Source organism: Dasypus novemcinctus, chromosome 3 (genome assembly GCF_030445035.2).
Source record: "Dasypus novemcinctus isolate mDasNov1 chromosome 3, mDasNov1.1.hap2, whole genome shotgun sequence".
In the NCBI taxonomy this organism is placed as follows: Eukaryota; Metazoa; Chordata; class Mammalia; order Cingulata; family Dasypodidae; genus Dasypus; species Dasypus novemcinctus.
The window spans coordinates 97,627,913-97,700,001 of record NC_080675.1 but is presented as its reverse complement, the minus strand read 5'-3'; the positions used below and the strand labels follow the sequence as shown (position 1 = coordinate 97,700,001).

At 36.0% G+C, this 72,089-nt stretch overlaps 3 protein-coding genes across 3 annotated transcripts; all 3 read right to left on the bottom strand.

Annotated features, from left to right (window-relative positions):
• Positions 1–6,714: 6,714 nt before the first annotated feature.
• Positions 6,715–7,641, bottom strand: LOC101437326 (olfactory receptor 4N4C-like). The gene has a single exon (XM_012521285.2). The coding sequence runs from the start codon at positions 7,639–7,641 to the stop codon at positions 6,715–6,717; it is 927 nt and encodes a 308-aa protein (XP_012376739.2).
• A 14,107-nt stretch (positions 7,642–21,748) lies between these two features.
• Positions 21,749–22,675, bottom strand: LOC101437763 (olfactory receptor 4N4C). Its single transcript, XM_012521286.2, has one exon. The coding sequence runs from the start codon at positions 22,673–22,675 to the stop codon at positions 21,749–21,751; it is 927 nt and encodes a 308-aa protein (XP_012376740.1).
• An 11,025-nt stretch (positions 22,676–33,700) lies between these two features.
• Positions 33,701–39,056, bottom strand: LOC101413994 (olfactory receptor 4M1). Its single transcript, XM_004482677.2, has 2 exons — positions 38,369–39,056; positions 33,701–33,774 (listed from the first exon to the last, which is right to left on the bottom strand). The coding sequence occupies exons 1-2, from the start codon at positions 39,054–39,056 to the stop codon at positions 33,758–33,760; spliced, it is 705 nt and encodes a 234-aa protein (XP_004482734.2). The 3' UTR covers positions 33,701–33,757.
• Between the last annotated feature and the right edge of the window lie 33,033 nt (positions 39,057–72,089).

The following is a 72,089-nucleotide window of genomic DNA, read 5'->3' as shown; positions in this document are numbered from 1 at the left end:
AAAGACTGCATCCATAATGGCAAATAGAAATATAAAATAAATATAAAACTATTACTAAAAGAGCATTCAACCTATATGACAAGCAATAATATTATTTGAATATAACTATATATATATTCAAATAAACTCTGAAACAAACTACACTTTTGGACAAAAACGATTAAATTGTTGAATATGTACATCTCTATACATACATGAAACACAACGTCATGAATTCCAGTATTATTTAATTGTAAAAAATAATTCAAGATTATCTAGAAGAAAAATCAGTAAATATAATTAGCAATGTGCAATCACAATGGATAACTCTACTTCCCCATGTCCAATCATACAGTAAAACCTTAAAAGCTAATCTAATAGGGAAGAGTCATGGTAATAGACTGATATACTGATGAAAACTACTTTCAAAAGGATGTTGCAACATTCACCTATCTATTGAGGGCTGAGAGGTTAAATCTTTACTCATGTAGTATAGAAAAAATCATAAAACATTAAAATCCCAAAATAAAAAATAATGAAAATTTGTATAATTTCATTTAAAACTTGAATAAAGTTGAACTTGCTTCATATAATAACAATGCCAAAAGAACAGAAAAAAAGACACAAACAACTGAAGAATTTTCTGAAAGTTGGAAAAAAATTATAGAAACAGAAATCATTTATTTCATATATAAATAGCTCTAAAAAGTTAATAGAAAAGATTGACATCCCAATCATTTTTTAATTAGGCTATTTATATGAATAGAGAGTAACCAAAGATGATTTACAGCCATCTCCTTAGATATATGGCAATTTAAACTTAATTATTTAAGAAAGGCAAATTGAAAAATACAGTAAAATATACTGCTCTGTCAAACTGGCAAAGATGAAAAAGATAAATAGTTTTGTTGAAGAGATAGGAAACAGGCAAATTCATGCAATTTAAATAAAAATGTAAATTGACAAAATTTGGTAAGGTGTATCTAATAATTCACTTCTCGAAATTCATCCTAAGGAAATGAGCATATAAGCACACAAAGATACATGTATAATGATATTTGACTAAGCTGTCTTAAAACAGAAAAAATATAAGAAAACTAGATAAACAGCAATAAGGGGGAATTATTTTAAAAATCATAATAGTATACAACTCAATATTTCACAGGTATTTAAATATATATGCATGTATATATATTCATATATAATATAGGTTCTAGGAGATAAAGAAAAATACATATGCTGTTAAAATCAGCATATATATTGTGATCTTATATTTAAATAAATAAAATGTTATACATTGTGTAAAAAATGTGGAAATATATATGCCATACATTATATACATTCTCTAGTCTTTTGCTGTTGTGTACACATCTCATCAACCCCCTTCTACCACAGTCAGTTTTTTATTAGTTATTGTTTTTATTAATATAATAGCATTAAGCAAATCCCTATATTGTAGTCTCATTTCAATTCTTCCAATTCTACTTTGGTAGCAAAAATAACATATTCCTTTACTCATTCTCTTTTTACAAACCATTATTGGGAATCCACCACAACAGGCCACATGCTATGAGATGAGATATAAAAATGAGCAAGACAAAACCTAACTTTCAGGAGGGAAGAAACTTGTGAAGAATACAGAAAAACATATAATTAAAATAACTGTGAGGTGTTTTAAGAACTGTGTTTAGATACAATGATAGCATAGAAGAGCTAATTCTGTGAGGAGACACTGTATTTTTTCAAGAAGCAGCAGCACTAGGATTAGTTTGGATGGAAATGTTCACCAGGAAGGGGTGAAAGGAGGGAACAGAATGTGCACACATCAAAGAATGAAAGCCCATAGATAACAAGAAATAGTTAGAGACAAAATTAGAAAAATAGGTTATTGTTAACAGTGCTTGTTCGATTAACTTTATAACTCAGCTACAGAAAATTCAAGGATTTCCCACTTAGAATGATGCACAGAACCTTTCTATCTTACTTGACAGGATAAAATTAACAACTTCTCAGAATGTGAGGATATGCCCTTCAGATAAATTATCAGAATATGTGATTTTTCAAATGTGCTTTTAGATTTAAAATCCAAAACTTTATTATAGCATTTAATATGGTAAACAGTATTCTGATAGACCATATTTGGAAATCAAACATTACACCACCTTTTTAATTGATATCGTATAAAATATGCTCTGGGACCATACGAGAATTAAACTAAAAATTAATAACAAAATATATAAAGACCAATATCCATCATTGCAATGTCATGCAGGACAATTCCAAAGTCCCAGAAAGCTCATGTTATACCCATTCTTCCCTCTCCTTCCTCTCAGAACCTGTGGTGACCACTGCCTTTACATCATTGATATAGTCCTTCCATTGCTAGAATAATAAGTCTACTTTAGTCCATAGTTGCCTCCCCCCCTTTTATTTCTTCATTCCTCAGTCTTGAGAATTTGGGAATAATGATGTTCACTCTGTTTCTAAGAGGGGTCTTAGATCCCAAGGTACAGCTAGATGGAACTGTCTTTCTTGCTGTTGTAGATACTCTGTTTTGGGGGGACGAGCATTGTACATCATCATCCTTTTGTTGGGAATCCCCTGTTTTTTTCAGGAGGTACCAGGGATCGAAACCAGGAACCTTGTACATGGGAAGCAGGTGCTTAACCACTGAACTACACCCGCTCCCCCCCCCCTAATTTTTTATGTAGCATTTATGTAATCTATAGCTACTTTAAAAATAAAAATTTAAAGGAAAAAAATAACAGAACTATATCTGGCAAATTCCAAAATATTTGAAAAATGAAAAGTGTATTCTAAAATAAAGCCATCAGCAAAAAGTAAGGGGAGATTAGGAAATTTTGGAATTGAGAGAAAATGAGAGTACAGCATAACAAAATATATGGTATGCAGATAGAACAGTGCTTAGAAATTTATAGCATTAACTCATCATATTTCAAAAAAAAGAAAGGTTGAATCAACAATATAATCTTCCAGTTTGAGTAATTTTAAAAAGGAAAGATAAGTTAATCCAAAAAGCAGGAAGAATGCATTAATATGAATAAAGATGAAATACATGAAATTGAAAAAACAATAGAGAACAAAGAATGAAACCAAAAGTTATTTTTTTGTGTGAAACAATAACATTTTAAAAACTCTAGCCAGATTGTCACAAAATAAACAAGAGATTGTACAAATTTATCAATATCATGAATTAAAGAGGGGACATATCTATAGAGTTACAGAAATTAAAAGAATAATAAGGAAACATAATGAGCAATTTTGTGCCAATAAGTTTGATAAGAGGAACTGTAATTCTAAAGGCATGAGCTACCAAAGTTAACTCAGGAAATATATACCTGAATAGTCATATAGCTATTAAAGTAATTAGACTAGTAGTTGAAAAATCTTCTCACAAAGAAAACATCAAGCCCAGATAGCTTTCTTTGAGAATTCTACCAAAATTTGAAGGAAGAGATAATATCAATTAACACAAACTCTTAAAAAATACTCTGATATCCAAATCAGAAAAAAACATTACAGGAAAAAAAAAACTACAGAAGATGACATGAGTATTGATGAAAAAAAAAACCCTTAAATTCAATTGCAGCGATATATAAAAAGGAGAACTTATCATTACTCGTGTGGTTTATCCCAGGATGAATAGTTGATTCAACATTTGAAAAGCAACAAGAATAATCACCATATCAACAAACTAAAATAGAAAAAAAAAATCTCAAGAGATGTGGAAAAATCAATTTGATTTTTTTCAACTCTCAGAGAAAAATAGTAATACAAGGAAATTTCCTTAATCTTGTATATGGCATCTAGAAATAGTTACAGCTAATATATTTAATGGAAAAAGGCTAAGTGCTTACTTCTGACTAGGAACAACCAAAAATTGTCCACATTCACCATTTTCATTCAACATCCTACAGAAAAAATAAAAGACATACACTTTGAAAAGGAATAAATAACTCTTCACAGGTAAGATTGTTCACAGAGAAAATAATATTTTAATTAAAAAAATAAGTTTGTCAAGGTCACAGGACACTATGTCAATATATAAACTCAACTGTATTTCTATATATTAGCAAAACAAGATAGGATATTAGATGTTTAAGTAGTGACATTTACAATAATACCAAAAATATAAATTTTTTATTGGTGGAGTTACAAATTTTGTAGGAGAAGATATTTAACAAAGTGTATAATCAAAAACCGTAAAAATATTTTTGTTTGGAAAGAGTAAATAATTTTTCACAGATATGATGTCCATAGAGAAGATAATTTTTTTTAAATTGAAAAAAAACAGGAACAAAATTAACTTTATTAAGGACACAAGGTCAATATAGAAGAATCAATTGTATTTCTATATACTAGCAAAACAAAATAGGATATTAAATATTTTAAAACTGACATTTACAATAATATCAAAAAAACATTTTTATTGATGGAGGTACACTATATAGAGAAGAATTATACACATAAATATACAGTTTGATAGATGTTTAGCAAATGTGTATAATCAATACCTTAATAATATATAAAATATTTTTGTCACCCAGGAAATTTCTTCATCCCCTTTTCTGTCATCACACCCAAGAGCTGCTACCAGTGTTCTGTTTTCCATCACCATAGATGAATACTGCATGCTTTTAACATTATATAAATGAAATCATATAGATAATCTTGTTTCTAGATTTTTGCCTAACATAATGTTTGAGATTTCATTATATTGTTTGCATGTCTCTGTCGTTTTTGTTTTTTTTTTTTCTGTTTAATGCTGCACACAGAGGAATCTCCTTGTATGAAACATACCACAATTAGTATTCTCTTGATGAGTTCTGGGTTGTCTCACTGATGGGTTGTTATGAAACATACTGCAATGAACATACTTGGACAAGTTTTTCATTACTCTTTGATAAATATACAGGAGTAGAATTTCATAGAAGGGCTGGTAATGTTCACCGTTATAAGAACATGCAGTCCTCTAAAGGGGTTGTACTAGTTTACTACCCATTTAAACAAGAGTTCCAGTTGCTCCACATCCTCGCCGTTTGTTTTTTATGTATTGACCTTGTGTCCTATGACCTTGATAAATTTGCTTATGAGTTTTATAAGTATCTTTAAAGATGCCATAGGATATTCTACATACGTAACCTTGCTGTTTATGAATAAAGACATTTTTATTTCTTCTCTTCCAATATTAATGTATTTTCTAAAAAACTTTATTGCACTGGCTATGACAGCTAGTATAATGCTGAAAAGAAGTGTTGAGAGCATATAACCTTGCCTTGTTCCTGATCTTCTGGAGAAGGCATTCATGATTTCACTATTTATAAATAAAGATAGATGTACATTTTTCATTACTGCCTTCATTAGACTGAAGTTTCATTTATCCCCAGTATGTTGAGAATTTTTTAAAAATCATGAATGAATAGCAAAACTTAGATTTTTCTTTCTATATAGAAAAGGTCATATGATTTTTTTCAACTTTATAGTAAATGCCATCATTAAATTGGTTGACTTTTCAAATATTAAACTAATTTTGGATTTGCTTCATTTGTTTTAAAACTTAATAGGTAAAAATAAAATAAAATTAAGTTAAATTAAAAAAACTTAATAGGTAAATTCATGGAATGTATTTGCCCAAAATTTCCTTTCCTTCTAATGTCCTTGTCAGATCTTGGTATCAGGTTTATTCTGGCCTCATGAAACAATCTATGAAATGCTAGCTTTTCCTCTATTTTCTGAATGAATGTGGGTACAATTAGTATTTTATATTCCTTAAATGCTTAGAGAAATCACTAATTACACCATCTTGGTCTGGCATCATCTTAGTAAGAATTTTTTTATTACAAATTTGTTTTCTCTAAAATATATTGTTATTCACACTTCTTGATCTATCAGTAGTAGTTGTGTTTTGCAAGGAATTAGTCAATATTACCTAACCTTGGAATTTTTATATTAAATCTTTCATATTATTTTATTATCTTTTCATATACTTTAGAATTTGGAGAGCATTCCTTCTGTCATTCTTAATATTGGTAATTTGTGTCTTTGTCTTTTTTTAATTCGTCATTCTCACTAAGGTTTATCAGTTGGGTTACCCTTTCCAAGGTGCCAAACTTTGGCTTTAAAATTTTCTCCAATGTTTGTCTACATTCTATTTCATTGTTTTTATTATCATCCTTTCCTTTCCTCATTCTTATTTAGAGATTAATTTGCTCTTCTTTTTCTAGCTTCTTAAGATAGAAACTTGAAACATTGATTTTATAAATTCTTTCTTTTCTAATATAAGCATCATGGTATATATTTTTATATGAACATTGCTTTAACTCCATTCCAAGGATGTTGATACATTGTGTATTTATAATCATTCAGTATGAAATATTTTAAAATATCCCTGGCAATTTATTTTTAGTCCACTTTTTGTTATGTAGAAGCAGGTGCCTTTATTTGCAGATATTTCAAGATTTGCAGCATTAAATACCTTACATGTTTTGACATTTAAGGTGAAGTAAAATTTAAGCCCTAAGTGTCTCACACTGCTCATTATATTCCAACCACTCTGCTTTTCTTTATATGTTTTAATATACCAGGTTTATCCTATTAGGCATAACTCTTTCCCAATGCCTGCGATAGTACCTGACAAATAGGAGAAATTCAGTGAAAAATATTTATTTGCTAAATAAAACTCCACACTTCTTGGCTTCTCATTATAAAATCCACTCAGCAGACCACATGCCGACTCAATAACCTCCTCATGGAAGCTTTTACTTCCTGGTTCCGTAGGGTATAAATCACCGGGTTCATCAAAGGAAAGATCACTGTGTGGAAAAAGGAAACCACCTTGTCAGCTGGTAAGGCCCTAAAGGGGCGAGTGTAAATGAAGATGGCAGGTCCAAACATGAGAAGTATAATAATCACATGAGTAGAGCAAGTGGATAGGGCTTTTTTCTTCCCTTCAGAGGAGGACCTAAGTACATGGCAAAGGATGACTGCATAGGAGACCAGGAGCCCCAGAAAGCACAGGAGGATGAGCAAGCCATTGTTGAAGATCATCAGGAGCTCCACCACAAAGGTGTCTGTGCAGGCCAGCTTGATGACCTGTGAGACATCACAGAAGAAGTTATCCAGCTGGTTTGGGCCACAGAAGGGCAAGCGGAGAATAAGGGCCACCTGGGTCATGGAGTGAATAAAGCCCCAAAGCCATAGGGCCAACAGCAACGCTTGGCAGGTTCTAGGGTTCATGACAGTTGAATAGTGTAATGGCCGACAGATGGCGATGTAGCGGTCAAGGGCCATCACAACAAGAAGTAACATCTCCCCTCCTCCCAGTAAGTGCAAGAAAAAGAGCTGAATGATGCAGCTTCTGAAGGAGATGACCTTCTTCTCAGAGAGGAAGTCCACCAGCATCCTGGGAGCCACAATGAAGGAGTAGGATGCATCCAGGAAGGCCAAGTTACCCAGGAAGAAGTAGAGAGGGGTTGTGAGGCCAGGATCTGATGTGATGGTGAGAATGATGAGGAAATTTCCAGGGAGGATGATGAGGTAGAAAATTAAAACTAGCACAAAAACCAGGAGCTGGACATCTCGAGACTGAGTCAGACCAAGGAGGATGAATTCTGTCACCCGTGTGCTATTCTCTCTTTCCATCTCCTTGACCTGCATTATATCAAGAAGAAGAATTGATTTGTTTTCTGTTTTGTTTTTTTACTCTATCTTCCATCTAGGCTATAGTCACTCACTAGCTAAAAATATTTAATATTCATCACTTCTGCTAAAAACAATACAAGTCTTAAACATCTCCAATATCCTGGGTAAGCCCCTTTACTCATCATTCCTCCAGACATAAAAACAAAACAACAACAACAACAGAAACCCCACTGTATTCAAAGCCACAGTTATTCCCCTCCAGCCACATGCTTATATAGAACTAATCTCTAACTAAGGAGTCTGGGAACCTACACATTGGGATGTCTGACTTCTTAAATTATATGAGATATTTCCTAATTAAAACATAACCCCATTATCAATGTCTCTGAGTTTCTAGGGATGTACTGTGCTTGAAGCTTAGCTGCCTGTTTTATTACGGACCCTCATTTCTCCTCACCAACAAAATCCAAACTTTTTATTACATATTACTTCAGTTCCTGTGGAATTCCCAGTTCCTGGTTGCCAACCCTGACCTTGTCCTCTGTATTCTCTTCCTAATCCTGGTGTGACTCCAAACTGGTCAAGAGGCCACAAAATAATAACTCTAATTTTCAGCTTCTTAGGAGTAGTCACTTAGCTCTGTTGCTGGCTGAGTACCATTTCTGGGGCCACTCAACACCATTTACAACTGTTTAAATAAAACTATCTGAGTATCAAATAATTATATTCACAACCCAATTTATCTAAGTCTGTATGATACCTATGGGAGAGTCTTCCAGAAAAAACAATACATTGTAATACAAGATAAAATAATTTATTAAATAGCTAAAAAAGTTGTTATCTCCTGAATCTACTTTATCTCAAAGTCAAGTAACATAAAGTTATTGTGCTTACATTACTGAAATTTAAAATGTTATTTTTTTTCAGTCATTGCCAAGTGGTAGAGGAATATAGGTTTATACTATTCAGTTTAAATTGGTAAAGAAATTATTAATCACAGCTTTAATAATGGATATTCTTTTTATATAAATTAAAAATTAAAAATAATATTTCTCATACAAGTCATCTGTTAGGGTTTAGAATTAGAATTTGAAGAAAAAGAATATAAGTCAAGGTGGAGAAAATCCACATTTAAGATTAACTCTGTTTAATGGGGTATGAACATTATGGAAGGAAACATGATGATCCAATGAGGAGTGGCAAAGAAATGCAAACACACACTCTCATACACATATGCAAAAGCATACTAAATGTATATAATTATATATAAACACTGTCACGTTTTTATAAAATTTATACTCTGTAATATTTATAATATATGCAATATATTAGAAAAATGGTATATACAATTTGTAAATGATTATGTATATATTTAAGGCATGTACTCAAAAACTGTTTATTGACATGATTTTTTAAATTGCTGGTCTATAGCAAAATACAACAATGTAATATATAACAATGTTATTATGCTATTTAACTAGATAGCACATCACTCTTGTTTTATAAGTCCTATGGAACATAGAGTACCAATAGGAGAGAAAATCTTTGACAGAAATTGTTAGGGAGACTGTACCTACAATAGAATAATAAGAAGAGAGAGAGGTGAAGAAGAGAAGGAAGAGGAGAAAATAGATACCACATTGATACAGTGGTGTTAGAGTACATCTTTTAGAAACTATCAAAAGAATGTGCATATGTATCTCTAGAGATGAAAGATTGATTAATATACAGATTTCCATGTGTTACAAGTGAATTCCTTTTGTACAAGGCAGAATTTGTAAAAGTGATACTTGCAACACATCAGCAAATATGTGTATAAAAAACATGATTCACACACTCACAAACACAGAAAGGGACTAAATAAAAGGTTAATAAAAAATATTTTGTATCCCTCCAAATTAACTTTACTGCTCACTTCTTATTTTCACCCCCTAGCCATTTTTCTCTGCATTCATTCTAACAGCTGCCTATAAAAACACACTTAGCAAAATAAATCAAGAGTCCCGCTCTACTTACTTTTCAGTTTTATGCATGCCAGTGATCACATAGATAGAATTATTTCATGAGGTGTTAGTTTTTGAAGATTACTTTGAAATATCAGAAGATCTCTAGAGGTCTGTGAATGGAGGGTTATAGACTCTTCTACTCTGCCTTTTTTCTCTCCTTCACTTAATTCCTCCACTATTACCTAACAGACTTAGGTACATTACCACATGACATCTTTGCTACACTCTCTTCCCTTCTCCCAATCCAATCTGAGGTAACCTCTCTGACTGTGATTCTGAAATGGTGGTTGGCAAAGAGACTGAAGACAAAGGTACATCAGATGAGCATTCTTTTGGGAATATAAAAATGTTCCCATAAATTCAGAATTTATGTTCCTTTGCAGAGAAAACCCGTCCCTTTTAACCAGGTTCATATAAAAAGTACTCTCAGAGGAGGCCGAAAAAGAAATCTGAATCTTTGCCACTGTATCTCTAATAATCTTTGCCATTTCAGCTTACTCAGACAGTCTAACAATGATCAAACTGTACAGAACTATGGAAGGCTAGGAAGAGTGGCTCCCACCTTCATAGGGTGGAGACACACAAACTCCTCTAGACCATTCTGCATGACTTGAGTCCTAATTGGGGTCAGACCAGCTACAGGAGCAAGGTATTTAGAGACCCAAGATGTTCATTTTGCCATCTCTCTCTTAAACATTTCTTCATGCCCCCTTCCTTATTTCTCCATATTCTTTCTCTCCATTTCCATTTATCAAACAATTGATTTGTTTAATTTATTCTTCTGTATTTGATTATTTTTTCAGTTAACTTATTGTCTCTTTTCTCCCACCCCACTCCCACAATCTTAGTCTCTCTATTTAGTTTTCTACCCTTTAAATTGTAAGGGTAAAGCCACATTGGAAAAATAGGCATAGAACTACATTAGGAAATAAGAATCGCAAGTGCCTTCAGATAAATAAATAACTTAGGACTGCTCCCAAGAAGAGTGCCAATAAATAACATGGGGCTGCTCAGAAGGGCTTTTCAAAAAGAAAAAAATAGATAACGCTATCTTCAGCTAACCGCAGTGTTCCGCTTCTGTGCCTGCTTGCTTGCTCGCTTACTAGTAAACCCCCCTCCTGAAAAGCTATAAAAATACCTCTTCCCTTAGACTCAAGGCTACTCTCTCCTCTGCATAGGATGAGGCAGTCGCCGTGCGGCTAATAAAACTCTCAATTGGAACTTTATTCAAAAGTCTGAGTCTGGTCAATATCGCTGGTCTATAGCAAAATCTCACTTTATTATTTTCTCTTCATTCTCCCTCTCTCATCCATGCTTTTACATTCTACAATTTTTCCATTCTTTCCAATTGTCTTCTATGTTACGTGCTACTCCTTTATATCCATGTCATCATATCTAAAAACAAAAGTTGAAAATAACATCCTCGTTGTTGATTTCTTTCCAAGCCAGAAATAACCATGTACATGATTTCTACCATCTTCCATTCTAAAAACTTGGTCTATATAACAAAAATGTGTAATTCACTCTTCAGTACTAGCCACTTCCTCTTAAAAGGTATTGTCTTGCAATTTACCAAATCTGAATTACCTGTTAATTACTTCCAATTCCCTCAGATATCTTTTCTGTCTATAAGTGAACCTGATAAAATGGGATAATTTACCTTTTTTTCCCCAAAAGTAAACCTCATTAACATTATTCTAGTGAAATTATATATTTAACAAAGTTTCCAAAATCAGGGTGTGTAAACTGTGGCAGACACTTGATTCAAGTCTGCATGGAGCTACATGTTTTCATGTTCTGAGAAATGTAGATGAGTCTGACAGTCATGATCAAATATGTCATTGGTGTTGCTGCTGGTGGTAGGCAGATAAAATACTAAATGGCTGTATAACTCTTCAGCCAGGAATTTCCCTTATCTATAAACAGCAAAGTTTAGCTTAAATGATCTTGAAAGTCCCTTCAAATGCCAGTAAAATGTAACAATGTAGGAAGAGCCCTGTTTTGGAATTATTTTATCTGACTTTAATGCCATGGTTCAACAATCCACTAACTGTATAACCCTGGAAAGTTTGCACAAGCCAGAGTTTTCATCTCTCAAATACAATGATGTGATCATTCTTTCTAACAGAGGTTCTAAGAAGACCTAGTGAAGTGATGATGCTCATAAGTAACTAATTCAGGTCTGGTTAAAACAAAGTTACCCTGAGAAGATTTCGATTCAAATGTTAAGAGGTAGTTCTATTGAATGGTCACAGTGCCAACAGATACTTTTAAATGTCTTGGGGGTAAATCCCAATGTGATAATAACTACATAAATCTCAATGACTGAGAAAAGTTGTGGAGGTTCAGTAAAGTTTCTTTGTAAAATTACCCAATCCAGCTAGTGTTTTGTATATTGACCTTTTTCCAGTTTCACAACTTTACCCTCTGTCAAAGCCCTATATAGATGAATGATAGAACTAAGAAAACAGAATCAACTCTCATACCTGCTGAGTGTGGAGGTGAAGAGCTCAGAGATAATCATCAGCAAAATCATAAAATGTTTATCTGTGGAGCCCACAGCCTACCCTTTCTGCATCTTCCTTCCATTTCATTGATTATTTCACTTAAATATAATAATGGGATAATGGTTTTGCCCACCATTAAAGTAATTCTAAACATCAAGAGGCGATAGGAAATCAGTTGGGAAAGAAGGTAGTGTCACCCTGCTGAATTTAGACTTTAGCCTTCAGCTTTTTCTGCTGAATCTATGACCTCTACTCCATTGCAGTCCAAGGCAGCAGATGAAGTAGCACAATAGTTGCAATATGTTTCCAATTGTCTCCTGCCACCTCCTTTTGATTACTTGTAAATATGAAGACCCACCAGAAATTTGATTCTCCAGGGGTGTTACGCTACTCTCACAAAGTAGAATTGACCCTTTAGCTGATCATTCATACCTTTGTTCATCAATATTTCTTCTCACATTAGGGAACCTTAGATTTGAAATCAACTCTAATTCTTTATGATGCAGAGGAGAAAGTGCTTTGGGGATTTGACAATACCAAAACCCTCCTGAAAACTTCCAAAGGGAGTTATTAGAACATAAGTAAATTAGGTAAAGAAAATGCCAGAGCTTTTTAAACAGTAAACTACAAAAAAAAATGTGTCAGATAATGCCACACTAGGATAATTCTAGGTTATAGAATCAAAATCCTATTAATAAAAGAGATAATGAAACCTAACTGGAAGTATATGTACTAAGTCAGAACTAAAAATAAGATTGAGAGAAGTTAATTTATATCTTATAATAAAGGTCAAAGATATCTGTCTTCTGGTTGATCTGAGATATCAGATAATTAATTTACAGAACAAAATGTACATGCACATAAATAACCTTTTACAGTGAGATGATTACTACAGAGGAAATATCACGGTAAGGACATAGTCCTGGATCCAACCAATAAATGTTGTGGCTCTGAAAAATGGTCCAACCTTTCTCAGGCTGGTTCATCACATCTCAATGGCATAGGGATAATTTCATTCAGCAATCACGCAGTGTCCACATGAGACACACTTTACTATAGGTGTTGACGACACTGTACTGAACTTAACAATGTTCTTGTACAGGAGAATTTTACTTTCTACTTCAAGGAGACAGATAATAAAGAGGAAAGAAAACCTCAGATAATTATGACTGTTAGGACAACAATATTACGGAGTATATGTAGGAGAGGGTAGGGGAGACTACTATTTTTTAAAAGGTGGTTAGGGTAGGTTTTTCTGAAGAGATTTCATTAAGGTGAAATCTTAATGAGTAGAAGTCAGCTCTATGAACATTCCAGAAAAAGACCATCAAGAAGAAAATAACTGTGCATTAAGAGCAAAGAGGAGGCCAAGTTGGCGAAAGAGTGAAAGAATTTATACACAGAGTTTCCTCCCCATCTCTGTCGCTCATCTGTATTTCCCACCCCACACATCTCATATTAAGAAACAGCTATTCGGGAAGTGGACTTGGCGCAGTGGTTAGGGACTCCGCCTACCACATGGGAGGTCCGAGGTTCAAGCCCCAGGCCTCCTTGACTCGTGTGGAGCTGGCCCATGCGCAGTGCTGATGCGCGCAAGGAGTGCCCTGCCATGCAGGGGTGTCCCCATGTGGGGGAGCCCCACGTGCAAGGAGTGCACCCCACCCCGTAAGGAGAGCCGCCCAGCATGAAAGAAAGTGCAGCCTGCCCAGGAATGGTGCTGCAAACACGGAGAGCTGACACAACAAGATGATGCAACAAAAAGAAACACAGATTCCCATGCCGCTGATGACAACAGAAGTGAACAAAGCAAAACACACAGCAAATAGAAACAGAAAAAACAGACAACTGGGGCGGGTGGGCGGGCAGGGGGGCGCGGAGGGGAGAGAAATAAATAAATAAATAAAATCTTTAAAAAAAAAAGAAACAGCTATTCTTTGTGTATCCTTCCCAAACATTATGCATATATAAAAGTAAGTGAGATTTTATATTCCTTTCCCCTTTTATAAACAAATGGAAAGATAACTTACAGATTTCTCTATGTCTCATGTTTATCCACCCAGTATAATTTAGACATCTTTCTATAGTAATATACAAATTTTAGAAAATGTTTTTAGGTGTGATGGTAATCCCTGGATGAATCTATTCACAACGTTTGCTTAACTTTACTCTTTCAATCAGGAATATTTTGCATGTAACAAATCTTTTCAAATTTTAATAAATGTGGCATATTTATAAACAACCTTAATTGAATATCATTTTTTACAAAAGGCAATTTTATTTGGAGGATAAATTCCCAGGCACAAAATATGTATGTATTTTCAGTTTTGACAAAAATTGCACTCCATAAGGGTTGTGCCAACTCACATTGCCAGGACGAGTTATTCATGTTTATTCTTCCAATTTCTGTGAAAGTGATAGTGGAAAATGGAAATCACTCATAATAGACTTACTTTGCTTTTCTCTTGTTATAAGGGAATTATTTATTTTTTTTCCTGAAAGATTTTTATTTAATTTTATGTGAACTGTCTATTGATATGTGTTGTCTATTCTCTACTGAGAAGCTAGTCACACACTTTTCTGTTGAAAAACAAGAAAAGTGTCAATTTTGGTTTTAAGAGTTACCTGTTAAATGCTATTCCTTAATGTATTTGAAAGAAATATCTGAAATAATAAACTCTAAACATGTTACAAATTTTTGTCTGATTTAAAACAATAGGTATGTACAAGAATAATATAATAAAAAAGAGAATTAACTGAAAATGAATAGGAATATAAAATTTAAATTAATAAAGAAACTGATCATGAAGTATTTATGTATTTTTAATATCTTTCTTATAATCCAAAACACAGTGGGAAGAAAGATAGCCTACACAATGGCAACAATATAAAATAAATGTATAACTCTTCCTAAAAGATCATTCAACCTATATGCCAAGCTATAACATTATTATTATTTGAATATAATTATATATTTTATTTTAATAAATTCAGAAACAATCTATGTTATTGGATAGAAATGATTATTGCTCAATATGTACATCTCGATATGTACTTTAAACACAATCCAATTAAATCCCAGTGATATTTAATTGTAAAAAATAACTCAAGATTATCTAGAAGAAAAATCAGGTAAATATAATTAGCAATGAGCAATCACAATGGACAGCTCTATTTCCCAATATCCAATCACACTGTAAAACCTTAAAAGTTAATTTAATATGGAAAAATCATGGGAATAGACTGATAGAATGATTTAAGCTACTTTCAAAAGGATGCTGCAACAGTAATCTATTTATTGAGGGCTGAGAGTTTAAATCTTTACTCCTGCAGTAGAGAAAAAATATCATACAAAACATTAAAATTCTAAAATAAAAAATAAAGAGAATGTTGTATAATCTCATTTAAAATTTGAAGGAAGGTGGTCTTGCTTCATATAATACCAATGCCAGAAAGAACTGAAACAAAGATACAGACAACTGTAAATTTTTTAAACTTGGAAAAAATAATTATAGATAAATAAGTCACTTCATCTATAAAAAGCTCTAACAAGTTAATAGAAAAGATTGACATCCCAAGCATTTTTAAATTAAGCTATTTATATGAATAGAGAATCACACAAAAAATATTTCCAGCCATCTCCTTAGACACATGGCAATTTATACCAAATTAATAAAGAATGGTAAATTGAAAAATATAGTATATTTCTCTGTCAAATTGGCAAAGATGGAAAAGATAAATAATGTTGTTGAAGAGGTAGGAAACAGCAGATTCCTGCAGTGCAAGTAGAATACAAATTGACAAAATTTGGTAAGGTGTATCTAATAATTCACTTCTAGAAATTTATCCTAAGGAAACAAGCATGTAAGTACACAAAGATATATATATAATGATGTTTGTCTAAGCCTTCTTAAAAGAGGAAAAAATATAAGAAAACTAGATAAACAGCCAATAATGAGCAATTACTTTAAAAATTATAATAGCATTCCACTCAATATTTCACAGGTATTTAAATATAGATGCATACATAATACAAGTTCTAGAAGATAAAGAAAAATATATATGCTGTTAAAATCAGCACATATTATGATCTTATATTTTTAAAAAATATATTACACATTGTGTAAAAAATGTGGAAATATATATACCAAAATATAATATAACTCCCTAACCCACTATCTTCTAGTCACTGTTAGGGAAAGTTTTCACCTCTAGGGCTTCCTATTTGTCCTTGCACTTCACTCAGCCCTTCAACCCCCTCCCACCAACTCTCATTCCCCCACCTAGGAAATTTCTGTATAAATTCAAGTCCCCGCTTTGCTGGAGTGGGCTGAAGTCTTTCCTCAGACCCCACCATGCTGGTGGGGGCCTGAAGTCTGTTCTTCAGACCCCCTCCATTGGGAGAGCTTCTCAATAAATCTTTGTCTGTAGTCATTTCAGTCTCTGTGTCCCAGTAAGCACCGTATTTTTTCCAACACCTATATTGTAGTCTTCTATTTCAGTTCTTCCAATTCTGCTTTGATAGCAAAAATAACACAGTCTTTCCAACACCTATATTGTAGTCTTTTATTTCAGTTCTTCCAATTCTGCTTTGATAGCAAAAATAACACAGTCTTTTATTTATTCTCTTCTTACAAACCACTATTGAGAATCCACCACAACAGGCCATATGTTATATGCTATGAACTGAAATATAAAAATGAACAAGACAAACTCTGACTTTCATGAGGAAAGAAACTTGTGGAGAATATGGAAAAATATATAATTAAAATACCTGTAAAGTGTTTTAAGAACTGTGTTTTGATACAATGATAGCATAGAAGAGTTAATTTGTGAGATGACATTGGATTTTTTCAAGAAGCAACAGTATTAGGATTAGTTTGGATAGAAATTTTCACCAGGGAGGGGTGAAAGGAGGGAACAGAATGTGCGAAGGCATCAAAGAATGAAAGCCCATGGATAATAAGAAATAGAGACAAGATTAAAAAAAATAGATGAATTGCTAACAGTGCTATTTGGCTAAGTTTATAACTCAGCTACAGAAAATTCAAGGATTTCTCACTTAGCAAGATGCACAGAATATTTCTAGCTACCTTGAAAGGATAAAATTGACAACTTCCCAGAATATGCTTAATATGACCTTCAGATAAATTATCAGAATACCTGATTTTTCAAAAGTGTGCTCTTAGATTTAAAATCCAAAATTTTATTATAGCATTCAACATGGTAAACAATATTCTGATAGACCATATTTGGAAATAAAATATTCCAACATGTTTTTCAATGATCATACAAAATATATTCTTTGACCATATGAGGATTAAACTAAAAATTAATAATAGAATGTATAATGACCTGTATCCACCATTGCAATGTCATGCAGGAGAATTCCAAAGTCCCATAAATATCCCATGTTATACCTATTTATTCTCTTCTTCCCTTCAGAACCTCTGGTGGTCACTGCCTTTATATCAATGTTACAAGTTCTTCCATTACTAAAATAATAAGTCTACTTTAGTCCATAGTTGCCTTCCCCCTTATGTTTGTTCATTCCTCAATCTTGAGGATTTGGAGATGATGATATGCGCTCTGTTTTTGATCGAGTGGGGGTTTAGATCCTATGGGGCAGACGAATGGAGAAGTCTAGCTTACAGTTGTAGATACTCTGTTTTTTGGGGATGAGCATTGTCCATCATCATCCTTTTGTTGGGAATCTCTTATTTTTTTTAGGCGGTACCAGGGATTGAACCTAGGACCTTGTACATGGGAAACAGGTGCTCAACCACTGGGCTTTATCCACTCTTCCCCTATATTTTTGATGTAACATTTGTGTAATCTAAAGCTTCTTAAAAATAAAAAAAAAATTTAAAGGAAAAAAATTAATAACATCTGTGTCTGGCAATTCCAAAATATTTGAAATATTGTAAGTATATTTCTAAAAAAAACTCAGTAAAAAGCAAGGGGAGAGGAGAAAATTTTGGAATTGAGTGAAAATGAGAACACAACTTATCAAAATATATGTTATGCAGACAGATCAGTGATTAGAAAGAAATTCATAGCCTTAACTCATTACATTACAAAGCAAGAAAGGTTGAATCAACAATATAATCTTCCATTTTGAGTAATTTAAAAAGTAAAGAAAAATTAATCCAAAAAAGGATAAGGAATGCAATAATATGAAAAAAAGATGAAATACATGAAATTGAAAGAACAATAGAGAAGAATGAATGAGACCAAAAGCTAGTTTTTTTGTGAAAACAATAATATTTTTAAAACTCTAGCCAGATTGTCACAAAATAAATAAGATATTGTACAAATTTATCAATATCAGGAATTAAAGAGGGGGCATATCTATAGATTTACAGAAATTGAAAGTTTAATAAAGAAACATTATGAATTAAATGTAATTCTGAAGGCATGAACTTCCAAGGTTAATTCAAGAAATATATACCTGAATAGTCATATAGCTATTAAAGTAATTAGACTAGTAGTTGAAAAATCTTCCCACAAAGAAAACATCAAGCCCAGATAGCTTTCTTTGAGAATTCTACCAAAATTTGAAGGAAGAAATAATATCAATTAACCCAAACTTTTAAAAATTACTCTGATACCCAAATCAGAAAAAGACATTACAGGAAAAGAAAACTACAGAAGATGACACCAGGGCATGAGTACCAATGCAAAACAATAAGAACAACAAACACCATAAATTCAATGGCAATATATGAAAAGGAAAACTTGTCATTACCCGTGTGGTTTATACCAATTTGCATAGTTGGTTCAACATCTGAAAAGCAACCAGAATATTACCATATCAACACACTAAAATAGAAAAGAAAATTCTCAAGAGATGTGGAAAAATCAATTAATGATTTTTTTTTAATTCTCAGAGAAAAATAGTAATACCAGACAATTTCCTCAAACTTGGTGTAAGGCACCTAGAAACAGTTATAGCTAATATCATATTTAATGGTAAAGGACTAAATGCTTACTTCATCTTTGGGAACAACCAAAAATTGTCCACATCATCATTTTAATTCAACATCCTACTGAAAAAATAAAAGACATACAGTTTGGAAAGGAATAAACAATTTTTCACAGGTATGATGTCCATAGAGAAGATAATTTTTTAAAATTGAAAAAAAAAACAGGAGCAAAATTAACTTTATTAAGGACACAAGGTCAATATAGAAGAATCAATTGTATTTCTATATACTAGCAAAACAAAATAGAATATTAAATATTTTAAAACTGACATTTACAATGATATCAAAAAAACATTTTTATTGATGGAGGTACACTATATAGAGAAGAATTATACATATAAATATACAGTTTGATAGATGTTTAGCAAATGTGTATAATCAATACCTTAATAATATATAAAATATTTTTGTCACCCAGGGAATTTCTTCATCCCCTTTTCTGTCACCACACCCAAGAGCTGCTACCAGTGTTCTGTTTTCCATCACCATAGATGAATATTGCATGCTTTTAACATTATATAAATGAAATCATATAGATAATCTTGTTTCTAGATTTTTGCCTAACATAATGTTTGAGATTTCATTATATTGTTTGCATGTCTCTGTCGTTTTTTGTTTGTTTTTTTTTTTCTGTTTAATGCTGCACACAGAGGAATCTCCTTGTATGAAACATACCACAATTAGTATTCTCTTGATGAGTTCTGGATTGTTTCACTGATGGGTTGTTATGAAACATACTGCAATGAACATACTTGGACAAGTTTTTCATTACTCTTTGATAAATATACAGGAGTAGAATTTCATAGTTAAAAGAGCTGGTAATGTTTACCTTCATAAGAATATGCAGTCTTCCAAAGGAGTTGTACTAGTTTACTACCCATTTAAACAAGAGTTGCAGTTGCTTCACATCCTCACCATTTGTTTTTTATATATTGACTATGTATCCTGCAACCTTGATAAAATTGCTTATAAGTTTTAGAAGTATCTTTAAAGATATCATAGGATATTCTCCATATATAACTTTGCTGTTTATGAATAAAGACGATTTTATTTCTTTTCTTCCAATATTAATATATTTTTAAAAAGACTTTATTGCACTGATTAGTACAGCTAGTATAAGGCTAAAAGGAAATGTTGAGAGCTTGTCTTGTTCCTGATCTTATAGAGAAAGCATTCATGATTTCACTATTTATAATGACAATAGCTGTACATTTTTCATTACTGCCCTTCATTAGACTAAAGAAGTTCCCTTTTAACACCTAGTGTGTTTAGAAATTTTAAAGTCATGCATGAGTGACAAAATCTAGATTTTTCTTTCTCCACAGACTAGGTCATATGATTTTTTCAACTTCACCATAAATGTAATGATTAAATTGGTTGATTTCTCAAATATTAAACCAACTTTGCACTTTGCTATGATTAATTTGCTAATAATATCTTGTTTTAAAACTTAATAGGTAAAAAAAAAATTTTTTAATAAAATTTTAAAACCATAATAGGTAAGTTCATGGAGTGTGTTTGTCCAAGATTTCTTTTCCTTCTAATGTCCTTATCAGATCTTGGTATCAAGGTAATGTTGCACTCATGAAACAACCTATGAAATGTTACCTTTTCCTCTATTTTCTGAATGAGTGTGGGTACAATTAGTATTTTATATTCCTTAAATATCTGAGAGAATTTTCTAATTACACCATCTTGGTCTGGAGTGTTCACAGTTCTTTTTTATTACAAATTCATTTCCTCTAAAATATATTGTTTTTCACATTTTCTGTATCTTGATCTATCAGAAGTAGCTGTGTTTTTCAAGGAATTAGTCAATCTTATCTAAGCTTAGTATTTGTTGTCATATTAAATCTTTCATAGTGTCTTATTCTTTAGAATTTCATATTCTTTAGAATTTGGAGAGCATTCCTTCTGTTATTCTTAATATTGGTAATTTGTGTCTTTGTCTTTTTTTAATTCATCATTCTCACTAGGGTTTATCAGTTGGGTTATCCTTTTCAAGGTGCCAAACTTTGGCTTTAAAATTTTCTCCAATGTTTGTCTACATTCTATTTCATTGTTTTTGTTATCATCTTTTTCTTTCCTCATTCTTATTTAGAGATTAATTTGCTCTTCTTTTTCTAGCTTCTTGAGATAGAAACTTGAAACTTTGATTTTATAAATTCTTTCTTTTCTAATATAAGCATCACGGTATATATTTTTATATGAACATTGCTTTAACTCCATTCCAAGTTGTTGATACATTGTGTATTTATAATTATTCAGTATGAAATATTTTAAAATATCCCTGGCAATTTATTTTTAGTCCACTTTTTGTTATGTAGAAGCAGGTGCCTTTATTTGCAGATATTTCAAGATTTACAGCTTCAAATACATGTTTTGACATTTAAGGTGAAGTAAAATTTAAGCCCTGAGTTTCTCACACAACTCATTATATTCCAACCACTCCGCTTTTCTTTATATGTTTCAATATACCAGGTTTATTCTATTAGGCATAACTCTTTCCCAATGCCTGTAATAGTACCTGACAAATAGGAGAAATTCAGTGAAAAATATTTATTTGCTAAATAAAACTCCACACTTCTTGACTTCTCATTATAAAATCCACTCAGCAGACCACATGCCGACTCAATAACCTCCTCATGGAAGCTTTTACTTCCTGGTTCCGTAGGGTATAAATCACCGGGTTCATCAAAGGAAAGATCACTGTGTGGAAAAAGGAAACCACCTTGTCAGCCGGTAAGGTCCTAAAGGGGCGAGTGTAAATGAAGATGGCAGGTCCAAACATGAGAAGTATAATAATCACATGAGTAGTGCACGTGGATAGGGCTTTTTTCTTCCCTTCAGAGGAGGACCTAAGTACATGGCAAAGGATGACTGCATAGGAGACCAGGAGCCCCAGAAAGCACAGGAGGATGAGCAAGCCATTGTTGAAGATCATCAGGAGCTCCACCACAAAGGTGTCTGTGCAGGCCAGCTTGATGACCTGTGGGACATCACAGAAGAAGTTATCCAACTGGTTTGGGCCACAGAAGGGCAAGCGGAGAATAAGGGCCACCTGGGTCATGGAGTGAATAAAGCCCCCAAGCCATAGGGCCAACAGCAATGCTTGGCAGGTTCTAGGGTTCATGACAGTTGAATAGTGTAATGGCCGACAGATGGCGATGTAGCGGTCAAGGGCCATCACAACAAGAAGTAACCCCTCCCCTCCTCCCAGGAAGTGCAAGAAAAAGAGCTGAGTGATGCAGCTTCTGAAGGAGATGACCTTCTTCTCAGAGAGGAAGTCCACCAGCATCCTGGGAGCCACAATGAAGGAGTAGGATGCATCCAGGAAGGCCAAGTTACCCAGGAAGAAGTAGAGAGGGGTTGTGAGGCCAGGATCTGATGTGATGGTGAGAATGATGAGGAAATTTCCAGGGAGGATGATGAGGTAGAAAATTAAAACTAGCACAAAGACCAGGAGCTGGACATCTCGAGACTGAGTCAAACCAAGGAGGATGAATTCTGGCACCACTGTGATGTTCTCTCCCTCCATCTCCGCTGCATACAGAACATCAACGAGGAGAGTTTATGCCTATCTCTTTCATCTAGACCATACTCTAGAGCTAAAAGCAGACATGCTAAATCCATGTTAAATTGTCACTCTCCCATATGGTAAGAAATTGCTTCTACTTTCATTCTTCTAGATTTCATAACTTTCAATACCCTGGTTCTGAAGCCATACTTTTCTTCCACTTCAACCCTGTGCTTTTATCTTATGATTCTCTGATGTGAGACTCTGGGATCCCCTGTTCTGAATTTGTACCTGACTTTAAGGCAATTAAAATTTTCAGATTAACCCCTGTAACGAAGCTTTCAGATTTTTCTTGGAATTAGAGTGGGGGTTAATTGACAACAAATGAGAATGATGGAGCTTTTTAAGATGATATAGTCCACATCTTGACTGTAGTGGTTATATGTGTCCATTTATTTGTCAAACATTATTAAACTATGTAATAATCCTACACTTACTGTATGAAAATTGTACTGCAGGCAGGTCTATCTAAATGTAAAAGAAAATGCTTACTCTAAAGATTTCCTTTTTCTCTATAGAGCATCAACCCATTAACAGGGTATAAATAAAAAGAATCCTGGTTACTCTGGATAAATCAAGATCTGAAACTTATCTGTACAGTGTCTCCAAATTGGGAGTGTGCTCATTCTAGGAGATGTACATAGTGATTTTTTGTTAGGAAAATAATAGCATAATTTCTATACATATATGTTTATATCCCCTTCTCTGAATTTCTATTATTTAACATTGTATAAGGTATATAGAATCATGGCATAATTAAGCATGTGACATATTTCGACAAATATACCTATGTTAATGGCATGTGATCAAAACTGTTTTATTGTTGGTAAGAAGAATATTAAAAGCTTATTCTTGAGCTGTAACAACAAAGCACTTCAGTGTTAATATTTCACATTCTTTCAGTTGCATGACACTTCTGTTTTAATGAGTGTTGTGAATTTATGGGGTAAAGAGAGAAAAGAAAGAGAGGTCCACCAACTTTAATTAAAAGAGGACACCAAAGGATAGAGAAGAGAGGGAAAAATGGATGAAGAGTGAACCAATAAATTCCAAACTAAGATCTCACAGGAATCTTTACAATGTTATTTTAAGGTTTTCTATTCAAAATATCAAAATAACTGCTTTTTCTGTCTAGACCCAAATAGATTCATTAACAACAGACATTCCTGGTATAATCAAAGAGGAAATTATGAAAGGCATCTTTAAATGACATAGACATACCTATATCCTCTATGTATACAAACACACAGGCACATACACACACACAAACACATACATTGCGTCCTTAGTAAAACTGAAGTACAAAAATTTACCTATATCCAATTCTCTTTTTTCTTTTATTTTTTGTTTGTATACAAGTATTTACTGGCCTCAACATTTATTACTCCTTCTGTGCATAAAGACTGCTGTTTGAAAATTAAGGACTCCCTTTCTACCTATTCCTCAATTGTGTTCATCTTTCACAGTATTGTACAGTTAGTTATTTTACATTCTTTGGGAAAATGAGTATGTCATTAGGACACTGTGGTCATTTGGAGTTATATATCACCAGAGAGAAACATGTTTTTAAACTTAATCTATTCCTGCACATATGGACCCATTGTAAATAGGACCTTTTGATGAGGTTACTTCAAATATAAAGTGTGACCCAACTCAATCAGATGAATCTTAATCTTCTTACTGGAGTCATTTATAAATAGAATGAAATTCAACAATTGGAAAGCCACAGAGGAAGTAGCTATAAACTGAAAGTCAACAGAACCCAGAAGAGAAAAGAGAGGCCAGGAGAGGACACAATGTGCCTTGCCACGTGACAGAGGAGCCAAGGACCAAAGATAGCCAGAGCCAGCCCAGAACACCATTCTCTGGGAAGAATTGCCTTGATGAGGCCTTGATTTGGATTTTTTTCTAGCCTCAAAACCTTGAGCCAAAAACTTCCCATGTTTAAGCCACCCCATTACATGGTATTTGCTTTAGCAACAAGGAAACTCAAACAGGCTCTGAGAAAATTTTTAAGTATCTCTGAGGTTAAGAGTTGCAGCCTCTTCCAATTTGTCTTGTGTTTTATTTCCTATCATCCACCCTGATCTCCTATTCTTTCCTTATCTCGTGGGATTCATTACCATCTAACATCTTTGATTCACTGCATATCCCATTTTCCCATCTGTACCTGTGAGTCTCACATCCTGCTAATCACAGATCCAGCCACCAAAGATAAATATGGATTAGAAGAGCATTCCTCGGGCTCACCACACTCAGCTAAGATGGAGTTGAAGAAGGACAACCACCACACCATGGAGCCTAGAGTGATTACAACTGAAAGTGGGAGGATTGCATCCAGCATCCAAGTGGAATCTGAGCCTCCTCTTGACATAGAGGTGCAATGGACATAACCAATCCAATGTCCACATAGAAAAGGTGGCATTGGATTGAGAAAAGTGGACATGATGGCTGATGGGTATGGGGAAAGGCAGGAAGAGATGAGAGGTGGAGGCGTCTTTGGGACATGGAGCTGCCCCGGATGGTGCTTCAGGGGCAATCACTGGACATTGTAAATCCTCACAGGGCCCACTGGATGGAATGGGGGAGAGTGTGGGCCATGGTGTGAACCGTTGACCATGGGGTGCGGGGGTGCCCAAAGATATACTTGCCAAATGCAATGGCTGTGTCATGATGATGGGAGGGAGTGTTGCTGAGGGGGGGAGAGGTGGGGTGGGGGAGGTAGGGTTCAATGGGACCTCATATATATATATTTTTAATGTAATATTATTACAAAGTAAATAAAATAAAATAAAAAAAACAGGAAAAAAAAAAGAAGAGCATTCCTCTAGGTAGAATGCAGTAATTCCCTTCAAAAATAAAAGCATGTAAATCTCTGCAGAGAAAAGCATTCTCTTCTAACTATATTCAAGAAAAACTCCTGTCAGAGGTTTGACAGAATAGAATAGAAATCCAAATACTCGCCACTACCAATACCCTATCTTTCCATTGTAGCTGATAGTCATTTGACGTTGGCAATGCTAGAGAGTAGGTCCAGACATACAAGCCATCTAAAGGCTGCACTGTTCACTGCTCCAGCTTCCAGTCCAGGCTATTGTTTGTGGAGCTGGTGTTCGGAGACTTGATCACCATCCACAGGGCCTAATTCTCCCATTTCTCTTCTTTATAATTTCTCAGGCCATCTTCTTTAATTTTTATTTCATTAGCTTCCTCTCACTCTCAGTCCATTTGGATATTTCATTTTCTTAAGTTATATACTAATTTAATTTGGCTTCCACCTCCTTATTTTATCTTCTCTCTTTTTTCACTCTCCTCATTTTTTCTCAAATTATGTCCTTTTTTCTTGCATCTCTCCATCCTATTTATATTCTTTGTCCCTTTGATTTCTCCATATTTTTGTTTGAAATCTTTTTTCACACTCTTCTTCTTTATTTCGCTTTATTAAATGCTATACTTGCCTTTTCATTTAATTATGAAAAGCCTCACTATTGTTTTATTTTGAAACAAGAGTGAACATGGTATATGCTTCCTAATTTCCTTCATTCTAACATTATTTTAAAGACCAAAAATATTTAATCCACCTTTCAATCCCAATTTTTTTCCTTGAATCATGTCCTCCCTAAAAGTACCCTCTAACACCTTTTAATTACTTCCCATTCTCTAATACTTGGTCTGTTTGTAACTGATCTTAGTAAAAACTGGATAATTTAACTTTATGTTCAAAAGAAATTTCTCATCAATCTATCCTACTAGCAAAAATATATTTACCAAACTTCCTCAAAATAGAAATATGATGTCTGTTTGGTACTAACAGTAGTAGTGGTAAATAGAAGTGGTAACTAGTTTGTAAGTCATTGACATAGAATTACTTGTCTCTGTATGTTCTAAAAAATGTGGTTGAGGTTAAAAAGCATCATTAAATATTGAACTGATACCAATATAAATTTGAGACAGTATTAACAAGTATGAAAATAATTGCTATTTTAAGAAAGCTTTGTACATACTATTAAGTAATCTATGTATAAGGAACAACTACATCTATATGCTTAAGAAAGGTGTAGTACTGCAATATTGCTAAATTCAGACCTCATATATTAGCCTCTTTCTGATTTAATTCTGACCTCTATCCATTTCATCCCATGATAGCAGACGTTTCATTTAAAGATTTGGATTTTTTTCCCATTTCTTCTTTCCTCTGCTTCCTTATAAATGTGTAATGACAAAATGTTCACTTCTCTAAAAGTCCAATGCAACTCTCACTCAGCAGAGATCTTCTGATCTTGCCCAAAGGAGCAAGAACTGAATGTTTCTGCCTTTATTCTTAAATATATCTTCTTACAGAAGGGCCTTTTACAGTTTGAAATACACAACCAATTTGTGATGCAATGGAGAATGCACTTTGGGAATTTGAAGGCTACCACAAGGTGCAGAACACTTTCAGTAGGAAATATTAGAATGCCAACAAAATACAGTCAAAGAGACTAGGAATTTGTAAGGTATAATTATTCAAATATATGTCATATAAAGCACTACTATGACACACTTCTGAGTTCTAAAGTCAACATTCTGTCACTGGCAAAGATAAAGTAATGACAGTCATGTTTATTATGCTGTGTGGATAGAAAGCCAAGGGAAGTTCCCTTGTATTTTACAGTACAATTCAAAAGAAGAAAAATAAATCACATAATTGATGAGAAATCATTGATATATCAAGAAAGGAAATAAGTGTCCAAGTTAGTAGTAAGTATATTCACCATACTTCTGGTGACAAAAGCAATAGTCACAGAGAAAATAATACTCATAAAGACTCCAGCATAATCCTTTTAGTGAAAAGAACTATTTATTGTAAGGCATACTAATTCCTCAAGTAAAGGTGTCTTCCTAAATGGATCCTATTGTGATTTTGGCTTTTGTTATATTCATTTTATAAATAAGTATCTCCTGTGTACCACTAAAGCAAAGATGGGGAAACTGCTTATTTAAATATACTCAAACAGAAGAAAAATAGTTCAGAGTCATGGAAGTAGAAGGCATTTAAAAATGGGCAGATTTTTAAAAGAACAGTGTTATGTATTTTTTAAATTTAAATATTTAATTTATAAAAAATGGAAACAATGTATAATCAAATATATTTGGTTCTAATGTATTTCCAATTCAAAGAAAGAGAAACAGGAGAATCAAAACATACAAGGAAGAGGAAAAGAGAGGGAGGAAGATGTGCAAAAAATTATGAAGATAAAAATATAAGGAGGAAGGGAAAATTGGAATAAGAAATATAAATACAAAATAATAGAAAAATAACAAAAAGACATCAAAAGACAGAGGCACAGAAATGTATATTTTGAAAAAACATATATGCAAAATAAACCCAACAAATTAAAAGAAGTTATTTAAAAATAGAAACAGGAAATGAATGAGAGATATGTACAGATGTGTTTGTGGAGAAACATCTCTATTGTGCAGTAGGTTAAAATCATGCCACCAAAGTCTTTTAAAAAGTTTTTTTTCCATAATTATAGAGATAATCAAGGAATTTATTTCCTAATGCTTACACAATATTTAACCTGAAATTAATCTAATGATTTAAGCCAGTCTTCAGAATGGAGTCTCCTTATTCCTGCAGGAAAGAGTTATTATCTTAAACACTAAAATCAGGCTGTATTGTAGAGTGAGCCGTGCAACACTGAACAAAACAAACACTGAACAAAACAAGCAAGGTCTCTGTTCTCGGGGATTTTACATTCTATTTCAGGAAGTCAAATGACAGACAAACACATTGGAGAGAAAATTTCATATAGAGATGAGTATTATGATGAAAATACAACAGTGATGTGCTGGAGAGATTGGGAGGAATAGACTGCTTTTCAGGTGAGCTGGACAGAAAGGGCCTTTCTGAGGAGGTAAAATTTCAGCTAAAGTCTGAATGACTAGAATTAGGAAGATCTGAAGGAAGGGCTGGTGCAAAGGTCTTGACACAGAAAGAGGCACATGCCTCAAGGAGCAGAAAAGAGGTCATTGAGTGAAAGAGTAGGGGGCAAATGGAAAAACAGTGTAAGGCAAGATGGAGAAGTAGGCATCAGATATAGACCAATTGGTGATTGGTCATTATTCTATATGAGATGTTTAAGCAGAGGATCCCCAATATCTAATTTGTGTTTTTTTAAGATTATTCTAGCTATTGAGTGAAAAATGAGCAAAGAGGGGAAGCAAAGATATCATTTAGGGAGTATTTGAAGAGATGACAGTGGCTTAAGCTAGTGGGTAGAAGAGGAGATGGAGGAATATTTTTATATCTGAGATTTATTTTGGAGAGATAGTAGACTTGGGAGGACTGGATCTGAAAAGTGAGGAAGTTGCTTAGGATTTTCAAAGACAAAACTGTGTGGTTGGTGGGTGTATTAGTCAACCAAAGAGGTTCTGATGCAAAGTACCAGAAATCTGTTGGCTTTTATAAAGGGTATTTATTTTGGGTAAAAACTTGCATTACAAGATCCTAAAGAATCCAACTCAAGGTGCCAAAAGTTGTACTTTCTCTCCCAAGGTCTGTTGCCACGTTGAAGCAAGGGGGTCTGCCTAGTATCTCGGGCCTTTGCTGCTCAGCTGCTCTGATGTCTTTGGCTGCAAACTATCAGGCAAATGGCTCATTTCTCCCTGGGGTTCCAGCATCAAAACTAAGTTCTCTCCTCTGCTGTGTCTTTTTCTGTGTTCGCCTGTGTATCTCCTTCTGTTTGTCTCCTTGATTGTCCATTTATATAGGCCACAAAGGGGAGTGGGCACTCAAACTGAGTCCCCCTAATGATGAGATTCAATCAAAGCCTAATCCTAATATAATTTATTCAAAGACATCTCAGTTGAATCTCATACAATCAAAGGGTATCATGTCCAGAGAAACGGACCAGTTTACAAACAATCTCTCCTTTTGGAATTTATAATCTCAAACTGCCACACTGGGCAAATGGAAAGGGTGAGGGTTGGAAATTAGGCATTCTGCTTTGAACATGGTTGCTGTCTTGTTTTGTCACAGAGCTGCCAATGCAAATTACCAGAAATGGGTTGGCTTTTATAATGGGAAATTTTTGTTAGGGTAAAAGCATACAGTTCCAAGACCATGAAATGTCTAAAACTAGGCATTATCAGAGATGCTTTCTCACCAAAATTAGCTGCTGGTGATCTTGGTGTCCTGCCACACGGTGAGGTAAGATGACTGACCATCTCTGCCAAGAACCCTGCCTTCTCTTCAGGGCTCATCATCTCCCAAAGCCCAGCTGTGAGTGATCAGGATATGGCTTGTTTCTTTCTGATTTGAGCTGCTTCATGTCTCAGCTTGGCTGCTAGCCATGTCCTCTCCTATCTGATCCTCTCCTCTCTCAAATGATCAAAATGGCAGCTCTTTTTTCTCGATCTCTTTTCTCTCTGTGCTCTCAGTTTACATAAGGCCTAGCAAGAGAGCAGAGACCTAACCTGCATTGTATCGCACCTCATTGATGTGGTCCAATCAAATCTAAAGTGATCTAATTGAAAGTGATGTAATAAAAATGATCTAATGCAATCAAAGGGTACTACAACCACAAAAATGGATTAGTTTAAGAACATAATCTTTTGGGGTTAAAAAAAACCTTCAAACTGTCACACTTGGTTTTCAAAATTTTAGTTTTTGAATGGATAACAGTCACGAATCAAAAAGTTAAAATAAATGTGGACAATGGTAAGTCACTTTCCCATCTCAAGTTGTCCATATGTCCATTTCTTCAAAATAGAAAGCTACTATTTTCTGTTGTGCCCTTCAAAAAAATATATGTGTATACAAACAAGTGTGATTATAAATTCTTTCACTTTTATTAAAACATAATTTATATTGTTAAAATGCACATATCTAAGCGTTCAGCTGATAACTTTGCCAAAAGTATACAATTGAGCTACCTCTACCCCAAACAAGTTACATAATATTCCATCCCTCCATAAAGTTGCTTTGTGTCCCTTGACCATCACCTGCCGCCACCACCATAGTGGCAACCACTTCCTAATTCCTAACATCATAGATTAGTTTGACCTTTCCTTAGATTTCATAAAAATAAAATCATATGGTGTATATTCTTTTGTACTTAGCTTTTTAAATAAACATAGTATTTTTAAGATTCACACATGTTGTTGCACTATCTGCAGTTTATCCTCTTTATTGCTGAACAATATTTCATGTACATAATCCAAAGGTTTAATCATTTTTATCATTTTAAGAACATTTGCATTTTTCATGTTTTAGTATGAATGTCTATGAATATTCCAAAATAAGTCATTTTATGGGCATGTGCTTTCATTTTCTTGGCTAAACACTGAAGAGTAAATGGGGTGGTTGAGCCATAAGGTAGATGTATTAATATGTTTAACTATATAAGAAATTGCTGTTCAGTTTTTCAAAGTGGTTAAACTATTTTAAATACTCAGCAGCATTGTGTGAACTTTCTAGTTGCTCCTCCCCCCCTTCACTAACATTTGCTAGTGCCATTCTTTATAATAGCAATTGTTCTGGTTGTGACATGACAACTAATTGTGGTTTTAATTTGCCTTTCCCTGATAATTAATGATGTTGAGTACATTTTCGTGAGTTTACCAACCTGTTGTATGACTTCTTCTTTTCTGAAATATCTGTTCAAATATCTTGCCCATTTTTTAATTGGCTGTTGTGATGGTTAGGCTAATGTGTGAACTCAGCCACATAATTGTGCCCAGTTGTTTGATCAAGTAAGCCCTGGGCTAATTGCAATACAAGGACATTCATGGACTTTAGTCACCAGTGAGTTTACTACATAGATAGCTGATTACATCTACATCCATCAGGGAGATTGGCCTCAGCAATGAGTGATACTTTATCCAATCAGTTGAATGCCTTAAAAGGGGAAGTGATTTCAGCATTCAGAGAGAATTTCCCAGCTTGTCTTTGGACAGCCAAAATCTCCCAAAATCTCATCAAGGACCTTCATCAGACTTTCATTGGAGACCATGGTTTGCAACCTACCTGAGGAACCTGGGCTTGTACATCTCCATGGTCACATGAGAGACTCATAAAATCTCATACTATTGACAGATACCTCCTGTTCATTCTATTTCCCTAGAGAATCCTCACTAACACAGCTGTAGAGAGAGGAAGAGAGAAAGAGAGGTCAAGTTTGTATTTGCTTATTAATATTTTAATGCTATATTTTAATTAATGAACAGTAATTTCTAATTTTTGAAGTACAATTTATAACTTTTTATGATTACTGCTTCTTTCGTGCTGTATAATAAATTGTTTATCCCAATTTTTTTAGACAACATCTTCTATGTTTTTTAATACAGACTTTTTATTTCTAGTTATTATATGTAGGTCTGTGATCCAGCAGTGAAATAGAAATTCAAATTCATTACTTTCCATATGAATTTAGCTGCTCTAGTATCATTTGTTTAAAAGGCTTTCCTCTCCCACTGAATTGCACTGGTTTCTTTATCAAAAATCAATTTACTAAATGTGCTCAATGTATATATATATATTTAACAATGTTCCATTGATCTATTTGTCTATCCTTACATCAATTTGACATTATCATGAATACTGTACTTTTGTTATAAGCCTTGAAATCAGGCAGTGGAAATCCTCTTTCTTCTTCCTTTTCAAGATGTTTTTTGATACCCTATTTCAGAATAGTCATATTCATATAAGTATAAAAAAACAAATATTAAAATCTATTAAATTTTATTTCCTGAAAATAAAGAAACTGAATAGCAAAGAAAAACTGCCTGTATTAGTTAGGGTTCTCTAAGGAAACAGAATAAAAAAGAGATATCTGTCAATAGTGTGCGATTTTATAAGTCTCTCCAAGCAGCCATGGGGATGCACATGTCCAGGTTCCAAAGGCAGGCTGCATCAAGGGGCTCTAATGAAAGTCGAATGAAGGTTCTTGACAAGTTCTGGGAGATGTTGACTGTCCAAGATAACCTGGGAAATTCTCTCTCAATGCTGGAATCACTTCCCCTTTTAAGGCATTCAACTGATTGAGTTAAGTGTCACTCACGCTGACGGCAATCTCCCTGATTAATGTAATTGTAATCAGCTATTTATGATTTACCACTGCAGTAAAGTCAATGGTAACCATTCCCAGAATGGTTAACTCTGAGCCCTAGCCTCTTTAAAGTGCAGGTCTTTAAATATAAAGAAATATCCTTCGTGCTAGTAAAGTAAGGAAGTAAGGAAGTTACTCCCAAAGTGGGTAAGGTGACTTAACATCAGACTTCTTTCAATAACAACATAAAAATTATGAAAGATTAGAACAATATTTTCAAGAAATTCAATTTTTCCAAAGGCCAAGTTGTACATCAAGTGTTGAGATCATATAGAAAACAGTTTTAAACATGCACTAACCCAGAGAGTATTTTGCTTAGAAGATTTTCCTGTGTAATATACTAAAGAACACATTTCCTGCAATCAACAGAAGATTGAGGCAACTTCAGCAAAAGCATAAAATCAGGATAGGGATGTCCCTTTGAGGGGGGAAGAAAAGAATGGGATGAAGGGGAACACAGTACACCTTAAAGATCTAGCATTCCTTAAAAATGTAGGTGGTATATATGCCTGGGTTCATGTCATTATAAATTTAATGCCTGTCATCTCTTCAATAGATAATATATTATACAAATAAGAGATAAAGAAATAAGATAATCAACAAAATTTAGGAGGGAAGTAAAAAGGTGGGAGGAAGAATAAGTATGGTGATAGTCTGATTTATCAATTCTAGAAATAAAGCATATTATTAAAGCTATAGTTAAAAAACTTAAGTATAAGCATATTTAACAGTAGAAATGTAGAATTGAGACATAATACTTTTTAATCACTATAATCTGGGTTGGAAAAAAGAAAGAAAGGTATATAATAATTTTATGATTGTCATAGTACAGAACTAATAGATATCTTAAAACTTCAAAAATTATTTGATTATAGAAAAAATATATACAAACCTTAGATATGTGTTTTCTAATATGTTACCCATCAGTTACATGTAGCTATTGTCCACTTCATGAGGCTGGTGCAACTGAGGGAACAAATTTTAAAATTTTACTTATTTTTAATTAATTTTAATTTAGATAGGCACATTGGTCAGTGGATGCTGTATTGGACAGCGTAGCATTAGAGTAGCATAGGGACCTTGATCATATAACTTATATAATTGCCTTTCTAATTTATGCCATTTTTCATGCATTTTTATTTTATTTTTTCAGTGTCCTGGAGAGTTTTCCAATCCTGCAACAAGAGTTGCATGAACGAGAAATAAATTTTTGATTTGTAAAATCAATGAAATATTTTTATGGTGTTTGTTTCTGTGGCATAGACCATCAAAACTGATAACTAACCAAAGTTGAAAGTAATTCAATATCCTCCGAAAAATATAAAGATCTTAATGCATTTAATTGTAATCAATGAATTATATAAATGTTATAAATTATATAAATGTCATGAACTTTACTTCTTTCCTATTTTCTATTTCAGAAAAAAGTTTGTTGTTATTTTATACAATATGTTTATTTATATTTATCACATTCTTGCCATTCTTTTTCTTTCATTTCAAACCTCTTATCCAATATGTGTATTGTTTTCAGTGAAAGAGTCAGTAAAGTTACTGATCGTGCCACCAGGTGGAAATGGAGAGCAGTTTTTTAATTGAGGCATAGAGCATTTTCAGACTGTTCCATCATGTCAATCCCCACATTAGTTTCAGTCCAGTTTATAGTTTAATATATTTAATATTCAACCTTTTGTCCTATTTTCTCAGTTCACATGGCTAGCTGGAGTTTGTTTTCTGGTAATTTATTCAAAAGATTTCTTGGAAACATTTCTAAATTTTATTGCATTTCAATCTTTGTAGACTTATTTAACTGTCAACTTTCTTAGTCATAAAATCCAAGGGTTACACTTAGATTTCTGATGAACTTTGTAGATTTTGCTCCATTCCCACCTCCATGTATTTAATTGTGGTTAATTATATTGTGCAGCAAAGCATGATTGGCCAACTGGCCTGTTTCCAATGAAGCTAGATGGGTGGGACCTCTACAAACTTTGCTAAAGGAAAACGCATATCCCTTGGAACAAAGATCTCCAAGGATATTTATTTTCTTCTTTGTATGTTTATGTATTTTTAATTTTTAATGAACATATTATTTTAGTAATTTCATAAAACATGAAGATTTTAATTTTGTTTGGCTAATAGAGCTTCTTGTTTTCTTTTCCAGATATAATAGAAGAATCTGTCTTGTTAATTTCGAGATTAATAAACAAACCATTGAAGTTGTTGGTGGAATCTGAGTTATAAAATCTCAGGCAAGTCAGGGAGCAAATGAAAAAACAATCCAAATGTGGAACTAAAGATATTAACTAGTCAATCCAAAGATGACTGATACTGAAAATAGAAGCATAAGAGCAATTTTGAGAGAAGAAGAATTAAGAAGAATCTAAAACGCACGCACACACGCACAAACATGAACAGACATTTGGAAACAACTGAGAGGAAATAGAGATGAGTTACAGGGAGAAAAGGAGCCTCCAGGCAAATTTGGTTTTTGACCTCTGAGGGTACTGTATTATTTAGAGGCATGACTGAAGAGGAAACAAAGCTGTTGTTTAACATCTATGTCTTTACACTAGTGTGCTGTATTCCTGTTCATTTTCTAAGTCAGAGTTTCTCAGTTTTGGCACTATTGATATTTTCAGCTACATAATTTTTAGGGAACTGAGGGAAGGCTGTCCTGTGCATTATAAGAAGTTTAGCTGTATCCCCAGCTTCTACCACCATGCTACTAGATGCCAATAGTACCCATTTTGGCCACAAAAAAAAAGTCTACAGACTGTTAAATTAACCAAGATTAAAATTTCCCCTGGTTGAGAATCACTATCTAAGCATATATTCTAATCATGTCTTCCATGAATCAGGCTCTGTCATTGTTTCTTGGTACATCAGATATTCTCCACTTCTCCTTCTTTTTTACTAAATCCAGATCATATTTTGAATTAAACAGTTCTTCATTGCCTTCTGTTTTGATGATTTTTTATTCCTTTTTATTCCTACTGAAATTTTTTCAACAAATATCCTTCTGTAGCAGCAGTACACTCACTGGTGTTTAAATATTATATTAAGTGAATGATCTCTTTCCTAGAAGGATAGAGGACAAAATGAACAGATATCTGACTGGTTCATATATAGAGAAATAACAATAAGGTAACATGATTTCTAAAAATGTGTCATTATTTTTATTATTTGTATGTATATCCTTTGTATTTTAGAAAGTATATTAATCCTCCATTGCTAAACATTAGAGAAGTCTACTGTTTTATTCATTTCTAAGTGATGAAAAGTCTATTCAAAATTCAGGATTCATAATTCCAATTCATGCTGTTCGGGTCCTAGGAAAGAAGTCACAGTGTCATTGAGGGTAGAAGAAGGTTGTCATACAGAAAACTTCCTAATGCAAAGAAGAAGCCCTGTGAGCCATCAATCCATCCTGTGTACATGAAATGCAATGGGTTCAAACAATAACAGAAGCTCTACAGATAAATAATAACTCCTATATGCTCCAATCATTCATTCACTCCTATTCTTTTTTTTTCAATTTTTTTTTTAGATTTATTTATTTATTTATTTCTCTCCCCTCCCCCCCACCCCGATTGTCTGTTCTCTGTGTCTATCTGCTGCATCTTGTTTCTTTGTCCGCTTCTGTTGTTGTCAGCGGCACAGGAATCTGTGTTTCTTTTTGTGGCATCATCTTGTTTTGTCAGCTCTCCATGTGTGTGGCACCATTCCCGGGCAGGCTGTACTTTCTTTCCCGCTGGACGGCTCTCCTTCCGGGGCACACTCCTTGCGCGTGGGGCGACCCCATGCAGGGACACCCCTGCGTGGCAGGGCACTCCTTGCACGCATCAGCACTGCACATGGGCCAGCTCCACACGAGTTAAGGAGACCTGGGGTTTGAACCGCAGACCTCCCATGTGGTAGACGGACCAAGTCCGCTTCCCCATTCCTATACATTCTTTATGTTAGCAGGAATCTTTTTCCCTCAAAATGTAGTCATGTTATCTCATCAAATAAAGTAAAAGACTAGAGCTCAATGAACATCAAGTGCTCCAGTCATTTGATGGATAGACTTCCTAGTTTGAATTGAAATTTGAATTTAAGTAAATAAACATACCCTATGAACTCAAATGTTTGAATCTACCTTTTACATTCTGAAGCATGATCTGTAGATGGGTTCTTAGTGTCAAGGAATAAGAAACTGATCATTAATAAATAATTGAGCAGAGGATCATAAGAATCAATACTTATTGGTCTTTTGCATATGTACTGAAAAATGGATTAATTAGAAAGAACTCTGAATTATAGTGCTAACGAAACCAGCACTTTACCAATTTAAGTATAAGAGGCAGAATTAGCAAATAGAGAAAACTTACAAAAGTGACCAAAAAAAGAATAATTATATTTTTAAAAGTCATACAGCGGGATGTCTAGCAATCTCAGCTAACCTAAAACCCCAAATTCTGGGAGATATGAGTTAAAAATGGCTACAAAAACCTCTAGCTGAATGGAGACTACCTCTGGAAAAAGAGAGGGCCATCATAGCTTAACCAAGCACATGTGGCAGAATGTGGCAGAATCTTGAGTTCTGTAACCAATAATATTGAATGGTTACCACCTGAAATATGACTAGAGATTTCTTGTATAAATGAATCTTCAGTTTCCATCATTAATTCTCAGAAGAGGAACAGATAAAGAAAAAAATAGACAATCTCTTGTTTTAGATCCAGGAAGATGGCTTACCAAATGCTATCGCACTGGGTCAAGATTAAAAAGTATTTAGAAGGTGCCAAGAACACAGTAAGCACTCAATAAAGTGGTTGTTGCTGTAGTTATTGTTATTATTGCATCCAGTTGTAACAAAGAGCTAGTGCTGGGATCATCTGAACTATCCAAATATTTAATTTGGTCACTTGAAGCTAGTCACATTCATTTACTGGACACACTTACTTCTTCATATTCATAGTTGAAATGTCTCCCACGTCCTATTTATTTAATTATTTTATTATTTCTCAGCACATGTTCCCCTGAATTCCAGAGCCTTTTTTAAGGTAGTCACTTAATAAATGATTACTGAAATGTGGGTAATAGGCTTTACTGTATTCTAAATTCTAATAATGATCTGCCTAAATTTCAGGGTGAGTATGAGTAAAATTTTTGTCTTGTTTTTTTTTTTTCACCAAATTGAGGGAAACTATAGTGGGATTTCAAGAATTCAGACGAAAGGAGGTAGTGAAAGCATCATTATTACTGCTGTATGTGCTTCCTTCTTGAGGACAATGATACTCATGAGGACTGTAGAATATAACATTTTTCTTTCACTTCTCTTTACATAAAATATATCTGTTAGCCAACTTCCTCATGGCTGTCTTAACTTCCTTGTTTCTCAATGTGTAGATGATAGGATTAAGCAAAGGGAATATCACAGTGTGGAACACAGACACCACTTTATCTAGAGAAAAAGAGTCAAATGGGCGGGCATAAATGTAGATGGATGGCCCAAACATCAACACCACAATGGTGATATGGGAATAGCAGGTGGACATGGCCCGACTGGCACTCTCACCTGAGTGTTTCTTGAGCATGGCCAGGAGGAAGGCATAGGACATTAGCAGAGCAATGAAGCACACCACAGAGATGAGACCACTGCTAAAGATCATCACTAACTCTTCTGTGAAAGTGTTGGCACAGGCAATCCTGACGACCTGTGTGATGTCACAGAAGTAACTGTCTAACTCATTGGGCCCACAGAAGGGAAGTCGAACAATGAGAGCCACTTGTATAATAGAATGGATGAAGCCACCAAACCAGGAGAGAGCCACTAAGATACAGCAGAGACGTCGGTTCATGATGGTAGCATAGTGGAGGGGGCGGCAGATGGCAGCATAGCGGTCAAAGGCCATCACTGTGAGCAGGAACATTTCTGAGGCTCCGACAAAGTGCAAGAAGAAGAGCTGTGCAATGCATCCTCCAAAGGAAATTATCTTCCTCTCCACAAAGAAGTCTACTAGCATTTTAGGGGCTGTAATGGAGGAATACCAAATATCAAGGAAGGCCAGATTAGCCAACAGGAAATACATGGGTGAAGTCAGATGAGGGTCATGACTGATAGTGCAAATGATAAGGACATTCCCTGGAAGGATGAACACATAGAAGGATAGAAAGATAACAAATAGGATTAGTTGCAAGTCCCGAGTTTGGGAAAGTCCAGTGAGAACAAACTCTGTGACCCTGGTATAATTTGCAGGCTGCATTTCTTCAATTCACTTTTTTCATAATATGGCTATGAAAAATAAAAAAAATCATATTTACTCCAAATAGCATTTAACTAGAGTTATACTACTGTTTTTAAACTCTCCAATGTTCTCTGCCATTGAGATATTGCTTTTAGGATATGTTTGGTTATTTGTTTGCCCCATTTTATGTTTGATAAACTCAGATAGGGAAACAGTAAGCAACGGGCATATAAATTAAAAACAATGCAACTATAGTTGTCACATATCTGAAACCTAAATCTTAAGTTATTTTTATGAAACTCAGCAATGCAGAACTTTGCCACTGCCTCCTCTCCCTCGCCACCCACCCCACACCCCCCATAAATCCACCTCTTTGCAGCTACATCTGAGTTTAACCAAACTTTATGCTGGTAATCTGAGATCCAACCTGTTCTTTCTAGAACTCTTTTTTCTTATCAACTTGAAAACTCAGTCTTATGGCCTAATATCATGTGTTCTGATCTGGCAGTAATTTTGTATTTGATCTATAAAAGAAATCCCAGAACTTCATGTGCAGTGAATGAATATTTTTTCCTTAACCAAAACCTATGGAAGCCTTAACAATAGGTAAGCAGCCACAATACACAGCAATGCAGGGCCCTGTATGTAAATTCCTCTGACTGCAACCAGATTTCCCAATATCCATCCCTCCACTGACTGTGTGTTTTACCCAATGTTTCTGGAAGGTAGGGAGAGAGCGAAGTTATCTGAGAAATGGGTGTGCTTCCACCCAAGCAGCTCCTGCCCTGATTCACTCTGCCATTTCCAGGTGACTGGAAATAAGACTATTTCTGGGAATTTTTGCTTAAGACCTTATATTTAACTGGACACTACCAATAGAGTTCTGGTACTTGGCATCAGCATCCCTTTGGCTGACTAATATACCCAGAATGATTTATTTCCACCCACCAAATAAAGATAATTATTTCCTTCATCAAATATGTTTCCTCTTTTAAGTAATATGAAAATTTCCATGCCTAAGAAAGTATTTCTTGTAACCAACGCCCTATTTTAGAGTTAATTGTATTCTACTAATGTATTATGGTATTGCCTCCCCTCAGGAGGTAAGCAAAGAAAAAAGAATTTAAGGTTCTGTAAAACCAAATACATGTGGTACTGTCCAGTCACTGAAACTCACATTTACTATTTCTTCCTTAGAACCTGCTGAATCAAATTGCACATAAACATAGACATGCAGATTCTAAATCTAAAGTGTTATTAGGGAAGCAGATTTGGCCCAGTGGTTAGGGCGTCCATTTATCACATGGGAGGTCCGTGGTTCAAACACTGGTCCTCCTTGACCCATGTGGAGCTGGCCCATGTGCAGTGCTGATGCGCACAAGGAGTGCCATGCCACTCGGGTGTCCCCTGCGTAGGGGAGCCCCATGCTCAAGGAGTGCACCCCATAAGGAGAGCCGCCCAGCACGAAAGAAATTTCAGCCTGCCCAGGAATGGCACTGCACACACAGAGAGCTGACACAACAAGATGACGCAACAAAAAGAAACACAAATTTCCGTGCCACTGACAACAGCAGAAGCAGACCAAAAAAAGAAGAACATGCAGCAAATGGACACAGAGAACAGACAATTAGGGTGGGGGAAAGGGGAGAGAAATAAATAAAATAAATCTTTAAAAAATAAAAAATAAAAAAATAAAGTGTTATAAGAGCATTGTATTATAAAAGAGATTGCTGCTGGATTTTTTCTAGATTCTTGGCTGTGTTACATAAAAGAAGTTAAGAACATGCCAGTTTAGTTAGGCCAGTTTATTAGAAAAAAGAGAGAAGAGAATCAAAATGGGAGAAAATAATAGATTATGGGTTCCCAGATAAGCTTGAGGGCTTGTCCAGGCTGGGAAGGGAGAAAAAGGGGCTATTTAGCCTCTCCACTTACTTTTTAAACCATTAATTATTCCTGCCAATTATTAATGCTCAGGGGAGGGGTCACAGTTGTTTGCTGTTTTGATTGATTACACGGGGGCGGGCAGGGTGGCTGGGGAGGCAGTCAATGATAAGGCATCTTGAGAATGTTCAGGGCTTTTCCTTGATCCCAGACGAAATCTAAATGGGGGGATTTCCACAAATTCTTCCAGCAGCTTTCTGGTGGGGTTCTTTCTTTCAGGTTTCCAGGTGGAATTCCACGGTCACATGTTTCATGGCTATGTTTTTCAGACAGTTGTTGTTAGTGGTTCCCTCTCTCTAAGTTTGCAATAATTAATAAACTATGACCCAGTTCCCCTTGACATGCATTGAGGAAAGACAAGCCACCCCCCCCAAGCCTGTATGTCTGAAAACACAGCACTTCCCCAAAGGCTGAACAAAGAAACCACCTGGAAATGGGAGTAAAGGGAGCTAAAAACCTTCACTACCTGCAGATCAAAGGAACAACTGCTTCTCCAGCATTCCAAGAAAACCTAACTCCCTAACCCACTATCCTCTAGCCATACAAAGGAAAATTTTCACCTCTAGGGCTTCCTATTGGCCCCTGCACCTCACTCAGACCCTCATCCCCCTCCCACTGTCATTTCCCCACCTAGGAATACGCTGTATACATTCACATCTCCCCTTTCCAGAAGTGGGCTGAAGTCTATTCTTCAGAACCCCTCCACTGGGAGAGCTTCCCAATAAACTTTCTGCCTGCAGTCAGTCTCCATGTCCCAGTGAGCGCCATTTTCCTCCAACATTTGTTGCTGAAACCTGGGGCTGGGGCCATGTTGAGACTGATTGACTAGTGAGAAATCTCCCCTCTGCCACGGCCAAATGCCCATCCAACACCAGGCATTGAATCTTGGCTGGGTGAGTTAAGGATTTCTCCACCAGAGGATCCTACTGTCTCTCTCTCTCCTTTTCATTGTCCAGGACAACCCACTGCAAAAACCTAGCACTAGATCAGGATCCTCACCATTCCATAAGGGCCATGGCAGGTGGTATGCCTGAGTCCTCATGGGAAGAAACCCCTTGGCTCCAGAGACATCTGCCTCCAAGTGCAGTTTCCCGTTTCCTTGGAGATATCTGACTGATTCAGGGACACCTGTCTCACTCAGAATCTCCCCCATCCTAGAGATCCTTAGTCTCACCCCAGCCACCTAAAATGGGGAATTCAAGTTCGACCCCCCAAAACCATGCCTCTGGGCTGTCTCCTTCATAACCTTAAAACGCTATACCCAGATGGAGACAGAAAAACTTATTTTCTGTTCCACCTCTGTGTGGTTGCAATACAAATTGGACACTTAAAGTCAATGGCCAAAAAATGGCACTTTCGGTTTCCAAGTTCTCCAAATCTTAGAGAACTTTATTCAGTGCAATGGCAGATGGTCAAAGATTCCTTATGTTAAAGCATTCCTTTTCCTTCTTTCCCTCCATCTGCCAATCCTCTTCTTCCTATCAAATTCTTATTTTACACCAGAAACCTCCTCATTAATTCTATCCCTTAAAACTTCTGAAAACTCCAATTTCGAGCCCTCAGATCACACACACACCCATACCTCTTGGGCATATAATCCTCAGGGGTTATCTCTGGACCCACCCTGTCCCCCTTCTTCCTCCACTCCCTTTGTCTCTGCTGCCTTCTCCCCTCCTCATAGGTGCTTACAGAGACTACCTCCCTTCCTTCTGCACCACAGCCCAGCACCTGCATCAGCACGCAGGCTTCTAACTCCACACATATGCCAGCTCCTCTCTTACCCCTCTGGGAGTTGAAAGAATAATCTGAGTACCTGTTCCTTTCTCACTCTCAGATTTAATTCGATAGAAAGCCAGTTAATATCTTTCTCTTGCAACCTCTCCATCATTCTTTCCATCTGTCTATCCCCAGAAAAAAAAAGAACGTACTTGGTTTGCAGCCCAAACCCTTGCAAATATCCTAAACCAATAAAATGCTGCCAACAGCCCTGTCAGAGCCTCAGCAGTCCCCCAAAAAAATCTAGCTGTAAATCCTCCACCCTCTAGAGTTCCCAACAGACACTCCATTCCAGGCAAGTACCAAAAAAAAAAAAAAAAAAAAAAACCCACCAAAGCCTTGCTTCAAAGGCAAAAAGTCTGGGCACTGAGCCAAGCAGTGCCCAAAGCCATAACCTCCTCCAAGGCCATTCTCACTGTGTAAGCAAAAAATCCACTGAAAGTCTAACTGTCCCCAAGCCTCTCAAGGCAAAAGGGCAGCAGTTAGCCAGTCAAACCCAACCCCTGGCTTTAACCTCCCAAACCTTCTGAAACTAGAAACAGATGATTAAAGGTACCCAGAAACTGTGCAAACCCCCATGCCCATCTCCAAAACAGAATCTCAAGTAACTCTGATGGTAGTAGGTAAGCTAATTTCATTTCTTATTAATATGAAAACCACTTACTCTGCCCTTCACAAAATCCCTAAACTCTTAACTCTCTCATCAATCTCAATGATGAAAGTCAACAGTTTCAAAACCAATCTTTTACTGTACCCGGTAAGAAGCCACCTGTTCACCCATTCACTCCCTCCTCTGCTCCCCCTTTTTACCGTCAAACTCTGTCAGCCCTAAAATCTAAAATACTAAAATTCCTATCATAGCTGCCCACCACAAACCAGTCACAGTTCAACTCAAAAATCCTACCCACATCCCATTCAAACTCTAATATCCTGTCCCTCTTAATACCCTGCACAGTATCAAACCTACAATTACTCACCTCTTACAAATAAGCCTTTAGCTTACTCCTGAACTTTAAGTCTGTCAAAGTGTACTCCTAAAAAAGTAATAATCCAAAATATATGTGTTGTTAAATATTTGTCTATCTAAACTGCTAAATTAAAGCTTAACTGTATTTATACTGCTCAGATATTCTTAACTAGTTGCTGAATACTAATAAAATATTTCCAAGAACAAGCTTGCATATTACAGACAACACTGATTCCAGAAAAATCTTAAAAGTAGTAAAATCAGAAATGTAAAATAATAAAACACTTTAAAAAGTCATACCAAAAAAGTAAGAATTATGTCAAATTGGTGAGCTTTATGTTTCTGTTGGTGTGTCTAATGAAATCATTAGTCTGACAAGTTGTTTAATTTTAATGGTAATTGTATGCTATAAGAAGTTTGCTTTACAACAGTTTCCAAAGTCAGTTTGGTAAGTTAAATATGAAAGGTTTATAGAATGTGTTATTTTCTTTGTATTAAGGGGGAGAGGGGGAAGTAATTTTGTCCTAAGATAGAAAGACTGGTTATTAAGAAAGAATGAAATGCAGGACAAACCCTGAATGAATACAGAAAGTGCAGAAGGTGTGCATAAAAGGATTTTTTTAGTTTAAGTTAAATAAGATAAATGGGTCTATCCATAAAGTTTCAGAAGCTATAGTACCAAACAATATATCAAAGCAAAGTTAAAATTTTGTTCTTTTCTGTTAAAGTGACAAAGTTTCTTATATCATTGGTGTGTTTTAACAAAAGTTTGCAAAGTTTTTCTTGTGACTGATCTGATCGGTGTACAAAAAAGTCTCTTTTATCAAAATAGCTCCTTGTACTTTAACCATATCACGTCCCTGGCTATTTTTTTTTTTTAAAGTCATCACTTTTAAAGAAACATAATGTTCAAACCTGCTTTCTCAAAATCAAATCCTGAAAAGTATCTTTTATTTCAAATTAGTGCAAAAGATTTGTTCTGTCATCTTAAAAAGTGAAGTAATAAAATAGTTGGGTTCATTTGATATAATTTGAATGAGAAGTGTTAAAAAAAATTCTATAAAGTTAAAAAAAATTCTTTAACCCTCTGTTATTAAAGTTGTATGAGTAAAAAGTTCATATGAATACTTAAAAAGGTGTACAAAATTTCTGAAAATTTAACAATGTTCCAGCATAGTATTAAATAAAAATAAAATCTTGTTAATCATAGTTTTAATTATTATTTAAAAATAGTATGTACCACAAAAACAACCTCTGACTGGAAATCAAAGAGCAAATGCTTTGACTCATACTCATCTGATTTACACTGAAACCTGCTGCAGAACAGATGCTATAACTCATACTTGTCCAATTCATATTGAAAGCTGCCATGGGGTGATATATTACAGTAAGCTATCATAAATTAAAGTAACACCACTGTTGTATGCAACAACCCTAAATATTGTTAGTTTATTACAAAAATTAATATCCAATTATGGCACTATCACTTTGTTTTCAAACTTGCTAAAGCTTTCTCTAGTATCTCCTTAGGCAAATCAAGTCAGTCTGCATTCACCTTCACATAAAAAAGCCAACAGGAAATTTTCCAATGCTTTCCCAAAGCTGTGTGCATAACCAAATCATCCATCCTGGCCCACTAAAAAAAATCTGACTGTGTGAAAAAACTGTAGCTATAACCCTATTTCATTATAAAGATAATATTGTGTTAACCAGTAATTCTTTTTACAGAATTGGGAAAAGTATCTGAAACAATAGCATCTTATCTTAAAAACTTGAAATGGGCAAACAATTGAGACAAGCTATTAAGTCCAAACTGCTCTGTCAAGTTCTTTAATGTTGTTCAGTTGGATAAAACAAAAATTATTACCTTCTGCTGTAATTGATAAAGTACAATGTTTCCTCGAATTAATAAGAGTTTGTAATATTGTTGAAATACTAAAAACCCTTCATCTCTCATTTAGCTTAAATATTAAAACTATTGTATGTGTTAATCTAGAAAAGTTGTTCATGGAAATAAAATCTCCAGCAGTCTGCTTTTTTAAAAAAGCAGAAAGGGTATTAGCACAAGCTTAAACAGTAAGGGAGTGAACTCTAATTTACCTGTAAATTGAAAGTAGCTAGCACCAACATTAGCTTTAAGTTAAGTTTGTGGCAGAGGCAAAATTTTAAACAAATACTCTTTGGGTTATAACCACAATTGTAAAAGAAACCAAATTACAGTATAGCCCCTTAATAAAATTTTTTTAAAAAATTTAAATCTGTGTAGCATACCACACCCTTTTGTAAGCAAAAGTCTTAAATCATTAGTGTGTGGTCACTCTGAGGACTGCCACCTCTATCTAAAAGTGAAATGCAGATATACAAAAAAACAGGACCAGAACAATGAACTGTCATAACACACCCTCTGTGAAGAAGAAATCTATGAAAAGACATCTGAAACACCTGCCAGCAGCAACAGGTAACTGTCTACCATATCCCTGCCAACTCTTCTAACACCCCTCTCAGGATTGTTAAAGCAAATACCCTCACAAAAATTCAGAACCATACCAATGAAACCCGAGAAGCAGCAGAGTGGTTCCACAAGAAAAGCATCGTGACTGCTGAAACTTGTAGCAGCACTTCCCGCTACCTGTTGCCCACCAACAGCTCATGGACATCACCCATGAATATTCATCATGCTCACTGGACAACTGAACATCAGTCCCCTTCTCCTCTCAGAAGAAACACGGTATGCTTTCACTACTACAAACACTGCAACAAAACTCTTGTAACCAACCAACTACTATTTGCTGCCTAAAAATGTAAGTACCCTATATAAAGTGCCAGCCACCCTACAGTCCAAAATGAAAAGTAATCATAATTTGTTGATGCCTATGCCTCAAACTATATGAACAGGAAAAAAAAGAAAAAAGTCTTTTTAGTCATACCATAAAGCCTTACTGGATAAAAACCTTAAATCCATGAAAAATCACTCAAAAACACTGTTATGAAACCAGTTAATCATCTAAAGTCTCCTATTACAGCTAAAACTCTTGTGTATAAGCCCATCAAATCATGTAATTTCACTGCATTAAGGCCATTAAGGCTTAATGTTGACTATATAATCTTATTATTCCTTCTCCTCGGACTTCTGGAGGCGATAACCTCACAGCTCACTCTAAATTTCATGGTTAATTCCTAGCCTTACCACAATTATAATTCTCATTCTCCTCCTATCAGCAAGTCCATACATCCTCCATACAATAACTCAGTTTATCCAGACAGCCATCCAAGAAGTCACCCATGATAATGTACATAATCTTCACCTGCTGCAAAAATGCAGTGCCAGAAGCAACTGCATTGCCGAGCCAGAAGCCAAAATATCTCAGCACCAAAAAATAATAATAATAATTGAATCCCACAATACTTTCCTGCTCTCCTTCTCCACTCAACCATATCAAAAAGAGTTGGGGATTTTAGGTCTCTCCTGCCCCGATTACAGATAACAGATGACCCCAAACCATCATCCCTGTCCCTAATCCAACAGGATGTACTAAGAACCTGTGCAATCATTAATGAAACTTGTTTTGTATTTTAAAAACTGGATAGGTAGAAAAAAATCTCAAAACTTTAAAAGGAAACAGAGAATCATTGAGAAGGCCCAAGACAACAGCTACAGAAATCAGTCGTGGTTATCCTCATTTCTCTCTTTTTTCTCCTCACCCCTAAATTCAATCCTTTTACCCATTATAACACCATTACTGATAGTATTTCTGCTGCTTCTTTTTAGTCCTTGTCTCTTACAGCTTCTCGTCCAATTTATACACCAAATCGTAGAGTCAACAACCCAGGAATACGTAAACAGTGTCTTTCTGCTGTGTGAGGAACAATATCATCCCCTGCAAGACCTGAAACAATAGCCCACTGAACAGGATGGAAAGGATATTTTCTCCATCCCTTGACAGCAGGAAGTAACCAGATCAAGCTGACACCCCAAATCCTCTCACCCTCCCATCCTGCCCAATACCATATACCCTAATATCCAGGTCCCCCAACATATATACATACATACATATATATACATATATATATATAAGCCAAGAGTTAAGAATGTTAGGAATGTTAGGAATGTTAGAGGTTCCCTCTCTCTAGGTTTGCAATAAGAAGCTGTGACTCAGTTCCCCCTTACATGCATTGAAGAAAGACAAGCCCCCATAAGCCAACGTTTCTGAAAGCATGGCACTTCCCCGAAGGTTGAACAAAGAAACCACCTGGAAATGAGAGTAAAGGGAGCTAAAAACCTTCACTATCTGCATATCAAAGGGAGATAAAATCCTTTACTCCCTACATATCAAAGGAACACCCACTCCTCCAGCCTTCCAAGGAAACCTATCTCCCTAATCCACTACCCTCTAGCCATACAAGGGAAAATTTTCTCCTCTAGGGCTTCCTATTGGCCCCTATACCTCACTCAGACCCTCAACTCCCTCCCAATGACTATCATTTCCCCACCTAGGAATGTACTGTACATATTCAAATCCTCCCTTTCCAGAAGTGACTGAAGTCTATTCTTCAGAACCCCTTTGTTGGGAAAGCTTCCCAATAAACTTTCTGCCTACAGTCTCCATGTCCCAGTGAGCACCGTTTTCTCCAACAGCTGTCTTTCCATTCCCTAAACTAGCCTGCCTCAGGAAGGCTTACTACATCCAAGTAGGTACACTGAGAAAAAGACCAGTGTTTGCCAAAAATCTGCCAGCAAGATAAGAGGCAGAAAAATAAAAGCACTCAGATTTCTGATATTGTGGGAATATTTAACAAAGGGGTAAATATCTAAATGCTCATGGACAGTCCAGTGTGGGCTTCAATGACTTAATTAGTTGTGTTTAGTAAAATAGGGGAATTCAAAATTGTTTGAATGATTTTAATCAAAAGAAAGATAATAAGGTCAGTTTTCAATCATCAACACTCTTTAAAAACTTGATACCTAGTGTAGCAGTTTGATATTACTTATGAATTCCAAAAAGAAATATAGATTATGTTTGTAAACTAGTCTTTTCCTCTAGAGTGATAATCCTTTGATTATATTAGATTCAGCTGAGAAGTCTGATTAAATTATGTTATGATTAGGGCTTTGATCCAATCATGTCATTGGAGTGTGACTCAGCATCAAGTCCCAGCCCCCTTGGGCTGATAAAACAGACTGTCAAATGGAAGAAGACACACAGAAGTAGACATGCAGGAAGAGAGACTGTTCCATGGCCTCAGCTCTGGAAGAGAAATGAGCCTGATAGTCTATAGCTGACCTTGTGGAGAAAACAGAGCAGCTGGGCCCAGAAGGAAATGAGCCCCAGGGAGAGTGATAAACTTTATGGCAGCCTACAGCTAAAATCAGAAGAAGCAGAGACCACAGAGCCTTAAGAGGAAGGAGGAATGCTGAACCCTCACAGACATCACCATCCATCTTGCATTAACAGACTTTGGGTGAGAAAGTACCTCTTATGGTACCTTGAGTTGGACTATTTAGAGCCTGGTAGCTGTAAGCTTTTACCCCAAATAAATACCATTTATAAAAGCCAACAGAGTTCTGATACTTTCATCAGCACCCCTTTGGCTGACTAATACACCTAGAATGATGTATTTCCTAGAATTCCAGAGAGTAATGCTTTTACTTAGCTGAAGGGGGTTCCCCATAGTCTCCAGAATTATGAACTCAGCAGTTTTTAAGTGTTAAACTCACAGCCTGCTAACTCATTTATATCCAATGGTGAGTGAATTTAGGAGTTGACAACAATCAAAAAAATCTTCACCAAAAGAATCTGGAGTGTAATGATTACTCTGTTCATTTTGAGTGTTTTGCTATTATACCAGAGTTTCTGAACAAATGAAAGTGATTAATAAAATGATTGTCCTTTTGTTACTGAAAGCGGATGAATAACAAGACTGCTGTGCATACTATTAGAAGGCCTTAAGATTTTTTTTTCAGGGAGAACAGTGTTATAATTCTGACTATTGGCACATAAGGCATCCTTCCTCCTCTGTCCAAGTCTGTACCTATTTCATCAGGATGGAAATAGAGTCTTTTTATCAGAAAAAACTACAAAAAAAAGATTCTCTTTTGCTCTTCAATTCCAAGACATAACATAAAATTAGAAACTAGTGTGATATAATTTGCATTAAGAATTATAATTTATCTGAATCATTCCTTAGGGGAAAAAATACAGAGTATTCATCCCTCCTCTCCTTGGTGGATGGCTCTCTTCTCCACTCCACACAGCCATGCAGTTGGAAAGGTATATTAAACATTCAGAAAGCCATCCGAACTCCCACCCTCAAACCAGCATTGCTCAGTCACTAGTCATACCACACACACGGAGCACTAAACCATGTCATGTCCTCAATGAAGGCCAAACTAGCACATGGGTGCCCTACATTAACTTCCCTGTGGTCTAAAATATCACAAAGCCCACCACAGTTACGACTCTTGTCAGTATTTGGTGTCTAAAGCTATCAAAACAAAGCTCTACACATGATATTGAAAGCTCTGTCCTAATACATATAGCTTCCATATCACTTCTATAAGTATTCAATTATTCTTTTGCTTATTCAATAAATATTTAGGGGTATCTACTGTGTGCCAGCTTATGAAAATACAGTAATGAACAAGAAAGACTCATTGAACTTCCATTCTAGAAAAACATTCTAGGTAGACAATAAATAAGTAAACATATAAAAATAAGATAATCGGCACTAGTAATAAAAGACAAGAAGGCTATTAAAAGGGTACTGTGACAATTTGAAGCTTTTCTGGATCCAAGAAAGGATCATGTCCTTAAAGTTAATCCATTCCTAAGGGCATGGATTGATTGGATTCAGTTGAAGAGGCTTTGATTGGTTACCTTGATGAATTGTGACCTAAGATGGGTCTTGGTCCTCCTGATGGAGTCTTTTATAAAAAGAGGACTGAAAGCAGAGACACTCAGAGAAAAATGGCCGAAGCAGAGAAACCCCATGAGATTGAGAGGTCCTGGAGGCCAGAGGCTGGAATCAGAGGAGCACAGAGGCATGGAAGAGGCTCCCAAGAGGCTCAAGGAGAGGAGGAAAGAGGAGAGGGGAGAAAGGAACCATGTCTGATTGCCCACAGCTGAGCTTGGGAAGAAAGCGAGCCTGGAGGGGAAGGCAGAGACCTTGGAGAGCCAACATTGGGTCTTACCACATGGCAGGAATCCAGGATCACTAGCAGCTGAACTTTGGAGAGACAACATCACTGATGATGCCTTGATTTGGACACTTTGCCAGCCTCAGAACAGTATGTTTTTAACCTAATAAAACAATTATTATGATAGAATATAAATTGGGGTTAAAGGTGGGGAAGGTGAGCACTATTTTAGAAAAAGGTATAGAAAGCTTCTCTGAATTGGTAACTGTGGTAGCTGAGAGTATATACCCCAGAAAAACATGTTCTGAATCTTAATCCATTCCTATGGGTGTGAACCCAGGGTAAATAGGACCTTTTGATGAGATTATTCCAATTAAGGTGTGGCCCAACTGAATCAGGATGGTTCTTAATCCTATTACTGGAAACCTTATGGCGAAGTCCAGAGAGAGAAACCAAAGGAAGCAGCAAGAAGCTAGAAGTTAAAGGAACCTGGAAGAGAGATGTGAAGGAAAAGCCAAGGACCGAGAATTGCCAGCAGCTAAACCCAGAATGCCACAGTTTTCAGGAAGAAACCATCACCTAGCTGACATCTCTATTTTGGACTTCTCCTACCATCAAAATTGTGAGCTAATACATTCCTATTTTTAAGCCATCTGTTTTAGTTTCCTAGGCTGTTCAAAACAGATGCCATGAAATGGGCTGGTTTAAATAATGTGAATTTATTAGCTTACAGTTTGAGGCCAGGAAAATTTCTAAATCAAGGCTATGCTTTTTTCCCAAAAGCCGGTTACCAGGCGAAACTTGGCTACTCTGCCACCTGGCAAGGCACATGGCAGCATCTTCCTATCTCTTCTGGGTTTCTCTAATTTCAGCTTCTTGCTTTTGTTGCTTTCAGTCCCTCTGCATTTTATTCTTTTTTTTTTTTAAAGATTTATTTATTTATTTAATTTCCCCCCCTCCCCCGGTTGTCTGTTCTTTGTGTCTATTTGCTGCGTCTTGTTTCTTTGTCCGCTTCTGTTGTCGTCAGCGGCACGGGAAGTGTGGGCGGCACCATTCCTGGGCAGGCTGCTCTTTCTTTTCACGCTGGGCGGCTTTCCTCACGGGCGCACTCCTTGCGCGTGGGGCTCCCCCACGCGGGAGACACCCTTGCGTAGCAAGGCGCTCCTTGCGCGCATCAGCACTGCGCATGGCCAGCTCCACACGGGTCAAGGAGGCCCGGGGTTTGAACCGCGGACCTCCCATATGGTAGACGGACGCCCTAACCACTGGGCCAAAGTCCGTTTCCCTGCATTTTATTCTTTATGAAGAACTCCATTAATAGGATTAAGACCCATCCTGAATGATGTGGGTTACACCTTAACTGAAGTAGCCTCATTGAAATGTTGTCCTTACAATTGGCTCCCATCAGCAGGAATGGATTAACTTTAAGACATGTTTTTCTGGGCTAAATATAGCTCCAAACCACCACACCAACCCATTACATGGTATTTCTTTTAGCAGCTAGGAAGCAATAAATAGCATTTACACTAACTTCTAAAGCCAGGAAAAAACATATTAGGAATAAAGAACAGCAAGTGCAAAGGCCCTATGTCAAGGAAAAGATTCTAGGAATGGTTTGAAGACTTGTGACTAACAGAGGTGCAAAAACAGAACAAAGAGATAGCTAAAGCCAAGTAATGCAGCACATGATAAGAAAATTGGATTTTAATATCCTTCAATATACTTTAGTATAAAATTTGGGAAAGTCGCTAAATAAGATATGCAATTTAGAAAATAGTTGTCTGAGACAAGATTGCAAGAAAAAGATGATTAAGGCTTAAACTAAAAATGCAGCAATAGCTATTTACAGAAATGAATAGATTATTTAAAAATTATTTGAGAGGAAATTGGAAGAATTTGATGTTGGATTGTATATTTCTATCATACTTAAACAAGTGAGCGCGAATTTGAGCTCCATAATGAAATTTTTAAAACTTTTGTCTATATATCCCCTGTACCTAGAAACCTAGAATTACGTTTATCCAGCACATTCTAAGTCATTAATAAAATTTGGCTTGCCCTACCATACATTTTTAGGAATGGCCTTGCATACCTTAAGAAAGACTGGGAATTATGCCCCCCCCCCCCAAAAAAAAAAAAAACCAGAGCAAGGAATTAGGTTTGCAGGAAAATCTTAGGAGAATCAAGACATCTGTGGAGTCTGAATTAGGGCACCTCTTTCCACTGGTGATATTTAGGAGAGACATCTATTCCAAACCAGTGCTCATTCACAGAGCAGCTAGATCAAGAAGGTTTATACTTAATCTATAGGGATGTAGTATCTAGAAGATGACTATGGAGATACATAGGAGAACAGGGGCTCTCCGTGTAGGTGTGTGAACTGTGAACTTTCCTCAATGGAGCCAATGATTTGTGGAAAACAAGAAATCTGTGCAGAAACACTTCCTTACTAACAATACAATGTTCATCCAAATGCCTAGCCGTCTCTGTCTCACTAAAACAAAGAATAATTATCATGCCATTTTGAATCTAGGCAGACTATCAGAAACTACTTAAGAGATAATGGGTTTCACTTATACAAGAGGCTTTTTAAAAACTAGTTATCATCGATATTCACTGTCCATTCTCTTTCCATAAATATGCAGATAAAGATGCTAATATCTCCCAGAGTAAAAATCACTCATCTTAGCCTCTTGATAACCAAAGAAACTCACAACTGAAAGAAATGGTTTCAAAATCTACTTCAGTAACAACAGACAGAGGGCTGAAGATGGGATTGAGAGCCTGGGAAAATGAAAGGTTGCCTTGAAGAAAAAAGAAATGATATAAGGCGAAAGTTATCTGCCTTTTATTTCTTCTGAGGACGAAAAGAGCCCATCACTAAGGGTTACACTGCCACCAATGGGATATTCATATAAATGAAAAAACCATAAGTATTTTTATAAAATAAAAAATATTTTAAATTTTATAAACAGATTCCATCCATGTGTGATTTATCAAAAACTCTTCACTAGAGAAGGAGAGTGTTTTAACCTTTCAGACCTGCTGATCATGGGACTGTGGCAAAGGTCATGTAGTTTTCCTGAGCAAAGGAAAGAGCACTAGAAATGGGGACTGGAGTCAGGTGGGTCAATGTAGGTGAGTATAGCAGGAAGAGGCTATTTAAATACTTTTTTAAATATCAAGAAATAAGAGGTTGGTTTCCAGAGAGTACCCTACCCCCATCAGTCCCACGTTAGGTTACTAATTATTCAAAAATATATTTTTAAAACAGTAGGGAAAGGAATCACATAAAGCCATTATTTGAAGGCTTTTGTTTTATCTTTACAACTCTTATAAATCTTGCGTACCACAAACACATACATATATAAAATTTCCTCTAAATCATCACAAAGAACTGAAGTTCCAGAAAGTGTGAGGCAATAATTGACTCATACTCCATTTTGAGAAGCAATTAGGAAAGGCACTGAGCAAGAATGAGAGGCTTGAATTCTCATAGCTCAGTAACCAAAACCTTTGTGATATTGGGAAGGTCATTCAACCTTCCTCTAAGAAGTTCTTTCCTCTTAACTTGAAGGATTTTTTATTAGAATGTTAAGGAATAATCCAATTCTAAAATTCTATGTTACTATGAAAACAAAAGTGGATTGAGAATATAAGTTCCACTAAAGTTAATTGAGAATGATATAGGTGAGAATGTAGAGTAGCAATGACATAATCACTATTGTGCATAGCTATAACACAAAAGAGAAATAATTTGAATTGATTTTTTCCTTTCTTAAAAATTGAGCTCACCTCTCTTATTCTGTGAGATAACAAAAAGACAGTATATAAAAGCATCCTCGCTATATAGGTAGAAAGATAAAGTCAGGGACCTCAGGTATCATAAATAAACCATTAGCAATTTTATCTAACCAAGGTGTAGTAATTATCTTGATTTCAGATTATTATCCACAGTAAACTAGGCAAGAAGAAATCATTAGCATCAGAGAAAGGTTGTTCTATCTGAATATGAGAATATTTTGAAAATCACTTGCAGCTTGGGAGTTTCTCTTACAAGAGACTTAAATCTGTCTTGGTTCTAACCACAGCCACTTACCAGTTGTGTATTTTGGGCAACTCACCTCTCTCTGCTTCAAAATACCACATTGGTGAAATGAGGATAATAATAATAATACCTGCCCTATAGGTATTCTTGTAAGGATTAATAAAATGATGCTTATAAAGCTAAGAAAAATACCTGACACATGGCACACACGTAATAAATTATTATTATTATTTTTATTATTATTACAAAGATTCCCCTTGTAAAGTAGCAAGTTGAATAGGGAAAATATAATCCTAACATGATCTCTATGATCTCCAAAATATTTATCCCCAACTTCTCTCCTTGGATCTGGGAGATAAAGAAATAATCTAGGAAAGAGCCTGAAGAAGAGAACAGGAGCATCGTATTTCTGAATACCACCATCTTCCTCCTGTTTTCCTCAGACCTGCAGTCCTATGTGACTATTATTATATCCTGCAACTTTTCTGACAAATCACTATTATTATATCCTGCAACTTTTCTGACAAGCCCTGCATTACAAAAACCTAAAATTTCTAACAAGCTCCTCAGAAATGTCATTTGGGCTCCCATGGTAACCTGTTCATAACTCCAATAAAAATCTTCCCTCATTGCATTGTAATTTTTGGCTCATATTTTGACAAAAACATAACAAAAACTCTGGGCCCCTTCAGGTCATGGTGTTTGTCTCATTTATCTTTATTTATCCATCCAATGCCCAAGGTAGCTCCTGGCACACTATAGATCCTCAAAATGTATTTATTGAATGAATGGAAGGATGAATAAATGGATTTATAAATGAAAAAATAAGTGAATGAATTACTTTGAAATAAAAATTGTGAAATACCTGCAAAATCAATTGTTTTATCAATTCCCTTAGTGTCTCCTTATCCTGCCTCATAATTTCTAATTTCATTACCTGGAACTCTTTTTCACAATATTGATTTCACCTACGTTAATTTCAATGAAAAGTTTGTTTACATTTTTGTTTCTCTTTTAATACTTCACTTTCAAATTTCTTGTTGCTATCGCACCTAATCCCTTCAAAATGACATATATCAGAACCTACTCCCTTATCCCCTTACACAGTGCCTATCCTGAAGACACATCTTAAGAAGTACTGAATGTCTTGGACTTTTTCCCAACTTCTTTTCCTAAATGACAAAGACTGGATTCAAATGGTTGGAAGGCTATTTCCATGATGTGGAACTCTGAACACCCATAAATTAGAACAGCCTTCTCTGGGTTTGAGATTAAGAATTTTTCTCCCTGAAAATATGAGATGACAAAGGTGTCCTCTCAAAGCCCTGTTCACACTTTGACTTTTAAAAGCTTTAGCTGTGGGGGTAAAGTAAAAGTAAAAGGAGTTCAATCACCAACTCCATGGTTAAGAACTGTTCTACACAATCACCATGTATTCCCAAGACTTTTCCTTGCTTGAGGCTTTTTCTGATTCGTACCACTGTTTTCTGAGTGTTTTCCATAATCATTTCCATCTCAAAAATAGAGTGGTTTATGAACGTATTATAACATCATTCTTCCACCTACCAATTATTATGCCAGTCTTGGTGTAGTCAAGGACTATGAGAAGGGGTAGAAGATGCCAAGTCTTTCTCCATCTACAGAAGAGAACTTTGTCTTCTATATTTCAGTATTTTTAGATCCCGTCCTGATGCAACAATAGCTAGCATCATGCGGTATGACTAAGAAAATTGATTCTCTAGAGACCTAGGGCAGCCAAGTAAGAATCAAAGCCCTGAGGGAATAATTTAAAAAGTTGATGTTTGCTTTATTCAAGGAGCAGAGAAACACAATATTGAGTTGCTCAGAAAAGTAAGAAATATGGTTTATTTCCCTGGTTTGAGGGTGGGAAATGTTATGATCTGTGATACTATGTCTTCTAAAATAGATATGTGTTACCAATTCTACTGTCTAAAGGACTTTCACATAAAGATGCTGATCCTTAGGAAAATGTAGATCTGTCCAAATCGAATATGAATATTGAATAAATTATTTGATCCGATTAGATTCAGTTGCAAAGGCCTTAAAGTTCCAACCACTAAATTCTAAACCACCTTTCTAAATTTTTTTCATTGACTTCTACATGTGCTTAATAATTATCTACTACATGTCAGACATTGTAGCAAGCCCCAGACACAATAATGAACATGAGAAACATTATTGCCCTGAATCAAACTATAATTGACTTTCCCATCTCTGAATCCTCAAACACTTTTCTGTTCCTCTCACCTAGAATATAATATACTGTCTTCACTGAGAATTATCCTTTCATGTGTGAACGTTTTGGATTCTAAACTAGATAATCAGCTATAGGAAGAATTTTGTTTAGTTAACACTGCTCTGCCCCTATTAAATAGTATAGAATAAATATGAAATGCATGTGTGATGAGCTAAACATATATGTATTTTAATATATAAGAAATCCTCATTCCCACAACCTCACACATGTTTAATGATTTTCTTATAGAGAAAACCTTATTTAATAAATTAAATGTTCTAACAGGAAATAATGTTTATTTCTTCCTCAATTTTATTCCATCAGCCTGATCTCCATCTCTCATTTCAAAAATGTGTTCCTCTAAATTCAGCTGCATATTATATTCTCAGTGGCCATACTTGAAACTTCTGAAGACTGGATGACAGAATTAGTTTTTAATTTTTAAAAAAATCTGCCTCCTCCATTTTGTTTGAAAAGTCTATGAGGCATTCTTCTCTAAGGTGCCTAAACCCTGAATTTAATTTGGGAATGAAAAGACTCATGAATTTAAGAAATAACTTGTTCTGAGGGACCGAGAGGGAAAATCATCACAAATGAGTATCTGTAGAGCGTTTGATTCAAAACGAAGAATTTTGAGGTCATATTTAGTTCCAAATGGTTGTTTCCTAAATTTAGCTTTTTCTAAAATCTTATTAAATGAACATTAAGATACTGAAAATAATGAAAGGGTGGATAAGGTATTCTAAATTCTTGAAAGAATAAACACTGACCACAAAGCAAATAATGCTGAATTACTTTTTTAAAAACTTATCTAGAACCTCTTTAAGAGAAGTTCCAAAATGATGTCATTGTATATAGACACTGCCCAGCTCTCTCACAAAAAAAAGCTGAGAAGGGGCAAAATCCTCCCCAAGTGAGCTGTTTTGGGAATCAAATGAGCAGGAGGCTTCAGGGCCTCATTCTGGAGAGAACTAAACAGAGATAAAGAGACCAAGAGAAAACCTTGAGGTGCTTGCCCCTGTGGCTGGAAATGTCTGGCTGGTGGATAAGACCCACCCTCAAGGCAAATAGCCACCATGACCCCCTGGCTCTCACCAGCCAGCTGAGTGAGAAGGAGCATTCCCTGGGAGGAAAAGGGGTCCAGCGAGGGTAGAGAATGGTTTCCTTTCTGTGGGCTTAGGCACCTGAACCCCCTGAATCTCCCAGGGGACACAAGCCAGCACTGAGGTGGCCTTGAGGAGAGGAGAGAGGAGAGAGGGGAGGGGGGATCTGCTCATGCAGGCTGTCACAACCAGCTGTCCTGGGAGAGAGGAACTTGCTCAGGGAAGCAGTGGAGACAGACAACTAACTAGTGAGGAGCAGAAAAACATTGAAAGTCCAGCTCACCTAAGGTAAATGCGAGCAGGAAGAACCCAAAAAGCTTTCAAAAGCCAAATTAGTCTATTGAGCTACTATAGTTCAGTGGGGGAATTTCTGCCTTGCTCTAGAAGGTTACCAGTTCAACTCCCAAATACCTCCTAAGAGAAGGGGTCTAGGGAGAGTTAGGGCAGGCAGCTAACATCTTATGATAGGGAACTTATAGACTGTGTATCTACTGTTTGGTTTTGTGGTTTTCTGGACTTTTTTTTCTCTTTTTTTTTCCTTTATTTTATTCACTAAAACTGGATACATCACCAGTGGAGGGCAGATTGCAGGGTGATTAATAGATGAGCATCAGCAGCCTGAAAATGTCTCTAAGAGCCTAAGAGGGAAGGCTGCTTTTCCTGGATTCCTTCTTTGTTCCTGTTTTGTTTCTTGTTTGTTGTTTGCCCTTTTTTTTGTTACCTTTTTTCTTTTGTTTACTTCTTCAACCTACTTTATTTCTTTTCATTCCCTTATTTTTCTGTCTTCTGAATTCTGTTGTTCTATTGCTCTTCTTCTATTCTACCACTTTTTGTATGTTCTTCATTTTTTCTTCTTCTCTCTTTTTTTCCTTTCCTTCTATTCTCTTCTGCTCTGTCTAGTCTTTTAATTCTTTCTACTTTTATTCTCTCTATTCTGTTTCTTGTTTTATTTTTCTCTACTCATCTGTCCAGACTTCTAATTCATTCTATTTTTTTCTCTCATTTTTGCTTCTTGTTTTATTTTTTGTACTCCACCTCTTTTTATTCTTATTCCTATGTACTTTTTATAATTTCTTACTTGTATTACTTAGTTTTCTAGCTCTTGCATGGTTCCTCTTCCACCTTTATTATTACTATTCTTTTTTTCTCCTTATGGCTTTCCTTTTCTTTAGTACTAATATTTTTTTCAAGGGAACACAGACAACTACAAGGATATAGAATAAAAGGAAAGAAGTATCAAGAATTAAAGTAGGGAAGCAGATTTGGCCCAATGGATAGGGCATCCGCTTACCACATGGGAGGTCCAAGGTTCAAATGCAGGGCCTCCTGACCCATGTAATGAGCTGGCCCATGCACAGTGCTGATGTGCACAAGGAGTTCTGTGCCACGAGGGGTGACCATACATAGGGAAGCCCCACATGCAAGGAGTGTGCCCTATAAGGAGAGCCACCCAGAGTGATAAAAGTGTAGCCTGACCAGGAATGGCATCACACACATGGAGAGCTGACGCAACAAGATGACACAACAAAAATAAGACACAGATTCTGGGTGCCACTGAGAAGAATACAAGCAGACACAGAAGAACCCACAGTGAATGGACATAGAGAGCAGACAACGGGGGGGGGGAGAAATTTTAAAAATAAATTAATTAATTAATCTTTAAAAAAAAAAGAAGTAACCTTACCACAAACAAAAAAACAACAAAATAAAACCCTAAAGTAGAAAGAAAAGCTAACCAACTAAATAAAACCATCAAGATAAACAGATGCCTAGACACCAACAAAAAATTACAAGACATACTAAGAAACAGGAAGACATGGGTCAGTATAACAAACTAATTAAAAAACAGGTGGAGATGCAGACTGTGAAACAAAGAACAACTAATCAAAGATGTCCAAACAAATATCATGAATGAAGTTAATAAAGTGACAGAAATGATAAAGGATATTAAGAATACACTGAGGGGACATACTGAAGAAATTGTACACATACCTGCAAAGATAACAAATATGATGGTGATGTAAGAAATAAAAAATACATAACAGCACATAAGGGCAGATTCAGACAGACAGAGGAAAGAATCAGTGATGTGGAAGAGAGTACATCTGAAATCAAACATACACTAGGACAAACAGATAAAAAGATTTTAAAAATCCAGCAGGGACTTAGGGATTTGAATGACAACACAAAACGCATAAACATACTCATTTTAGGCAAACCAGAAGGAGCAGAGAAGGGAAAGGGATTAGAAGGATGTTGGAGGAAATAGTGACTGAAATTTTCCCATCTCTTGAGGAACATGGATGTACATGTACAGGAAGCACAACACACCCCAAACAGTATAAACCCTAACAGGCCTACTCCAAGACATATACTGGTCAAATAGTCCAATGCTCAAGACAAAGAGAGAACACTGAAAGCAGCAAGAGAAAAGAGATCTATTACAGACAAGGGAACCTTGATAAGATAAAGTGCTCATTATCATCTAAGACCATGGAGGCATGAAAACAGTGGTATGACATAGTTAAGCTGCTAAAAGGAAAAAACCTTGAGCCAAGAATTCTCTATCTAGCAAAGCTGGCATTCAAAAATGAGGAAAGGTTCAAAATATTCACAGATAAACAGAAATTAAGAGAGTTTATCAATAAGAAACCTGCACTTAAAGAAATACTAATGAGAGTTCTGCAGGTTAAAAGGAAAAAACAGGAGAGAAATGCAGGAGAGTGTAAGAATAACTAAAAATATAAAAAGATAAATAAAAACAAAATATATAGCACACATAAACCTAAATAAAATATTGCTAATGTAAGTAATTCCTTGACAATAATAAAATTGAATGTTAATGGATTAAACTCTTTAATCATGAGACAAAGACTGGCATGCTAGGTATGACCCAGCTATATGCTGTCTACAAGAAACTCACCTTAGACCCAGAGATGCAAGGAGGCTGAAAATAAATGGATGGAAAACAATTTTACATACAAACAATAATCAGAAAAGGGAAGGAGTAGCTCCACTAATATCAGATAAAATAGAGTTAAAACGCAAAACTATTGGAAGAGACAAAGAAGGGCACTGTATATTGATTAAGAGGTAATCCATGTGTAAGAAAGAATAATCATTTATGCATCTAATCAGAGCACCTCAAAATATACAAGGCAAACATTGGAAAGACTAAGTGGAGAAATAGATTCCTCTACAATTATAGTAGGGGACTTAATATACCATTATCACCATTAGACAGAAAATCTCAACAGAGGATCAATAAAAAAACATAGACCTTAAGTAATGTGTCAGAGGATCTGGACCTAATAGGCATATACAGAACATTACATCCAAATACATTGGGATATGCATCTTCTCAAGCACCTGGGGATCATTCTTCAGGATAGACCACATGCTAGGTCACAGAGCAACTCTCCATGAATTTAGAAAGATTGAAATTATATGAGGTCAGTTCTCAGAGAACAATGGAATGAAGCTGGAAATCAGTAAGGGGCAGAGAAGCAGATTAGGCAAAAAGATATGGAAGTTAAGCAACACATTCTTTGACAATCACTAGGTCAAGGAAAACTTGCAAAAGAAATCTGTAACTACCTTGAAACAATGAAAATGATAATACAAGGTATCTAACCCTATGGGATGCAGCAAAGTCAGTTCTGAGAGGTAAATTCATAGCCATAAATGCCTACATAACAAAAGAAAGGGCTAAAATCAAAGACCAAACTGCATACTGGAGGAATTAGAAAAAGAACAAACTAACCCTAAAGCAAGTAGAAAGAAGGAAATAATAAAGATTAGAACCAAGCTAAATAAAAATGAAAACAAGAAAGCACTAGAAAAAATAAAACCAAAAGCTAGTTCTTTGAGGTTAATAAAATCAACAAACTCTTAGCTAGACAAACAAAGAAAAAAAAGAGAGAAGATGTGAATACATGAAATAAGAAAAGAGGAAAGGGATATAACACTGACCCCACAGAAATAAAGAGTATCATAAGAGGATACTTTGAAAAATTGTATGCCAACAATATGGATAATTTAGAGGAAGTGGACAAATTCCTAGAAACACACAAGCAGCCTATATTAATGAAAGAAGAAACTGACAGACTCAACAGACCAAAAACAAGTAATGAGGTAAAATTTGTCATCAAAAATCTCCCAAGAACAGCCCAGGACCAGACGGCTTCACAGGTCAATTCTACCAAACATTCCAGAAAGAACTAACCCCAGTCCTGCTTAAACTCTTCCATGAAATGAAAGTGGAGGGAACATTGCCTAACTCAATCTATGATGCCAAAATTACCATAATACAAAAGCCAAACAAAGACACCAGGAGAAAGGAAAACTATAGAACAATCCCTATAATGAAACTAAATGCTAAAATCATCAACAAAATACTTGCTAATAGTATTCAGCAACACATGAAATGACAAAGTGGTTTTCACCTCTGGTATGAAAGTATGTTTCAACATAATAAAATCAATAAATGTAATACACCACACAAAGAGACCAAAAGAAAAAAAATCACACAATCATCTCTATAGATGCAGAAAAAGCATTTGAAAAATCCAGCACAAATTCCTGATAAAAACATACAAAAGAAAGGAATAGAAGGAAACTTCCTCAACATGATAAAGGGCATATATGAAAAACCCACAGCTAACACTACATTCTATTGTGAAATCCTAAAAGCTTTCCCTGTAAGATTGGAAACAAGACAAGGATGCCCTCTTCACCACTCTTATTTAACATTGTGTTAGAAGTACTTGCTTGAGCACTTAGACAAGAAAAAGATATAAAAGACATCCAAATTGTAAATATAGTAAAAATTTCACATTTGCAGATGACATGATCTTATATATAGGAAGCCATGAGAAATCTACAACAAAGCTTCTAGAACTTATAAATGAGTTCAGTAAAGTGGCAGGTTATAAGATCAATGTGCAAAAATCAGTAGCATTTTTGTACACAAATAATGAGAAATCTAAGGAGGAAATCAAGAAAAAAAAATCCTATTTACAATTGCAACTAATTGTAGATGTAAACAACTTGTATGCAGAAAACTTAGCAACACTATTAAAGGACATCAAAGAAGACCTAAATAAATGGAAGATAAAAATTGCCACAGCATTTTTTGTTGAATTGGAAAAGCTAACTATGAAATTTACATGGAAGGACAAGAGACCCCAAATAGCCAAAGACATATTGGAAAAGAAAAATGAGATTGGAATAATCATGTTACCTGACTTTAAAACACACTACAGGGAGGTGGCTGCAGCTCAGTCATATGGGAGTCCCTGGGTTCATGTTCTAGGGCCTTCATGTGAAGGCAAGCTGGCCTTTGCACTGCAGAGAGCTGGCACAGCAAGATGAGGCAACAAGGGGAGACAAGCAGATACAGAAAAGGCATGCCATAAATGGACATAGAGAAGAGACAGCAAAGAAAGAAACAAGCTGAAAGAGGGGAGTAAATAAATAAACCTTTTTAAAAAACATGGTACAAAGCTACATGCAGGTATTGAAACAAGCATAAACATATTGATCACTGTTGTTGCAAATAACTATGAATCTTGTTCTTCCAGGATTGGAGCTTGGAGGTTGCATTGGGACCTGCAGGGAGAGGGTGGGAGGAAGAGAATAGATGGAACATGGGACATTTTGGGGTCAAAAATCTAAACATGATGGAATTGTACTACATGATCTTGCAATGATGGCTACAGGTCATGTTAAATTTCATCAAAATTTATAAAAGTGAATGGTCCAAAATGTAAACCATAATGAAAATAATTGACTATGGTTAGTAATAATGTTTCAATATTTGTACATAAGTTGTGACAAATGTACCATCCACACGTAAAATGTTATTGATAGGGAAAAGGGGGAGGATGTTGGGTATAAGGGAATCCCCTATATTCTATATATAACTTTTCTGTAACTGAAAACTTCTTCGAATACAAAATAAAGAAAATAAGACACTGGGGAATAAATGGAAGAAAATGTCACTGTACATACAAGGCAACAGATCTCCCAGTGGTGAAAGACAATGACAAAAAAAAATTTAATATTTTTTATTATTTTTTATTGTTTTTTATTATTTTTTAATTTTTTTACTTTTTAAATTTTTGTATCTTATTTCCTATTTTTTAAACTATTATTATTTCATTTTCTTTTTCTTTTGGCACTTATTAAGTTAAGGTTTAATTAAAATGCTGAAAGTCTGCCACAAAAGGACCAATGTTCAACTTTTCTTGACATTTATGTCAGTTCTTTATGGATTTTTTTAAACAAATATATATAGCATCAAACAAACATATATAACATCTCACCCTACCACCAATAACTTGTATTGTTTTTAAACCTTTTTAACTAATGATTAAAGAGCATTGTCAAAATATTACTACTAAATAAAATACTTTTCCCCTAACCAATCCAATTATTATTATCTTTATATGATTTATATATGAACATACATAAACAATTAAGTGTATGGTAAAAGTTGTGAACTTACAAAGCAAACATGCATAATATCACACAGGGGTACCATACATCAACCCTCCACCAACACCTTGCATTGTCATAAGACATTTGTTACAAACTATGAAAGAACACTGTCAAAATCTTACTACTAACCACAGTTCTTATCTTACATTTGGTGTGTTTTTCCCCCAATCCACCCTATTATTATTTTTAAATATGTTTTTTAATGACAGAAGTTGTAAACTTATAAAACAATCATGTGCGTGTGCAGAACTCCCAAACAACACACCACAATGTGGTGTGTCATTTGCTACAGATAAAATAATATCATCTGATCATTACCATGTCCATAGTGCATATTTGGCTCACATTTTCCACACTGCCTCAGTATCAACATAGTACATCTTTTACATAGATGCAAGAATATTATATTATTACTACTAACCACAGTCCATAGGTCACTCCAGCTGTATTTTTCTCATTTTTCTCCATATTCCCAACACTCTGCAGTACTGATATACATTATTCTAGTTAACAAAAGGCACTCTTGCATCTGTACCATCAGTCAGAATTCTCACCCACCTCTTGGTTTACTGTGCTATCCAGTTCCTAGATTATTCTCAAGTGTTCTGTCAATTGGCATTTACATAAATAGACTACCATTTTCAGTCACATCCCCATTATAAACTAGCTGTTACTCATTGTGTGTTACCATCTACTGTATACATTTCCACAATTTTACAGTAAAGCTAATGAAGACTTCTACATACATTAAACATCAGTGGTCCACTCAGTTCTTCTCTTATCTCCTTTAAGAATCCACCACCTACCATCAGGTCTTGAAGATATTTTCCAATGATTTCTTCTAGGAGTTTTATGGTTCTTGCTTTTATTTTTAGTTTTTTTAATCCATTTTGAGTTAATTTTTGGATAAGGCGTGAGATAGGGGTCCTCTTTCCTTCTTTCAACTATGGATATCCAATTCTTTCAGCACCATTTTTTTAATGGATTGTTCTACCTGAGCTGTGTGAGTTTGACAGGCTAGTCAAAAATCACTTGACCATACCTGTGAGGGTCTGTTTCTGAACCATAAAATTTGGTTCCATTGGTCTACTGTGTCTGTCTTTAGGCCAGTACCATTCTGTTTTTACCACTATTGATAGGTATTATGATTTAAAGTCTGGAGATGGGGGGTTACTTTTCCTTTTTATGATAATTCTGGCTATTCAGACGTCCTTACCTTTCCAAATAAATTTAATGTTCGTGTTTTCAATTTTTATTTAATGCTGGTGGAATTTTTATCAGGACTGCATTAAATCTGTATATCAATTTGAGTAGAATTAACAACTTAATGATATTAGTCTTCCAATCCATGGAGCATGGAATGTTCTTCCAGTTATTTGGGACTTTTTTAATTTGTTTTGACATTGAGTTGTAGTTTTCTGAATACAGCTGCTCTACATTATTGGTTAAGTCTATTCCTGACTTTTTGAGTTTTATCTGTTATGTTTTATTTTCACCACTCTTTTGACACATTTAGTTACTTTTATTGATATAATCTTCATTTCTTGACTCCCTTCTAGGCCCCTCTCTCCTGTCTTTTCTTTTCAGGCTCTATCACACCCTTTAGTATCTCCTGACATTCTGGGCTCTTGCTTAGAAATTCTCTCAGTTTCTGTTTATCTGAATATTATAATTCCACCTTCATTTTTGAAAGACAGTATTGCTGGATATAAGATTCTTGGTTGGAAATTTTTCTCTTGTACTATCTTAAATATATCAGATCACAGTCTTCTTACCTTCATGGTTTCTGGTGAGAAATCAGCACTTAATCTTATTGGATATCCCTGATATGTTATGCATTGCTTTTCTCTTGCTGCTCTCAGAATTCTCTCTTTGTCTTTGGCCTTTGACATTCTGATGAGTATGTGTCTTGGAGTTGGTCTATTTGGATTTTTTTCAGATAGGAGTATGTTGTGCTTCTTGGACAGGGATATCTATGTCCTTCAATAGGGTTGGGAAATTTTCTACCATTATTTCTTTAAATATTTCTTCTGCCCCTTTTCCCTTATCTTCTCCTTCTAGGACACCCATGACATGTATGTTTGCACATCTTTTGCTGTCATTAGGTCCCTGAAACCTTGTTCACTTTTTTCCATTCTTTTCTTCCTCTTTTCTTTTGTATGTTCACTTTCAGAGGCCATTTCTTCATGCTCACCAATCCTTTCCTCAGTCTCCTCAAATCTGCTATTATATGATTCCAATTTTTTTTAAATTACATTGATTGCACCTTTCATTCCCATAAGATCTGCTATATTTCTATGTATGCTTTCAAATTCATCTTTGTGCTCATCCAATGTCTTCTTAATATCCTTAATCTCTTTAGCCATCTCATTGAATTTATTAAGGAGATTTATTTGAACATCTATAATTAGTTGTCTCAACTCATTTATGTCATCTGGAGGCTTATCTTGTTCCTTTAACTGGGCCATAGCTTCCTGTTTTTTGGTGTGGATTGTAATTTTTTGTTAGTGTCTTCGCATCTGGCTTACTAGAGTATTTTTTCTGGGTGCAGGTTTTCTCTTTAGTGTAAGGCTTCCTATCATTTCTTCCTTGCTGTTTATGCAGCAGGAGCCAAGAATGTAGTTGGTGCCGTAAGCTGTGGAGCTGCCCTCATTGCACCAAGGACCAGTGAAGCTTCTTCCAACTTTCTCTTTTGCCAGAGGTAGGGACAGAGTCACAACAATGTGGAATAATCCATGTGCAGGCCTAGACTTTAGTTGCCCAGAAAGACTCGTGAAGCTTCACATCCCTTTTTCCCCTGTCTGGGGTGGGGATGGAGCTGCAGGTGTCGGCAGCAATCTATGCAGTGTAGGTCCAAGATGACTGCAGTTGCCCCAGTAGACTTCTGATTTTCAGTCTATGCCAGCCAAAGTTCCCTGAAGTTACCTGTACAGCTGGTGCCAGAGGCAGTGCTTAAACCTAGGTGGCCTGCAGGCTGAGCTGCATGAAAGAAACTCCTTCCTGCCTACACTGAGAGTTTCAGTCAGCCAGGCTTCCCCTCAGGCTGGGGACAGAGTCAGAATGGTCTCTCTGACATAGGCTGGTTCTCATCCCAGCTGTTCCCAGTGTTATTTCTTAACCAGTAAAATTTGCCAATCAGTTGCTGCAATTGGCAGCCAACTGTCTCCTCCCCTGTTTCTGGGAGCTTCCAATTCCTGTCACTGCTCGTGCTGCCAGAGTAGGATAATCACCAGCCTCCACGACTTGGACAGTAATTTCCCAGAGAGGCTGGCTCAGGTCCCTGCAGCTTTCTCCCTGCTGGAGGTGGCACTGGGGCCTAGGATAGATCTGCATTGTGATCTGGATGGGAAGAATCCAGTACCCACCAGCACTGGGATTTTCAGTCCCCCCGCTGCCCCTCATGCCAGGCATGGAGTTAAGATGTTGCCTCACAGCCTCTTTCTGACTTAAACAAGATCTAACTTTAGCTGTTTTCAGGATTATACTGTAGCCCACTGAATTTCCTCATCATAGCTGAAACTGGTGGCCAACCATCTCTTCCTCCCCCATTTTGGGGAAGTGGAGCTTTCAATTCCAGTCATGGAACAGCTCCGGAGGTGGTTTGTGCCTCCAGTGGAAGATGGGCATCAGCCTCCGGAGCATGGAGCGCTCTACTTACAAGTCTTCTCTGCAGATGGGCAGTCTCCTCCTTCCACTCCTTCAAGGATGTTGCAGGGTGCTCTTCTGGTCTCCTGGAGCCCAAGCAGGTGCTTCAGCTAGTTCCAGAGAGCTCTGGGTATTTCCTAACAGCCCTGTAGCAAGGGCTGACTCTAGGAGCTCCTACTCTGCCACCATCTTGCTGGTTCTCTTATTTCATTTTCTTATTAATTATATTTGGTTATTTGTTGGCTTCATTTTTGAAGAAATTTTGACTCACAGAATGGTTACAACCATGGCAGGGGAGGATAATTGGTGCAGAATATCAGTGATGGGGGACACATGGGAGGAGGTTCACCTGGGGCATACATATAAGGTATATAAATGTGTTCAAGTGTTCATGGAGCATTGTCATGGTGGATGGAGATTCACACAATAACTGAAAGAACATCAAATTCCCATCCTGGGGAGCTCTGCCACATTCTCTATTGGAATAGCAAGAATCCCCCAAGTACAGGGGCAGTGACCAGTGAAAGAGGATGATCCATTGACAGGCCCTTGATATTGATGACTGTACTTATGAACCTTTACTTTTGAAATTGAAACTTAACCTAGTATTATAGGGTGCCTAAGAGTTACCTTATGAGAACCCCCTTTTTGCTCAAATGTTACCTCTTTCTAAGCTGAACTCAGTATATAAATGCATTACCTTCCCCCCAGCATGGGACATGATTCCTAGGGATGAATCTTCCTGGCACCAAGGGATTACTACCAAGCACCAACTAGCAATACAACTGGGAAAAGACCTTGACCAAAAGCGGGGGGGGGGGGGGGGGGAGGAAGTAAAAACAAATGAGTTTATATAGCTAAGAGTCTTCACCATGAGTTGGAAAATCATCCCAGAGATTATGCTTATGCACATCTCAACAGGATCTCATTGACTGCCATAGAAAATACTACCTCAAATATTATAGCAGGGCTCCTAAGGGTTCTGGAGACATCCAAACAGTATAGTCAGGGAGGACAACTTAGGAATTTGGTGCCTTGTCAGTGGGCCCTACCTTGGAATTTATCCTCCCAGTGTGAGAGAGTTGGATTCAGTTGTGGTTTCCCTACACATGGCTCTTCCATCCCTTCTATTTGGACCAATAATTAGTAGTAGAGTTGATAAATATAGAGAGACTTAAATCTTTCAGCTCTTCATGTGCCAGCTGGGCTCTGAATCTCAACAGAGTTGCAACACCTACTCTCCAGTTCATTGAACTCATCCTTGCAACTAACAAGGAGATGATGATGGACAATGACCATCCCAAGGAACAGAGAGTCTACAACTGCAAACAAGGAAGACCCATCCATATGCTCTATGGGAATGAAGCCCCAGCTCAATTATAGGTGGAATGGGCATCACCATCCCAGAATCCTCAGGACTGGGGAAAGAACTATGGACTAAAGTAGACTTATTGGTATTCTACTATAGACTTATTGTGATTCTAGTAATGGAAGAACTTATATCATTGATGGGGAGGCAGGGGCACTGAAGTTCTGAAGGAAGGGAGAGGAAAAATTAGGTGAAATACTTGGGAATTGCCCTGAATGACATTGCAACAACATATATAGGCTATTATATATCCTGCCATAACCTACAGAGTTGTGGGAGAGAGTGTAAACTACAATGTAAAACTATAACCCATGTTTATTTTATTTTATTTTTTTTAAGATTTATTTATTTATTTATTTAATTCCCCCCCTTCCCCCCCTCCCCCCCCTCCCCCCCTCTCCCCTCCCCCCTTCCCCCCTCCCCCCTCCCCTCCCCCCCTCCCCCCTCCCCCTCCCCCCTCCCCCCTCCCCCCTCCCCTCCCCCCTCCCCTCCCCCCTCCCCTCCCCGTTGTCTGTTCTTGGTGTCTATTTGCTGCGTCTTGTTTCTTTGTCCGCTTCTGTTGTCGTCAGCGGCACGGGAAGTGTGGGCGGCACCATTCCTGGGCAGGCTGCTCTTTCTTTTCACGCTGGGCGGCTTTCCTCACGGGCGCACTCCTTGCGCGTGGGGCTCCCCCACGCGGGGGACACCCTTGCGTGGCACGGCACTCCTTACGCGCATCAGCACTGCGCATGGCCAGCTCCACACGGGTCAAGGAGGCCCCGGGTTTGAACCGCGAACCTCCCATATGGTAGACGGACGCCCTAACCACTGGGCCAAAGTCCGTTTCCCTATAACCCATGTTTAGTAGCAAGATACTTTATTCAATTGTAACAAATGTACCACATTAATGAAGAATGTTTTTAATGTGGGAAAATGTGGGGATGTAGGGAGTGGGGCACGTGGGAAATCCCCTTTATTTTTATGTGACATTCGTGCAGTCTAAGTATCTTCTAAATACTAAGATAAAAAATAATAATAAATATAATTTAAAAACTTATCTATATGTTAGCCCATGGCATAGCCTAGAACTGCTTTATGAAACAGAGACCCATTAAATAATCCATGGCACTTGCCTGACTTAGAGAACCTGAACTACTGTCCCTCTCTTGCTCTTCCAAATGTGCTATAAGAAAGAAATAAAGAAATTGAAAGACATTTTGATGTAGGTTAAGGGAAGTTTAGGAGCAAGCCATATGTTCTGGGAGATATGGTTCCCACAAATTAAGTGCTATAAATGCAATTAAGGCAGGAAGAATTGTGATAGCAAGAGATGCTGAGAGATTCCTCTGCCTTGTGTTACATTTACTTACAGCATAGAACTAGGCAGTTATGACAGGAAAAAGATAGAAAGATAGCAAAGCAGAAGTGCACAAGATGAAAGCATGTTATTACCTGAAAACAGAGAGAGTTGCTAGAATTTGTCCTTCAGGTGTAAATTTTTTTATTTTTTATTTTTAAAGAAGCTTTAGGTTATTTAAATATTGCATAAAAATATAGGGGTTTCCTATATGCCCCAATTCCTCCCTCTCCCACACTTTACCACATTAACACCATCTTTTATTAGTATGGTACTTTTATTATAATTGATGAATACATATTGAAACATTGCTCCCAACCGTGGTCTGTAGTTTACATTATATTTTACACTCTACCCTGCACAATTTTTTACATTATAAAAAATATATAATGGCCTGTATCCATCATTGCACTGTCATACAGGACAATTCGAATGTCCTGAAAATGCCAGCATACTACATTTATTCTTCCCTCTCCCTCCACTTAGAACCTCTGGTAGTCACTACCTTTATATCAATGTTACAATTCTTAATTGCTAAAATAATAATAAGTCCATAATAGAATAATAATAAGTCTACTTTAGTCCTTTGTTCATTCCCAGTCTTGAGGATTTTGGAATGGTGTTGCCCTTTCTGCTTCTAATGGAGAGGGGTGTTTAGACCTCATGAGACATATGGATGGAACTATCTTGCTTGCAGTTGCAGACACTCTGTGCCTTGGGATGGTCATTGGCCATCATCATCTTCTTGTTAGTTGTCCTGGATGAGTCCAATGGACTGAAGAGTTAGTGTTGCAACTCTGCTGAGATTCAGGGCTCAACTGGCACATGAACAGACCAAAGAGTTAAGCCTCTGGAACGTATATTTAACAAAATTGTAATAACGTTGAGAAGGATATAGGTTCTGAGTGAGTCTGAGAACTTCTTTCTTTCTTTGAAATTAAAATAAAATAATCAATATGAAGTTGATAGGAAA

Coding starts and splice junctions, on each gene's coding strand:
- LOC101437763 (XM_012521286.2), bottom strand. CDS start 22,675: ATGGAGGGAGAGAACATCACAGTGGTGCCAGAATTCATCCTCCTTGGT.
- LOC101437326 (XM_012521285.2), bottom strand. CDS start 7,641: ATGGAAAGAGAGAATAGCACACGGGTGACAGAATTCATCCTCCTTGGT.
- LOC101413994 (XM_004482677.2), bottom strand. CDS start 39,056: ATGCAGCCTGCAAATTATACCAGGGTCACAGAGTTTGTTCTCACTGGA.